At 45.7% G+C, this 71,897-nt stretch overlaps 1 protein-coding gene across 2 annotated transcripts; it reads left to right on the forward strand.

Moving 5' to 3' along the window:
* Positions 1 to 19,882: 19,882 nt before the first annotated feature.
* Positions 19,883 to 46,494, forward strand: TRIM29 (tripartite motif containing 29). Of its 2 annotated transcripts, XM_023526247.1 has the most exons (10): positions 20,005 to 20,808; positions 29,172 to 29,267; positions 30,032 to 30,265; positions 31,620 to 31,818; positions 34,361 to 34,462; positions 36,927 to 37,019; positions 39,226 to 39,321; positions 40,767 to 40,868; positions 42,291 to 42,367; positions 45,225 to 46,494. In XM_023526247.1, exons 1-10 carry the CDS (start codon positions 20,005 to 20,007, stop codon positions 45,285 to 45,287), a joined length of 1,866 nt encoding a protein of 621 aa, XP_023382015.1. In that variant the 3' UTR covers positions 45,288 to 46,494. The 2 variants fall into 2 exon arrangements, with proteins under 2 accessions (XP_011384014.1, XP_023382015.1); XM_011385712.2 differs by lacking the exon at positions 40,767 to 40,868 and having other exon boundaries at positions 19,883 to 20,808.
* The last annotated feature ends 25,403 nt before the right edge of the window (positions 46,495 to 71,897 follow it).

Consider the following 71,897-nt stretch of genomic DNA (forward strand, 5'->3'; position numbering starts at 1 on the left):
TAAAGGCTTCTGCTTTCAACATGATGGAGTAAGAGGGACCATATCTTCCCTGTCACCTTAAACAATTAGAAAACTGGACTATATATACATATATATATATGTATATATATATATATGCATATATATGTATATATATAAATACTTTTCAAATATTAAACAGTCAGCACAGGGCTGTGATACTTGAGAAAAGGAAATCAATGAAGTGAGCCCTACAAATAATTCAGCTTATTGCCTAGAGGCAGTTTCCAGGTCACAGAACAGGTGGAAGAGGACCCAAATAGAGCCTGGTGATCTCACTGAATTGAGGAGAAAGTGACTGAAATTGGGGAAGCCAAGGTGCTGAACTCGTAGACAGGGTACCAAAGAGAAGAGAGCTACACAGAAAGAGAGAAAGAGCTCTGGAGATCTTCAGAGATGTCCCTTCTATCTTTATTTGGCTACTGTGAGAGGAAAAGTGAGAGAAAGGATCGTCAGAAAGGAATAGGCAGAACAATTTCTGGAGCCCACACAGAACTTGGAACTTGTGTTTCCACCAGCCAGAGTTGGAAGAACTTACAATACATGAGACATGAGTAGAATGCTCAGAAGGGTGTTACCTTAGGAGTGAAGCTAAATTAATTCTAGTCTAAAGGCTGCTGTGGGCCCGCTTTAAAGAAACTTAAACACGAGTTTTGAAAGGCTCCATCCAACTGCTTACAAGTCACTTAACTGTGCACCAGAATAAGGTCCAGTACTACTTGAAGGAATACGAGAAATGTAGCACCCAACATATAAAATTTACAATGTCCATTATTTAATAAAAATTTACAAACACAAAATGAATTAGAAAATTATGACCCAATGAGCCCAAGTAGAACGAAAATTTAAAAACTACATCAAGGTACATTATAATCAAATTTCTGAAAATCTGTGACAAAGAGAAAATCTCAAGAGTAGACAGAAGAAAAAGACATATTACATAAAAAGAACAAAGACAAGGGAGTGAGATATTTAAAGTACAAAAAACAAACAAAAAACCTTGCATCCTAGAATTCTATAACAAATGAAATATCTTTTAAAAATAAAGATGAAGTAAAGGCCTTTCAGACAAACAGAAGCTGAAATAATTCATTGTCAGGAGAACTGCAATAAAAATAAAAGGAAGCTCTCAGGAAGAAAGAAAATAATACCAGATAGAAATTCAAATCTACAAAAAGGAATGAAGGACACTGAAAATTATAGATATGTAGGTCAATACATTTTTCCTCATTTAAAAATCTCTTTAAAAGTTAATTGAATATTTGAAATAATAATAATATCAATGTATTCTGGGTTTATAGCATACGCAAAAGTAAAATATGTGACAAGAATATCACAGGATGAGAGATAGAAAATAAATGTATACAGCTGGTCCTCGAATAACATTGTTTTGTTCAACACAGTTTTATTATAATGTTGATGAGTTGCTGTAGTGATTTACCCTTATTTATATCAATTAGCCTAAGGTACAATTGGTTTTTATCATAAGTCTTTTCACTTAAAGTTGCAGAACCTATCAATGACACTAAGTGAGGACTTACTGTTTTGTTACAAAGTTTTTACATTTGGGGTTGACAAGCTATGGCCCTGAAGATAAATCCAGCCATTCGCCTCTTCTGTTATTCCATGGCCCATGAGTTAATAATGGTTTTTACATTTTTAAATGGTTAGAAAAACATCATAAGGTGAATAATATTTTGTGACATGTGAAAATTATATGAAATTCAAATTTCAGTGTCCATAAAGAAAGCGTTATTTGAACAGTCATGCTCATTCGTTTGCATTTAGGCTGTGGCAGCTTTTGCTATAACAGCAGAGTTGAGTAGTTGTGACAGAGACTGTATAGCTCACAAAGCTTAAAATATTTACTCTTTGGTTCTTTATATAAAAAAATGTTTACTGACTCCTGTTATAAACTATTCGTGGTAAAGATTATTTGAAGATGTATATTGTAAAGTCTAGAGCAACCACTAAAAATAAAGAGAAACAGCTAATGCGCAACTAATTTTTTTAAGAGGCATCATCAGAAATTCTCAATTAATCTCAAAGAAAGTACAAAAAGAGGACAAAAAGAATCTAGAACAAATAAGTAATAAAAAGCAAATAGCAAGATGGGAGGCTTATATCTAGTCATAGTAATAATTACATTAAATCTAAATGGTCTAAACATACCAATTAAGTAGCAGAGATTTTAAGATTGGATATAAAGCAAGACCTAACCATATGCTGTTTATAGGACATGTACTAAATGGAAATGCACAGATTAAAAGGATGGGAAAATATATGCCATGCAAACACCAATTAAAAGAAGTCTGGGAAGGCTATATTAGTATTGGTCAAAGTAGACTTTATAGCAAGGAATATTGCAAGGGATAAAAATACTATATTTCATAAGTAAATAAGGGTAAAATAATAAGACATAATAACAATTCTAACCATTTATGCAGTTAAAAACAGAACTTTAAATATATAAAAGAAAAACTGATAGACCTGAAGAGAGAAATAGACAAATTCACAATTACAGTTGGTTTCAACACTCGTCTCTCAATAACTGATAGAACAATTAGACAGAGTATCAGTGAACATGAGAAACGTCAATCAACAACCTAATTAACATTTATAGAGCACTCCACCCAACAGCAGAATACAAGGAAGATTAACCAAGATAGATCATATTCTGGGCCATAAAACAAATCTCAATATAGTTAAGAAGTATGAATCATACAAAGCATGTTCTCTGACCAAAATGAAATAAAAATAAAGATTAATAACCAAAATATTTCTAGAAAGTCCCCTCAATATTTGGAAATTAATCAACAGATTCCTACATAAATCAAATTGAAAGAATAATTAGCAAACGTCTTGAAATAAATTTAAAAACACATTTAAACAAATTTAACTGTGTGATGTGGCTAAAGCTGTATTTAGATATAAATGCATACCATTAAATCCTTATGCTAGAAAAAAATGTTCTCAGTAATCAGAACTAACACCAAAAAAAAAAAAAGCTAGAAAAAGAAGAGAAAATTAAATCCAATTAAACTTAATGGAGGAAATAGGAAAGATGAGAGCAGATATCAATTGAATTTTTAAAAAGAGAGAAAAATTAGAAGAACCCAAAACATATTTTTTTGGAAAGTATTTTGGTTGCTTCCTATTCACCCAATTGATGAAGGAGAGATTTTTCTCCCAAGTGTTAGGAGGCTGGTGGAACATGCAACACCTGACACCAGATAGATGCAATTGACAGGAATTTATTAATCACATATACTCACAGCCAGGGAGAGATGGACACTGTATGCCATGTAGCACCACATAGGGCATGCACTTGGGAACCGAGTGAACAACCAAGGGCAGTCAAGAGGTAGAATTTGTAATACCAAGTGGAAGAGATGCCCCATAGTTCCTGAGATGTGATTTGCATTTTTTGAATGATTCCACTAGTTATCAGGGAACTTGAAACCCGCTCTTCAGGAATTAGTAAGAACTGTACCTAGTCTTCCTGATAAGGTGAGTTGTCTATAGAAGCAGAGTGCGGATGAGAAATTGAGATAGGCCTGATGAAGCCCTCCTGATATCACTAGATGTCAAGGCAGCACATAATATTGGAACTTGATTTTATTAGGCCTTACACCACAGAATGATCAGTACAATTGATAAAACTCTAACCTGACTGATCAGGAAAAAAGAGAGAAGACACAAATGACCAAATTAGGAATGAAAGATGGAATGTCACTACAGATTCTACAGACATTAAAAAAAACCTTAAGGAATATTGTGAACTAACTATATGCCGCTAAACTCAGGAGCTTAGATAAAATGAACATATTTCTTGAAACACAAACTACAAAGCTCACATATAAGAAATAAATACTTTGAATATGCTTATATCTATTTAAAAATTAAATTCATAGTTACAAAAAAAAATTCTATAAAGAAATTTCCAGGACTAGATGGCTTCACTAGTGAATTCTATCCATTGATGTGCTGATAAATGTTTTACACTTGACTTTCTGGAAAGAAAAAAAAAATTGTCTGGTTTTAAGCATTTGCCAATTTCCATGATGTAAATATTCCCCTGGTATAACTAGTCCCACGATGGCCAATTTCAGGTTACCAAAGTGATTTCACTGATCATAGAGCTGGGAAGGAATGTGGAGTAGAATATCATATAGATAAAATCATCATAACTATCCTCAAGAGCATTGCTATTAATAAAATATAGCAAAAATATTTAAGAAGTGATGAGTAGTCATTCAGTATGTATTCCTTTTGCTTTTAATATAATTTATTTAATTTCAATAATGGTTATGTTTAAAAACTGGTTTACAAAGTCCTGAAAATTTAACAATAGGCTCTCATGAGACATTACAAACCAGTTCTGGTACACCAATGTTTCTACTAAACATTTAAGGAAAAAATACCAAATCTATAAAAACTGTTGCAAAAAATAGAAGAGGAGGGAACATTTACAAACTTCTTTTAGGAGGCCAGTGTTACCTGAATACCGAAATCAAAGTCATTATAAGGAAAAGAATTAAAAGCCAAAACTACAAACTACTATTCCTCAAGAATATAGATACAGAAATACTTAACAAAATTTTAGCAAATAAAATTCAACAATATGTAAAATCATGACGAAAAGACTTTTATCCCAGGAATTCAAGGTTGTTTAATATTCAGAAGTCAATGTATACTTTATCATACATGGTAGGCAGAATATTCATGTCTCAATTCCAGAACATGTGAATATACTACTTTACATAGCAAAAGAGAGTTTGCAGATGTGATTAAGTTAAGGATTTAGAGATGAGAAGATTATTCTGAATTATGTGGCTGTACTTAGTGTAATCACACAGATCCTTATACATGAAAAGGAAAAACAAGAGAGTTAGAGTCAGAGAAGGAGTTGTGATGATTGGAGCAGAGATCAGAGTGATGCACTTGCTAACTCTGAAGATGCAAAGAGGCCATGAACTAAGAAATGTGGGCAGCCTCTAGAAGCTAGAAAAAAGGAAATGGATTTCCTCCTAGAACCTCCAGAAGGAATGCAGACCTGCTGACATCTTGACTTTAGCCCAATGAGAACCATTTTGAACTTCAGACTTCCAGAACGGTAAGATAATAATTTCATGTTGTTTTCAAGCCACTAAGTTCATTATGGCAGCAATAGAAAGCTAAGTAGGAAACCAACACATCATTTAAACAGTCTTAAAAGACATATAATCACGTCAAATGATGCAGAGGAAGTTTTTGTCAAAATTTAACATAAATTCATGACAAAAACCTTAGAAAACTAAGAATAGATGGAAACTTACACAACCTAAAAAAAAAGTCTACAAAAAAACCCTACAACTAACAACACTTAGTGATGAAAGGCTGAATGTTTTCCATCTCAGATCAGGAACAAGGCAAGGAAGTCTGTTATAACTAATTTCCCCCAGTTATTGAGATGTAATTGACATATAACGTCGTATTAGTTTAAAGTGTACAACATAATGATTTGATAAATGTATATATTGTGAAATGATTACCATAATAAATTTAGTTAACACCCATCACCTCACATAGTTATATTTTTTCTCACGATGAGCACTTTTTAATATCTACTCTCTTAGCAACTTTCAAATATACAATACAATATTGTTAACTATAGTCACCATGCTGTACATTATATTCACAGTATATATTAATACTATAACTGGAAGTTTATACCATGTGACCACCTTCAACCATTTCCCTCACTCCTCACCCCCATGTTGTAAATATTGCTCTTCAACAGTGTACTGGAGGCCCTAGCCAATGCAATAATTCAAGAAAAAGAAATGTTGTTTCTAAGGGAAGATTCAAAATTATCTTTATTTACAGTCAACATAATTGTCTACCTGGAAAATCTTAAGCATCTGCAAAAAAAGCTAGGGTACTAGTTCTATTAAATTAGTTTAGCAAGGTTTTAAGATACAAGTTCAATACACAAAGTTAACTGGATTTCTATATACTAGAAACTAACAAATGGAAATTTAAATTAGAAGTAACATTTACAATAGCATAAAAACATGAACTACTTAGGGATAAATTAGCAAAATTTATACAATACACTGAAAACTACAAAATACCGCTGGGAGAAATTAAAGAAGATCTAAACAAATAAAGAGATATGCCATAGACCAGAAGTCTTGATATTGTTAAGATGTCAATTCTCCTCAACTTGATCTGTATATTTAGCATACTCCCAGTCAAAGTTACAGATTTTTTGAGAAATTGACAAGCTGATTCTACAATTCATATGGAAATGCAAGCGATTATAATAGCTGAAAAACAAAACAAAACAGAAAAACTATGAAAAACAAAGAACGAGTTTGGGGGAATTACTTACTGCCTGATTTCGAGAATTAAAAAAAAATACAGTAATTAAGAGTATATTATAGTATACAATAAGATTTAGATCAGTGGAACAGAAAAGAGAGCCTAGAAATAGACTTGCACATACATAATTAATTTTTCACAAAGGTGACAAGGTAATTCAATGGAAGATTTTCAATAAATAGTACTGAAAAAGTTAGATGCCTAAATTATTTTTTTAAATGACCCTTGTCTCATACCATAAGCAATAATTACCTTGAAATGGTGGTCAAAGACCTAAAATCTTTATAATATTGAGTTAGTCAAGATTTTTTAAATGGGACACAAAAAGCATAACCCCTATAGAAAAAAAATCAATATATTAGACTTTATTAAAATGAAAACCTTTGCTTTTTAAATGACATAATTAAAAAATGAAAAGGCAAGCCACAACAGGGTATAAAATATTTGCAAAATATATATTAGATAAAGGACTTGGATCCAGAATATTAAAAAAATAAAACGTTTCCCACTCAGTAAGAAGACAACCTGATTAAAAACTGGGCAAAAAATATGGAGAGACATTCGCCAATAAATGTAAACAAATGGAAACAAATGAAAACCAATGGAAAATAAACAAACGAAAAAAAGCTCAACGTCATTAGTTACTAGGTAAACAGAAATTAAAATCACACTGAGATACCATTATACAATCACTAGAATGTTTAAGATTTAAAAAGACTGATTATACCATGTGTTGGCAAGATGAGAAGCAACTGGAAGTGGTATGAGTTGGTGGGAATGCAAAATGGCAAAGCCATTTTGGAAAACAATTTGTAATTATTTATAAAGTTAAACATATTTTTATTACATAACCCAACAAACCCACTCCTAGGTGTTTGCCCAAGAGAAATAAAAATAAACACACGAAGACGTTTATGCAAATATTCACAGCAGCTTTATCTATATTAGCTGCAGAAATACTCAAAGGTCCATTGAGTGGTAAATGAATAAATAAATTGCAGAATAGTCATACAATGAAGTACTATTCATCATAAAAAGTAACTATTTATACAGGCAACTACATGGATGAATCTCAAAAACATTTTTGACCCCGAGAAAGAAAATATCTACCAACGAGAGCTCCTGGTGGCTAACTGGGCTCAAATTTAATAACAGAGCCTAGCAGCTATTTTTAAACAGGGGCCTCTCATGCAAACTGTGCTTTAGGGAGAAGCCTGCACTAAGTTTCCTGCCACCTGTACTGAACTGCCTCCTTGCGTTGTGTTCCTGCCATCTGAGCCAACCCTTATAAAGGAGTTCCTGGAATCCTATTTCAACCAATAGGACTGAGACTTTCCCCATCCAGTCAGAGCTGTGCAGCTATATCTCTATTAGCATATTCACTGACCAATCACAGCAGTTCCAATCAGAACAGCGGTTTTTGGATCGAACTGCTAGGATTTGGAGTTTCATTTGCATGAGAATAGACCAATCAGGGACCAGGAGTGGGGAACCGCTCTGTATAAGTCATCTCACCTCTGGCTCGGGTAGTGCACTTTCCCTTTCCACCTAAGACTGAGGACTGCATTTCCCTGGCAAGAGACACTGGAAACATCTTGCCAGCATAGAGCACTGCACGCTGAGTGGAGCAGGCCAGGGCAGAACAAAACAGCCAGACCAGACCAGAGCAGAACTGTCTAGTCCAAGAGGGGCCTCGCCTGAGGGCCGCCTCACGTCAGGGCCTCCTCACAGCTGTGCTGTATCACAATTCAGCTGTTTGCACTGAATAAAGCTTCTTTTTTTCACTGCACCCCAAATTAGGGATTCTTCTTGGCTGAATTGGTGCCAGTGACCATCGGTTGATATTTGCTAAGTGAAAGAAGCCAGACATAAGAGATTACATACTGCAAGATTCTATTTATATGAAATTCTAGAAAAGGCAAAATTATGGTGCTAGAAAGCAGATAAGTGATTTCCAAGGGATAGGAGTGTGGGATTCACTCAAAGGATTCCAAGGGATGGAAACATTCTATATCATGCTTCTCATGGAGGTTACATGACTGTATACATTTGTCAAAAACATCAAATCGTACACTTAAAATTGTTGATCTTATGTAAATTATGCCTTAATAAAACCATTAAGAAAATTAATAGACAGGTCACAGATTTGGAAAAAATATTCAGAAAACATGTATCTGACAAAGAACTTGTTACCAGATATACAAAGAACTCCTGTGACTCAATGATAAAAAGATAAGCAACTCCATTAAATATGGGCAAAAGACTTGAACAGATACTTCACGAAAGAAAATGTGTGAATGCCAATAAGCACAAGAAACACTGCTTATCATTAGTCATTAGAGTAATGCAAATTACAACTAATACACAACAATCGTTAATAGCTAAATTTTAAAAGCCTGACAACAACCAAATGTTCACATGACTTTAGAGTAACTGGAATGCACACACACTGCTGGTAGGAATGCTAAACACTGCAACACTCTGGAAAAAGGTTTGACAGTTTCTTCTAAAGTTAAACATATACTTAGTCTTTGACTTGGTAATTCTCTTAGGTATTTATCTGAGAGAAATGAAAACATAAGCCCACAAAAACAAATGTTCACAGAAGCTTTATTCACAATAGTCACATACGGGAAACAGCCCAAATACTCATCAATAGGAGACTTGCTAGATAGATTCTGATATATTCATACCCTGGAATACTAGTCAGCAATTTTAAAAGAAACTCCTGATATATGAATCAAGATACATAAATCTCCAAAACAATGTGCTGAGAGATAAAAGCAAGGCACTAAGAGTACATATTCTAAGATTCCATATATGTGAAGTTCTAGATTAGAAAAAACTAATCTATAGTTAGAAATTCAATTCGTTTGGGTGGGTGAGGAAGAAGAAAGGATTGACTGGGAAAGAACAAAAAAGAATTTTCTGGTGAGATAGTAATGTACCATGTTATGTTAAGGATGTGAATTTCTCGGATATGAACATTTACCAACATTATACAGCTAATATTTGTACATTTTAATGTATATAAATTTTCCTAAGAAATAGTAATGTCAAAAAATAATAAAAATTGAATGGGTGAAAATATAGTGAAATAAGAATGGCACAGTGTAAGAATTGCTGAAGTAGGGTGATGATACATAGGGATTTAAATTATACTATTTCATTTACTTAGTGTAATTTTTGAAGTTTTCCATAATAAAAAGTGAAATCAAATAAAAGGGAAAAAAAGAATAATTATACCTCATGGAGTTGTGCATTCATATGAGACAATGTTGTAGAAAGGGTTTTGTAGGTTGGGAGGTACAATTTGATGTGAGCGTTCTCCATCTTATTGGCTTTCCTTTCCCTCTCATTTACTCACTTGGGTTCTTATTCTCTGCTGCATTCTTGTCCTCCTTCATCCTTTCTGTAGCTCTCCTTTTGTTTCCCTTCCCTTCCCTGTCCCATTGCCTTTTGTCCACGAATGGATCTTGATTTGCCGCAGGAAGGTTCTGGTGGTAGCAGTCTGAGTGAGGGTGTTGTCTTGAAGCTGTGGCTACACAGCAAGCACCCTCTTTGGGGAGACTATGGAAAGCACTGCTTCTTGCTTTTCTCTTTCTCTCTTGCTCCCCCAGCTCTGCCACCTTCTGGTCCCCTCCTCCCGAAGGAAGGCTGCTCCTGCTGCATTGCTGTCTGCATGCCAGCACTCTAACAGGATAGACAGGCTGCTCTTGCTCTGACATGTCTCCTCACCTGGTTTCCCTGAAAACTATCAGATTGGAGGGAAATTTGAGCCAAGTTCCCAGCCCTACATCCTGACCCTCCTCCATTTTGGAGCCGCCCTGCCCCACCTACCTTCCTTCTGGGCCTCATGGTTACTGTCAACATCTCAGCCCTTGAACCCTGATCTGTTCTTTTCAAGAACCAGCTGAGCACCTGGCACTGCTCTGGAAACTTTGGGCTTCGGGGTAGGACCTACAAGATGCCTACAGTCTACTCTCTCTTTTGTTCTGTTTTAACCATCCATTAACTCAACAGATATTTATTAAGCACCCACTATGTAAGGGAACTACATGAGACTCTGTGACCATAGAGAGATGACCCAGACTTAAAGCCTAATGGTGGATGCAGAGTAATAGATGGTTATAATGCAGTGTGACCAGGGCAGCCACTGGGGAACTAGGAAGAACTGGGGGGCAGAGAAAGAAGCCACTAAGTCTGGATTGGGGTGCAGGGGTCAAGAAGCAATTATTGGCAGAAATGCCAACTAAGCTAAAACCCAAAGTGGGTAGGGTGGCAAAGTAAGAGCATGTATGACAGCTCCAGGATGAGCGCTCACTGGCAGGGCCTTCTGGGAACTGTAGAAATTTCAGTCTGGTTAGACACTGGGTGTGATGTGTGGGTCTGGCCGGGAGATGAGCCCTGCTCTTCTGTTAGGAGCTACCCATCCTCCCTGCCCAGCCTCCTTGTGTGCCCTTCCCCCAGGGCAGTGGTGCTTCTGCCTGGATCAGGAGGACTCCAAGGTGGGCGGAGCTGGCCTTTTCTGGAGCAGCACAGGGCTTGGGCAAGATGGTGCTGAACTGGTGCCTGAGTGCCCGCTTACTTTGTCCCCTTCCTGCCCTCACCATTCTTCCCTTCCTAGGGCCCTTAGGCTGGGCAATGACTCAGGCAGAGGTGGCCTCATCTTCCATGTGATTCATGTCTTCTGCCTCTGTGGAGTCAGGCAGGCTCCTCTGGCCCTTTTGCCTTTAGGGAGTTCTCTGGCTCTGAGTTTGAATTTGGTTCTGGGTCTAGTTCTGGATGTGGCCCTGCATCTGGCTCTGGTTCAAGTTCTAGGTTCACTTGTGCCCACAGGTAAGACCATACAACTGAGGAGCCAGGCTTTGAACACTCTGACCTCACAGCCTTCTCCATCTCTGAGCCTGGGTAGGGGCAGAGCGGTCATAGAGTCATGGGGTGGTGAGACAGGCTGTGGGTGAACTTCTCAGTAGAGACTGGAAAATCATGGTAGACATGGAAATAATTTTTAGAGGCATCACAAAAGTAGCTATTAGATTATAAAATCAGTTAGTATGCTTGGCTCAGAGGGAGAAAAACCTAACAGTATAGTTTAAGGAATTAGAAGGAGAGTTCTTGAGTCAGAGTATGTGGAGTTCAAAATGCAGTTCTACTTATTAATCTTGTGATATTGGGCAAATTATTTAACCTCTGTGTCTTGGGTTCCTCCTGTGTAACATGGGGAGAATAAAAGTATCTGTTTCATTAGAATATGAATGTGCCTGGTAAATACTTAATAGATAACAATGCTATTTGTTGATATAATTTTGTCTAATCCTTCGATGAGTTGGTGAGTGACCCTTGCCTGCCACCCACTGCGGGTTTCACAGGGATTAGCTTCCTCCCTCCATGGGAATGAGAGAGCTGCTGATGGGTGTATGTGCGTGGGGGGTACCATCTATCACTCTGATTTAGTAGGGGAAATGTTCAGGTTTGGGAATTGGGATATCTGGCTTCATTGATTAACAGTTAAACTGAGGGCAAATTGCTCAACTTCTCAGTCTTAATTTCTTTATCAGTAAGATGCAGATTATGCTATCTCACCTGTTAGTAGTGAGGTTCGGATGGCATGGATGGATGGCACAGGGCTGAGTCCCAGCTCTGCTGCTGTGTGACCGTAGGCACATTGCTTCACCTCTCTGGGTCTCCATTTCTTGTTTTCTCATCTGCACTATGTACAATGGAGAGTTGTGCAGTTATAGATAATCTATGTAATGTGCCTGACAGAGAGTATACCCTCAATTAAAAAAAAAAAGCTGCTATTGTTATTCTGATGCTGACAATGATGACAAAGATGGGTAAGAAGTTCAGGGGTCTGAAAGGGAATGGGTCAGTCTGCAGATTCCTTGGGAGAAAGTGCTACATACTGCAGCCTCAGGATAAGAAGTACATCTTATTTTCCTTAATGTCTTTCTGAGATGTTGACACTGCCTGAACCTGGGCAGGTTCATGTTCAATCTATGTGGAAGGGATAGGGAAGGAATGTGCTTTCTGAGGCCTTACGAGCAAGCCCAAAGCACAGCCTTCTCTTCATGACACATCCCACCCCATCTCACCTAATCTGTGGGGCTCGAGCTGATTGACCCTTCATGGCCTTGGCACTGCTGGGCTGACACTCCACCACAGCCCAGGGAAAAGTGGTGGAGTGCTGTGGACCAGCCCACCACATCTGTTCAGTCTGCCCTCAAGGTTTTTTTCCCCTTTCCTCCTATTTTTCACAATTCTAGGAAAATTGATTTCTGGAATTCAAATAAGCAGGGAGGAAATCAGAGGTTGTCTAATCTACTTCCTACTACAAGGCAGGTCTGCAATTCACACCCACCCTCAAGTCCTCTAAAGGGTAGGTGTTATCTCAGAGAAGGCAGACACCTGCTATCTAACTGCAATCCCTCTAGCTGTGCTATTAGCCTGTTCCCACTTGTTTTGCCTTCTAGAGAGGTGAGGAGAAGCTGGCCAGTGCCTGTAGCCAAATAACCCTCCCTAAATTAAGGATGTTATTAAGCCACCCCTTCTCTGGCCAAATAATCCTAGTGTCTTTAACTCTTTTCTCTCAGGTTCTGTTTCCCAAGTTTCTAATTATTTTTACTGCTTTCTATATTTTAGGGTGTAACTCTATTATCATAGAATTTCAAAGCTGGAAGGAATCTAGGAAATGCATGGAGAGCCTGGTGCAGAGAGTTAAAGGTCTGCCTCACCCAGCCACTGGAAGAAAAGGAGGCTCAGCCAGTTCCCCTTCACCATGCCCTTCCCCATTTCTCCTCCAGCAAAGGAAAGCCCTGCTCATTTTTCCTAAGTGATATGTTAAACAAAAACTTATTAAGCAGTTCTTGTGAGCCATGCACTGTCTAGAGATTTTCACCATCTTTACCTCCTTAATCCCTCAATAATCCTGCCAGGGAGCTATGATTTAGCCTCATTTTGTAGGCAAAGAAACTGGCTCTAAGAGATTAAGTAACTTGCCCAAATTCACACACCAAGAAAGTCCGAGGGTTCCTCCACCCAAACTCCCCTACCTGCTACTCTCACCCAATTGCACCCACAGAGAGCCAATCCCCATAGGCCCTTATGGAAACTCCTCTGTCACTGAGAAAGTCTGTCAGAGCTCCAGGGAGGCCAGAACTGGATTTTATAGGGAAACAGAGCCAACAGGATATCTATTTACATAAAAAAGATTTATTTCAAGGATTGGCTCATGCAGTTGTGGGGGCTGGTAAGTCTGAAATCCGGAGGGCAGGCTGACAGGTTGGGAACTTGGGCAGAAGTTAATGATACAGTTTTGAGGCAGAATTTCTTCTTCTGGAAACCTCTATTTTTACTCTTAAGGTCTTTCAACTGATTCGAAGAGGCTCAAGCACGTTATAGAGGGTAATCTCCTTTACTTAAAGTCAACTGACTGTATGTTAACCACATTCTACAGAAAACCTTCACAATACTACCTGGATTAGTGTTTCATTAAACAGCCGGGTATTGTAGCTAACCATCACAACTGGCTGACAACTCCACTATAGGTGTCGCTGGGAAGCCACGGGAGAAATCAGCCTGATCTAATGAGAATTTTCCCCAGAGTCCTAGGTAAGTGTCAGGAAAGTGCCAAGCCAGGGAAATAGGAATGGCAGTGTGCTCTGTGGACCTCCCCCTTATGAAGCTGTCCTGAGTCAGGTTTATCTCACCAGATCCAGATCTGACCACTTTCTCCTGGGGAAGCCCCACCTTGCTTCTGCTTACTTGAGAGCCACAATTAAAACTCAGTATCTTTTCAGGTGTCAGAAGGCTTGGAAGAATCAGTGGGAGGTCCTCTGAGTAAGAGAACTGTTGCTTAAATCTGGAAGAACCCAATAGGCCAAAACCCCTTGAATATGGGGATGGTGTCTTACCTTCTCTATGGCCCAAAGCTGCAATCGTGGTCCATTGGAGATGTGATACAAATGCTTGCTCCTCTCCCTTCCATTGCCCTTCCAGGTTATGCATGCCCTCCTGATACAGCTGATCTTTGATTGCTGTTGGCATATCAGTGTGTGGGATTGACTATCAAGCTGACTGGCTGTGAGGACTGGCCACGACTATAGTTGAGGAGTTGTTGTGTGGGATCTGACCCAACAGAGCAAGGTTTGCTTTAGTGGGACTCTGGTGCCTGCTGAGTCTATCCTTTGTGTGTGTCATTTGTGGAGCTAATCAGGTGGTGCTCTGTTGTGGTCTGAAGTTGGCCACCAAGTGTGTCACTTCTGGAGCCTCTTGGGAGGGGCTCTGGTGCAGGCCCACATCAGCTGCTGCCTGTGTTTAGTTTGAGGCCACCTGGTAGGAGCTACAAAGTGATATGTTGTTTGTAGCTGCCTGTGCTGAGCTTGGAGACACCTGGGAGGGGCTATGCTGTGAGCCAAGGCCAGTTGCCACTAGTGCTGGGTTTGGAGCTGCTTAGCATGAAGTACAGGGCACACCAAGGCCAGTCTCTGCTTGTCTGGGGTTTGTGGACCTTTGACATATTTTAGGAAAATCCACAGAGTGAGCAAAGACAGCTGCTTATGTAGAACAGCCACTGAAAGAGGTTTGGGCTGGAGGGTGAGTTGGTTGGGGCAGGGTCTCAAAAAATCACCAGGTTGAGGAGAATGATGTTTACCAGGTAAGTGGAGACTCAGATGTAGTGTCTGTCTGTGTCCTCCAGCTGTGTGTAGGGAGAGCTTGACAAAGGAACAATGGCGCCTGCCAGCACTTCAGTTTTGGAGAGAGCTGCCCCTCCAGTCCTCATCACAAAGCCAGATAATTCCGTCCCTCCCTATATGTTCCTGGTATTTTTTAAGCCATTGTCCTTTAGCCTGAGTGTTTGTGAGTGACTGAGTTTGTGCTTTAGCTTTTTCAGAGAATGCCTGGGTCTACAGCAGTCCTCTGTCTTAACCTGGACAGAATCCCCACTGATTTTCATAGCCAGATGTTGTAGGGGTTCTGGTGCTCTGGTCTGGGAAGACTGGTGTGGGGCTGGGACCCCATAGCTCCTCAGAGGGGACCCCTGCTGCTGAGATATCCCTCCTAATTCTTACCTGCCACACATGGATATGCGACCAGCCTGTTTCACATCTCCACCCCTCCTACTAGTCTCGAGGTGGCTTCCTTTTTATATCCTTAGTTATAGGACTTCTGTTCAGCTAGACTTAAGGTGGTTCTCAATGATGGCTGTTCTATAATTTAGTTGTAATTTTGATGTGGTCATGAGAGAAGACGAACACAGCATTTACCTACTCTGCCATCTTGACTCAAAGTCTAACTTTCTTGCAAGTCCTTTAGAAAACGTTTCTAGATATAGTCTTGCTCAGAGACACAGGATCAACCAGCTTGTTGCTCCCTCCCAACCCTGGATCCCAAAGAAGCTGAGGAGTTTTATCCTTTAAAGGGGTTTCCTCTTTCATCTGAAGGTTATTGGTGGGGAAATTAGGTATTACCATGCCATAGCAGAGGGTGGGTGAGGCTACTGCACCTGATGATTCAGGGGAGGCTTCCAGGATGGAACAGCTTTGAGATGCCTCATGAAAAAAGTCTGAGAGTAGGCTTGAGGATGGCTCATAGCTGGGAGGAAGGGACTTAGTGCAGGCTGGCTGGCAGGGCATGCCTAGCCTGAAAAGGCATAATTTGCCCCAGCTCCTTCTCTGTAAGGATTCTTCTCTGTAAGCCATACCTACCATCTCTTCTTACCTCTTAAACCTTGCAAGGGATGGAGTAGGGGCTGCAGTACATCAAACTCCACCATCATCTCAGACAGGGAGAATGTTGCAGCAGGAAGGCTTTAAGCTAGACTAGAGGGAGGATAGGATAAGATAGAAGATGAGTGTTTGAAGAAGTTCATGGGATTCCTTTCTTTCAAAGCCTTTAAAACAGAAGTTTCTTCTGCTTTCCAGCCCCGCTCAGCCACAGTGGTAGATAGATGGCCTTTGCTAGTTTGCTTGTGACGCATAGGCTCTGTAGGAAAGCCTTTTTGTGGAATGCGTGCAACTGGATTTGGGGTTGGAGAGGGGCAGGACCCAGGAAGATGGGATTGACTGTAGTTCCTTCGATGGGCACAAATGGCAGAGCCAGAGTGAGGGGCCTGGGGAAGCTCTGGGAGCAATCACTTTCCCATGGATGGTCCTCTTTGTCCATCCCAGACCTCAGTAATTAAGCAGGTAGAAATCTTAACTCTTTAGTTCAGCCCCAGGGCTGGTAGGCATGGTGTAGTCATCTGAGGGCTGCAGCCAGTCCTAGAAGAACAATTGTTTCTTTGGCTTCTTCCTCTTCGAAGGTCTTTTTAGGCCTTGGACTCTGGGGATCCCTAGGAGCCTCTCCCATCTACCAGACATTTGGAGGGAGCAGCCCCCACCAAGGAAGGAAGGAGTCTAGGGCCCCTGCCTAGGAGGATCAAAAGACCAGTCAACCAACATCAAGTAAGAATTCAACCAAGTAAATATCCCCTCTGTCTGGCTGGGGAGGATGCTTCTGTGCCTAGGAAGTGAACAATGCTCAGCCTGGTTGGAGGAACAAGCCTCTCTCAGAATGTCCTTGACTCTCTCTTTTCTACGCAGCCCAAGCCACTCACACAGAGTTCTCTCCTTCACTGTTCATGCCAAATTCAAATGATTGACTCACTGGTCTGTTTTCCCACTGGACTGTGAGCTCCCCAACTCATTCATGCCTGTGTAATCAGTCCCTTGTTTAGAGCCTGGCACATGGTAAGATGCTTAAGAAATCTGTGTGAATGAATGAATAATCAACAACATTGGGAGGTCTGAGCTAAATGCCTCTGAGTAGGACAGACAGGAAAATTAACAAGAGTTCAGAAGGAGCCATCACTGTGGGCCTGGGTCAGAGGAAAAGCCTTGTGTAAGAGATAAATTAGCCTTGATTTCCACCGCCTTGAAATTGATCGAACCTGTTTTCCTCCTCAGGACAACTGAGAATGGCTTTCTCCAGCATCTATCTTTCTATCCTCCCTCCTACAATTTATTCATCTACCTCAACCACCTACGCGTCATCTGTGATGTGCTGAAGCTGGCTCCCATTGGCTTGGGAGAGCCAATCATGTGCATCTCTTTGCTAGTAGCTTGAAATTGGTCATGGTGGGAGAAATTGACAAACACTACACACCAGTGCTTTTTCACCCTGGAAGAGTCAGTCACTAAACTTTTATGAGTACACCCATCTACCTACTACTTATTCATCTCCTTTCTTCCTTTCTCTTCCCCTCTCTTACCTCTCCTCATCCTGCCTATCTTCCTTGCTCTCTCCCTTCCTGCTTTTATCTCTTCTTTTTTTTCATTATTTTATCCAATTCACCAACTACCTACTCATCCATCCATCCATCCATCCATCCATCCATCCATCCATCCATCCATCCATCCTTCTTTTCCCACTCATCCATCATCCACACATCTATTATCCATTCATTTCCCCACTCAGATTTATCTAATTTTTATTTCTTCAATCCATCCACCCATCCCTCCATCCACCCATCCCTCCAGCCACAAATGTTTTCTGAGCATCTACTTTGTGTCAGCCTATTCCTAAGGTTCAGAACCATTCCTCCAGACTTCTAGGACATAGATGTATGAACTCTAAGGACTAGCAGAGGCCTTCCAGTGCAGCAACTCAGGCTCATCCAGCATTGATGTTGGAGCCCTTTGGTTTTACTCTTCTGTTGCTTCTTGCTCTCCCTGCTCTTTTCTCCTCATAGCCTATTCTCACAGGGTTGGGGAAACACTATCAGAAGAGGGGGAGCATATCCCCATCCAGTACACCAGGATAGCACTGCTCTTTCTCTACCTCTCCCTTCACACTTCTGGCAAAAGCCCAGTGGAATTGAGCCTGACTTTGAGAAAGGGTTCCCCATGAGCTCTTAGCCAACCTAGCAGTCAGTTCAAACAAGAGAGGGCTCCCGCTGGGAATGAGAACAAAGACATTAGGTAAGAAGGAATCCTCATTATGAAGCCAGCACTCTCCACCCTCTACACTATCCTATACCTCTTAAAACTCTGGCTGCTTTATGAACAAAGCTTGTCTCTGCTTTTGTCCTCAGCGGTGTTATTGAAAAGGATTAGCTGTTTAGCCTGGTGAGCCAACGGGCGGGCGGGGGCTCCAGAGCTTGACCTGGATTCTAGGGAAACCCACTCCCCTACACACCACCCAAAACCTGCCACTCCAGCCGCACCCATGTTCTATTTTGCCCCATCCAGCCCAACCTGGGAGAGGCACAGCTCTTTACTAGATGGGGAGTGTTGGCTTCCTAGGATCATAGCAGAGGGTCACGGCCTAGAAGTGACCAGTTGGCATGTCCTGACAAGCGTTCCTGCAGGTAGGCAGAGAAGATTTAGCTGGAGTGTTTTTCACTTTTCTTTCTGAGCTGTGTATTTATATGAAAGTCATACTCTAACAGCTCACTCCTGAGATTATCTGAGTTCCACACTTCACTAGCCTCTTTTTGGAAGGTATTGCCTAGCTTAGAGAAGGTGGACAGATTTTTTTCTGAGTCACACAGTAAACCTACTGTGGAGACAGATGAAAATGAAAAGTTTGGGCCCTGAGGACCCAGCCACCTGGCCTGACATTACTTGCATTCCCTTCATTACTGTTTCTCTGTCCTTTGGATCCAAGCAGGTTCTGACCTGCTCTGATAGAAACAACATAAGGTCTGTATGTATCTTGTTAGGGCTGCTGAAACAGGCATGATTTTCAGAAGCCACCTTCCATTGATATATTCAACTGGCTCCACGATACCCTAGTTGAAGAAGGAACTTTAGTATCTAAAAGGACTTGGGTTCAAATCTCAGTTCTGCCAGTTGACTTAGGCCAGTGAGCTATCTTCTTAGAGCTTCAGTTTTCTCATCTATTAAATAGGGATCACTAAACAGGTTGTCATGAAGATTAAATGAGCCCATATAGATCATGTGCCTAAGACAGTGGCTGGAAGTTGGCAAGTTGGGTTCAATAATTAGTAGCCACCTCATTACAAATCCTAAAATCCAAATCAAACTGAACCCATTATTCTCCTTAAGGTGAGAAGCAACTCCATTGTCCTAGGACAGGGAATCTCTCCTCTGAAATCCAGGCCCACAAATTACAAGGCTATTTGGCTTGTATGATCCAATTAATAGCCCTCTTCCCCGTGGGCCTCTGTAGACATTTCGGCTTTTGCCTCAGGGGCCCCTTGACTCAGTAAAGCCTGCCCACCTACGAAGACAAAGGCTCCCCACTTCCCCGATGAGAAGAAAGTATGTCAAAAGGAAGCAGCCCAACTGGTTACTGAGCTGTGGAAAATAATTAAACTGGGGGAGAAAAAAACTACTTCTCTTAAAAAATCAGGTTAGGTATGAATGTGCAGGGCGTGGCCCCTGTATAATTAGCTGCTCTGCTGGCTCTCTTCTGCTTCTCTCTGGCCGTTGTGTCAGGCTTTCTCCAGCTGTCCCTCCTCTCTGCTCCTCCTACTTCTCTACCTCCCTGTTCCCTACAGGTGTGTCTCTGGGCTCTGTGGCTGTCTGTCCCATTTCCTGTTGAGACCTCCACCAAAGAGGTCACCACCCTGCAGCCTCAGTGAGCCTGAAACAGACCAGCCAAGTACCTGCAATGGAAGCCACAGATGCCTCCCAGAGTAACGGGGCCAGCCCAGAAGCCAGAGAAGCCCGGAGCCCACAGGGCCCCACTGGCAGCCTGGAGAATGGGGCCAAGGCTGACGGCAAAGATGCCAAGACCACCAATGGGCATGGTGGGGAGGCAGTTGAGAGCAAGAGCCTGGGCAGTGCCCTGAAGCCAGGTGAGGGAAAGAGCTCCCTGTTCTCAGGGAATGAGTGGCGGCGGCCCATCATCCAGTTTGTGGAGTCCGTAGATGACAAGGGCTCCAACTACTTCAGCATGGACTCTGGGGAAGGCAAGCGGTCTCTCTATGCTGGGATCCAGCTGGGGGCTGCTAAGAAGCCACCCGTCACCTTTGCTGAGAAGGGGGAGCTGCGCAAGTCCATATTTTCAGAGCCCCGGAAGCCCACCACATCCACTGTGGAGCCTGGAGATGTCCGGAGAAACAGCTACCCTCGGACCGACCCGGGCATCACATTGCGCTCCAAGCCAGGCTCTGAGGAGGTCCTTTGTGACTCCTGCATCGGCAACAAACAGAAGGCCATCAAGTCCTGCCTAGTGTGCCAGGCCTCCTTCTGTGAGCTGCACCTCAAGCCCCACCTGGAGGGTGCTGCTTTCCGTGACCACCAGCTACTTGAGCCCATCCGGGACTTCGAGGCCCGCAAGTGCCCCCTGCATGGCAAGACCATGGAGCTCTTCTGCCAGACAGACCAGACCTGCATCTGCTACCTCTGCATGTTTCAGGAGCACAAGAATCACAGCACCGTGACGGTGGAAGAGGCCAAGGCCGAGAAGGAGGTAATTTGCTGGGCCCCTCACTGCCCCTCCAGGCCTCTCCTCCCTCACCATGCATGTCTCTCCACATGATTTCCTCCACTGGAGGTTCCTAAGGTTTGGGGCTTAAGTCTCCACTGTTCCTGGCTCTTTTTAGCCCCTGCACACCCCTGGTCTGGGGGACAAAGGCAGTTCCCCAATCCTCTAAGTCCTCAGGAGATGGGGCATTTCCTCAGAAAGATTGGGGACTTGGACACAGTCATTGGATAAATTTAAGTCAGGTCAGATAATCAGCACTCAATCCTGGGCTCTGCGCCTGGCTGTGGTGTTTCTTCTTTTTTGACTTAAGAAAGAGAGAATTCTTAAATTCTCTCTGAGCAGGACTGGCCCTTTGAGAATGGGTTATGGGTGAGGAGGAGGGAATTTTGATCTTTAAGTGTCCTTTTTTTCTAGCTTCAGGATTTGCATTTGCAGGGCAATGGCTTCTTGGGTTTCTATCTGATTCCTCCAGCCAGTCTCTTGATTCCCCCAATGGCCTCTTTTACTTTCTCTCAGCTGCGCCCTGTGTGCTTTGTGTGTATAGTTGCATGCAGATCTGCCTGTGCTTGTAGGTGAACACTACTGGTGAGTGTTGGCATTTGTGTGTGGGTGAGGTGTATACAGATATGTTTGTATGTGTTTTAAGTGCATGTGGGTGTTTGTGTGCGTATGCGTGTTTGCATGAGTTTCATATGTGCTTATGCCTGTACTTCTATGGGGAGGAGCAGAGGCGTGTGAAGGCTTGTGAATGTAATACACCTGGTTAAGGTGTTCTGCGCTAGAAGGCCCAGCTGTGGCTGCTGCCCCTTGTCCCACAGATGCTGGGCCCATTCTCTTCAGCAGCAACACAATTTCCTGCCATGGGCAATCTCCCACTGGGGTGAAACTCCTGATGGTCAACTCAGGGAAATAAACTTTTCTCAAGAGCTTCTGCATTCCTCAGAATGGAGTAGTACAGGCAGGACACCCTCACTGCCCAGCATTCCTGACCAGACACTTGTTGATTACTCTCTCCCTGCACCTCTTGCCCATACCCTTGGGGAGGGAGGGATGGTTAGAGATGGGAAAAGACTTAAAGATCCTTTTCAGAAGCTTCATTTGCCCCACCACAGCTTGGCACTGAGCTTCTTACTGAGAGATTGAGATGGGGCTGGTCCATGGAACCTATTCTTCAGAAGCTTGCTTGGGAAATCAGAACAGAACAAGGAGCAATCATCTTCATCCACCACAACCAAGAAATGGCAGAGCCTCAGATGAGGTTTTAGGAGACCCGACTGAGTTCCAGTTCTGTTTTTTGTCTCTAATTAGCTGTAAGATGGTGGAGAAGTCCCTTCCATTCTCACAGTCTTGGTTTCCCTATATATGAACCCAAGGGGTTGGACTAGATTGTTGGTTTTCAGATTACCTCATGGAGTTCTAGGAGTCTTATAAAAGTCTTTGAGGCTTCGGCGATGAGGAGGGGGGCAAATTGGTGCCAAGAAGCCAGGGCCTCCAGGTCCCCACCTCTACTGCAAGCAACTCATACTCTTATTTACTTGTTTTATATATAATTTGTCCCAAATTTCATTTGAAACAAGGGTATCACCACTTAAGAAAAGTTCAAGTGTCCCTGAAGGACAAGAGGATCACAGGCAGCCCTCCCTGGAGGCACCAGGCACTGAGTTCATGTTCTGGCACTGGGCCTGCTGTAACACTCAAAGACACTGACCTTGCCCTTGAGGGCTCATGATGTAGGTCAGGAGGCAGAGCTCAGACACACAAACAAGCCCAGGAAACACCTGCCCAGTTACACAGTAGCAGCTATAGGTAAACATCAAATCATAGAGGACAGAAATGCCAGGCTGAAGAGTGTTAGCAATTTCATCCATCTCCTCTTCACCTTACAGATGGAGACACAGGCCAGAGAAAAGAAGAGACCTGTTCAAGCTTGTAAAATTTGAGTAACAATCTCCCCCAAGTTCTCTTCCAGTGTTTGAGAGCAGTTTAGGAGAAGGGTACTGAGAGGATAGGATTCAGGATATGTGTGTTTCACAGGAACTTTCAGGGAGAAAATGTCTGATCCATTGGAATGACTTTATTGGTGAGAGCTTCATGGAGCGTGTGTGTATGCACTTATGTGTGCATGTGTGTGTGCACCAGCAGCAGAGGACTAGGCAAGAAAGAGTGGTGCCAAGCAGCCAGGAGACCAAGATGGAGCAGAGAAGTTTGTCTAGGTCTGGCTCTGCAGAAACTTCAGATGTGGGGGACACTGACACATAGTGGAGTTAGTGGTTTGATGGATCAAAATGAATGGTCAGGTCGATCCTGGCATCCATTGGAGGCATCCCCTTCAGATCCAAACATCAGCCCACACACAGTTTTTTGCAAGGACCTCTGTCCAGAACCTCCTTTACAGACTGGTTGGTAAAAATTCAGGTGAGGTCATCTCAGACTTATCTTGGTTAGCTGCACGAGGCTGTAGATGGCATTGAGGCTATGGGTGTTCATCTCATGAGCCTCAACTCTACCTAAAGACTCTGAGCAGAGGCAGTATTAGGGCAAGGTCACTTGGTGTGGCCACATGACAATCCTTCTGGTGGGCCTAAGGTCAGAATGTTTTCAATTCCACGCTAAATGTTGCAAGGGGTGCCACAGATGTTCTCTGGCCCACCACCTCTGTCTCTGGACATTTTCCAGACTGGATTAGGCTGATGAGATTACAGTGTATGTATCCATCCTTTCCTGTCTCTCATGGCCCTTCCCCTGTCTATCCCAAGTCCCTTCTGTTGCATTGGGTTAGGATGGAATCCCCCTACAGGCCTGCCTGACCTCTGCACTCACCAATGGTACTTTCCTGGTGAGGGTCCTGGCTGGGCTCTGGGTTGGCAGCATGACAAGGCATGTATGGAGGAACCCAGCCTGGGCATCACTCTGGAGGTACAAGCTCCTGGCTTGTCAAGGCAGGGTAGGTTCAGTACCTTGGCCACTCTCCCATTTCCAACCTTTGACTCGGTCATTTCTCTCACCATACCCCATGGCTTTGCTTCTTGCTTTATTGCCCAATTCTTCCATGAAGGCTGAGTTGCCAGGCTTCTGGGCCTGGGCAGTCACTGGTCTTTCAACATTGGGAGCTGAGCTGATGTGGGCAGAAAAACTCTTTGGGCAGACAACAGCGATGGGTTCAGGAAAAGAAGCAAGGCTTAAAGGCCTGGGGTGTGATGGCAGGAGGGAAGAATCACTCTCCCAGAAGATCTTATGGAAAAACTTATGCTCTGGGACAAGGGTAGGTAAGAAAAGGAGATGGAATGACCTCTGTGAGTGCTGAGAATAAAACAACAAAATCGAAGAGGGTTAGAGACAAGAGACAGAAAAGGAAAATGACAGGCAAATGGGCAGGAGACACAACAGTCTTTACGGAGCACATGTATGTGCCAGGAACTGAACTTGGTGTTTACGTGGTTACTCCTGACACAGTCCCACAGGGCGGGGGTTACAGTACCTAATTTTTAGATGAAGAAACAGGCTCAAAGATGCCAAGAGACTTACCCAAAGTTATAGTGCTGGGGAATGTCAGAGCTGGGTTCAAACTATTAGTGTGGCTGCAATCCAGGCTATTTCCTCTCTACTATTTTAAACTTTGTTTTAATAGGACTGACAGGCTCTCCTTGGGGTCACTGAGTCCAGGGCTTCTAAAAATAACCTCTACCTGAATTACTTGATGAATTTCTAAGACACAGATTTCTGGGCCTTACCCTGAGAGGTTCTGATTCGGGGATTCAGGGCCTAGAATCTATATTTTAAGTCTCCCTTGGGGATCTAATGTGTCACCAGGTTGAGAATCAGAGATCTAGTCCAATTTTACCAGGGGTAACCAAGACCCAGGAAGATGGGGTGACTTCCTCAAGGGCCCATCGCTGATCTAGAGATGGACTGGGTGATGCTTTTCTCACCCTATCTTGCTCTTTCCCTGTCCTAACACTTAAAGAAGCAGGAAGAACAGTAAGCCCCAAATCAAGTAGACTAATAATGGGCTATTTGCCATCTGCGTGGAAATAGAAAAATCTATCCAGCATTTCTGAGTCTTATCCAGATAATTACCATTTATCTGAGCATACAAATTTGGCAATTAACTGGCTCATTTGGCAAATGTCACAGCTGATGGCCCATTTGGTTAATTTAGGCCAGGGGAAGATCACGGCCCAATCTTCCATCTCCCCTTCCCTGGGGGCAGTGAAAGTACATGGATCCAGGTAAGTGTTCAGGTGCGTCTGTACTGAAGGCCCCATCCAGGCTGAGGCACCACAGCTGCTGTGCTACTTTCTGCTCTCAGGGAAACCTCTGTTCCCCCAAGGCTGGAAGGATTTCAAGGGTGAGTGGCCTACGCAAGAACCATCTCAGGCAGCAGAGCAAGAGGCAACCAGACAAGTGGGAGTGGGAACAAAGGAGGCATTTAGGGACAGGTCTGGGCAGGATAAAGGGATTGAATTAGAGAATAGGAGGAAGTCAAGAGAGAGGGGGTAGACAGGCTGCTGTGAGGAGCTGAGGCCCTATCAGAAAGCGGGGGCTTTAATCACCTTCCAAGGGAGGAGGGAGAGAGAGAGAGAGAGAAAGCTGGGGTCTCAGGGGGCAATGAGAAAGTTATGGGAAGGAAAGGGGTAGAATCACCAAATCGCACCACCTGTGAGGTGGAGGAGCCTGAGTGGGCTGAAGTAGTAGGAATAAAGGGGAAGGACAATGTCCTGGAAGATACAGAGAATAGCTTAGAGGTTAAGAAGCCACATAACAGAATCTGAGTGCTGTTGCATCTTGGCCTTATCATTTTCTGGAAATGAGAACTCAGGCAAGCTATATCATCTTTCTAGGCCTTGGTTTCTGTATTTTAAATGGGGATGACACTACTTATCTCCACAGAGGATTTTGCAGATTAAAGAAGAAATGCCAGACACATAGTAGATGCTTAGTAATACTATTAGTGTCTTTTCTTCCCTAGTTTTGCAGGAGAACCCAATATCTTTGGAGCCTTCCTATGCTATATTATTTTCTATATCCTTCCTTTTCCAGCAGAGGTATTGGCAAGAGGTAAACAAATGCTGGATACCTCTCCAGAGGTTTCATCCCCAAATCTCCTCATCCCAGAGGTGAGAAAGAATAGTTCTACAAGCCCTGAGTTTTTAGTCAAAGGTCCCTTCCAAGATCCCGCTGTGTCCTGCAAGTCTAGTCTTGCAAGGGGTGCTATAGGAGGAAAAGCCCCTCCCAGCCTGTGTCCGACTTCTCTAGTGTCCCAAAGAAATAAGACTATTCTCTCCTCCACACTGATTGATTCTTCTGCCCACTGCTGCAGACAGGGAGTCCACTTTGGACCCTGCCCTCACATGGTTCCAGTCTAGCCACCTCTTCCTCCTCCCCTCAGGTCACTGGCGGACACCTCTAACTCTCCTTTTTTTTTACCTCAGGTAATCTCGCGATCCTCCTCCCTCCCCCTCACACAGATGGGCTCCCAGAGACTAACTCCTTCTGCCCTTGGTCTAGGCTCTTTATTGTTTTAAACCTCTTTGGATTCTTCTTCCTCTAACTCCTTCTTGGCCAATGAATCCATGCTTGTCTAGGTATGACCTTTCCTCACCTGCAGGCCTTGATAGCCTCATCCCCCCACATAGCTCCTAGTAGGTCCCCCTTAGCACCTCTGCTCACTCTAGACACACGACTCCTCTAGGCTTCACTTTTTCTGGTCAAACCTCCTCCTGCTTAGAGGTGTTTAGTTCACACTTACCTCCTTTTTCCAACCTCCATTCTGGTTTCCCCAGTATCCTCCGATCTTCAATTAATCCACCATCAAAGCCTCTATTTTGCATCTTTGATCTAAAGTCTTGACCTTCTCAGCCTCTCTATGCACATTTCACTCTATATCCTGACAGTGTACACACTACACCCGGACCCCAATACTAAGCACATGCTCTGCTCACCAATGAGCACCAAGACCTCACCCAATCATACATGTCCGCTCCCCTTGCTTACCTGTGCCCTGCTGGCCAGCCTGTCACACTGCACTCACCCCTCTGATCCTGGTCCATGGAATGTGCTCCAACCAACAGTGACACTGGGACCACTAGTCAGTGCTTTATTTGTGCCAGGCACCTTGTGAGAGCTTCACTTCCCTGATCACAGTTCATTGAACAATTTCCCTGAGAGATGGTCCTCTTACTACCTCCACGAAAGACAAAGTGATTGAGGCACAGAGAAGTTAGGTTTCTTGGAAAGGCCAACTGCCTGGAGGTGATGGTAACTGGATTTAAGCTTTGGACTCCCAGTCCTATGCTCTGTATGATCTTCCTCCTGGATTCTCCAAGCTCACTTCATGAAAGGGCTGCCCTTCCTCCCTCCCCAACCAGGTCTGGAGTGGGAGTGTATGCATTTATATTATCTGCTTTCCTGTCCATCAGACATTGTTTGGGAGATGGTAAGGTTGGGAGTGAGAAACTCAAGTGCCAATTCCTCCATCACTGAGCTGGGTTAGGAGGCCTCCAGCTAGCTATCCCATCAACCATAGGCCAGTGCAGTTTCCTGGGGCAGACACATTGCCAGCCTCTTGGTCTCTTTCTCAGGGCTCAGATCTGCCTACCAGACCTAGACTTCTTGGGACCTTCCAGGCCACTGGATCTGTCAAATTCTGTGTTCTGGGCTTTCAAGCTCTATGTCCTCAGAGAGTGTGAGGGTTGAGTCTCCACTGTCCACAATGCAGTCTTACTGTTTTTACTCTTCATCCTCCCACCACTGTGTCTATTGGCAGCTGGCTTTTCCTTAGCCTTTTTCCAGAGACCAAGCCAAATCCCCATCCTCATCTCCTTTTATTCTGTTCCTCTTGACAATCATTTTCCATCTCTGGTGATGGCATTTTTGATGTGGGATTTCTAACCTATTGCTGGCAGGGCAGATACCTACTGAGAAGAATCTAGAGTCTCCTAGTTGGAGAGCCCAGGAGTAGGTGGGGCTAAGCAGTGGAATCAGGGGCTTTCTGTTGAGGAGCTCTGCAGTGCTTGCCTTAGGTATTTTCCACCAGCTCCCCAGCTATCTGGGCACCTTTTCCAAACAACCCAGGGAAGCTTTCTCCATGATCAATCCACTTCCCTGGGTGTCTGCACAGGTTCCCCATCAGTACCCACCTTGGCTGAGTGAAGCATTCAGGAGATATGGTGTGTGGTAAAGTCTGTGCCCAGCTGCTCAGGTCTCCTTGCTGACAGAGCTCACATTCCTTATTGTTTGTGGCTCCCTAATCTTGACTATTCCTATGGGTTCCTCAAAGAGACAGTTGTAGAAAGGGGTGTGATTCTACATTCAAAACCCTGCGTAGTGTGGAGACCTGGAGCACTCAATGCCTTCTTGAATACCTTGATCTTTCTGCCTGTCAGGTGGAGATTGCCCACTTGTCTTCTAAGCTGGAAGGAGCTTTGAGAGCACTAGTGGGAAGCACAGCAGAGCAAAAGCGATGCCTCTTGGCCTGCCTAAAGTGGATTGGTCTTAGCTTTATACCTCCCCTTTTGTCTCTGTTGTAGCTGCTTTTCAGAGAAGAGCATTTTTCCAAATGGAAGGAAAGTATGGACATGAGAGCTCATATCCCAGCACACTCCTGATAAATCCTCTTCCTAACCCACCCCAGACTCTAACAGCTGATGTCCTCTCCCTGAATAGGGATCCCTAGAACCCCTCTTGCTCTTTTCTCATACACACATCCTTGCCTCACTCATTAGCCTCTCTCCTGAATAAAAGCTCCTATCTTGCCTAAACTGCAAAATGCATTCCCTTTTCCATAAACAGGTTTATAGCTGTGCCTGCCCAGACAGAGTCCCCATCAGCAACAATGCTAGCTCTGGCTTGCAACACAGACTCCAAGTCATGCCATAAAAATGTTGCACACTGTTTCTGCCATGGTACACTCCCTGGGCTGGGCTGGGTTGGGCTGAGTTGGGCTGAGTCCCCTTCCTCCCCTTAGCTTGAAAGAGGCAGGAGGTTTCCTTCTTCTTCCCATTGGCTCCAGGTCCATTGAAAAGAGTTGGAACCCCATAAATGGGCCTCCCTCCTGCTCACATTGAGTAGAGGGGACTTGCAGAAGTTTATCCCTTCTAAAGACATAGCTGGGGTGTTCAACCTTAGAAGTCTGAGTTTATAGTAAGACAGTGTTTTTGAATCCTTGACAACTGGCATGGTGCCTGGCATATCTGAGATCTTGATGAGTGTTTAATGAATGAAGGGCTGAATGGATGAGGAATGAGCCCTGTCCAAGTTTGCTCCCTAGGTGGACCCATTCCCTGATTCTCTGGTTCTCTTCTACCTCCTTCCCTGACTTCTCCTCCAACCCTGCCCCTTCACTGCAGACAGAGCTGTCACTGCAAAAAGAGCAATTGCAGCTCAAGATCATTGAGATTGAGGATGAAGCTGAGAAGTGGCAGAAAGAGAAGGACCGCATCAAGGTAAGCAGGCCCTAGGCTTCTCTCTTGCTGTACTCTTATCCCATCATCCTGCCTGAAGGGAGGCAGAACTCCAGTTTAAGGTCTCAGGCCCACATTTATATCTTACACTTATTTCTTCTGGATTCTCCCTCCAGCTTTAGCATTTCTACCAATTCCCCTCTACGTCTGGGCTAGGCATCCAGGTGGGCTCTTGTCCATTACCTAACACTCATTTTACCTCATTCCAGCAAAAAAGATGCTAAACCAACTTGCCTTCCAATGTTCCCATTGTCTGCTATGCCCATTAGACTACCCAGCCACCAAATGCATGCCATTTCCTTTTTACTTGTGCCAGTGTGGCTAGATGTATGTCTTCCATGGTTTGAGTAATTGCAACCATGAACTGAAATCATTGACTCTTGACCCTGGCCACATAAACACCCATCAGATCACTTTCTGGGTGATGTTTGATGCTGGTGGAGGTTTCAATGAGCACATCCTGACTCATGGGGCACTTCTGGGCCCATGAAGTTGCTCAGGTGTAGAATGGCTGTTGGGGAGAAGCCATGGAGAGATAAGAAAAGGTGGGCTGTGAAAAAAAACTGACCATTTCTACCAATAGATGGCATCCCTCAATGATGCCTTTGAATGAGATTCTCAGCCAAACAGGCTTGCTGGGTTAAGACAGTAGAAATTCCTTGAATCTGTGTTGGTAACCTAAAGGTGCACCCTAGGGCTTTAAAATTACTAAACTCTCCTCCCTCACTTCCCTACTCTGGACCCAGAGTTTCACCACCAATGAGAAGGCCATCTTGGAACAGAACTTCCGGGACCTGGTGCGAGACCTAGAGAAGCAAAAAGAGGAAGTAAGGACTGCACTGGAGCAGCGGGAGCGGGATGCTGTAGACCAGGTGAAGGTGATTGTGGATGCTCTGGATGAAAGGGCCAAGGTGCTGCATGAGGACAAGCAAACCAGGGAGCAGCTGCACAGCATCAGTGACTCAGTGCTGTTTCTGCAGGTGACAAGCAACTCTTCCACCATTCAATCCCTCAGTCTTCCCATCCACTTTCTCAGACCCTTTGTTCATTATCCATCCATCCACCCATCTATCCAGCAATTCATTTATTCATCTATCAATCTAACCACCCATTCATCAATCCATCTAACTACCCATTCATCTACCATCTACCATCCATTCATTACTCACTCATTCATCTAGCCAAACTTTTGTTTTTTAATTTTTATTTTTCAAGTAGAGTTGATGTTCAATATTATTTTATATTAGTTCCAGATGTATAGCATAGTGGTTAGACATTTATTCAGGTTTCATTCCATCTATCCACTTAATTTTTCCATCCAAGCCATTTCTCTACCTAATCCAAAAATGGCATGCAAATGTCACTTTGTACCAACTTTGATTGATACATACTAACAGTGCTCCATGTACAGAAGAGGAAAGTTCTGTGATTAATTAGTGATACTTGTTTCAGGTATAGGAGAGTGGCAGATGAGTGTTGCATATTTGTTATCCATTATCTTGTCTGTCTGTCTGTCTGTCTGTCTGTCGCCTGTCCCTTCCTCTGTCTGTTAGTGTTTGGGGTACTACTGCATGCATGCCCAGTACTCTATTAAGTGTTAAGAAGAATAGAGAAGTATAAGACATAGATTTTGCCCCCAAGGAGCTGCAATCTAGCTGGAAAGATAAGGCATATATAATTAGAGAACAATATAGAAGAGTGTATAATTAAATGATAAAACATATGATTCATGAGATAAGTGCCCAAGGAAGCTCTGAGGAAAGCAAGCAGGCTGGAGTAATATAAGACAGCTTTGCAGAGGAGGTGGAATTCGAATTGGATCCTGAAGGCCAGTTAGGATTTGAGAAGAAGGAAGGTTTCTCCAGTGAGGGAGAAGGAAAGGAAAAGTGCAAAAGTGTAGGGTCAGTGTTGAGTGAGACATGTAAGGGTGGAGATACCACCATGACTAACATGCAACACTCTAGTAATTCCTTGTGTTTCTTTAGTGTTTTTACTCCTAAAGTCTTCACAGCTTGTGTTACCTCAAACTCCTTGAGACAGGCATGATGTGCCCAGCTTTGGAGGTGAGAACCATGTAGTCCTATATCTGACTGCTAGTGCTATCAGGAATGTTAGCATGTAGTGAATTTTGGTCAAACCTTTCATTTTACAGAAGAATCTCGTGCTCAATGAGGAGAAATGGAGCTAATTAATAGCAGAGCTGGATCTAGAACCCAGCTCCTCTCCCTCTCAGTGCTGAGTCTTCCAGCTGGACTGTGAGAGCCTCTTGCAGAGTAGGGTCCCAAAAGCTTCTAAAGACTCTAGAGATTAATAGTTTCTTTCCTTTCTTGGTAGGAATTTGGTGCACTGATGAGCAGTTACTCCCTCCCCCCACCCCTTCCCACTTATCATGTTCTGCTGGAAGGAGAGGGCCTGGGGCAGTCACTTGGCAACTTCAAGGATGACCTGCTCAACGTATGCATGCGTCATGTTGAGAAGATGTGCAAGGCAGACCTGAGCCGTAATTTCATTGAAAGGAATCACATGGAGAATGGTAGGTTCCCTCTTGTGGGTAGGCTCCAAGGCCATGGTCATTTTTCTCCCAGGTCAATTCCTGCGCCTGGTGCAGGCTTGCATCCAGCCAGCTGGCCCTTTGTTGTTTCCAGCCACCCATTGTATCAAAGATGTTGGGACTAGGATTCAGGGATTGCAGTCTCTCATTGAAATTGCTACCAAGGTTAGGCAGCCATTACAAGGGGCCTCCAGGGAAGGGAGCATCTGGGCACCAGCTGCCCAAAGGTCTCTTCTCTGTGGCTATTCATCAGAATCAGGGATTGGTTTCATTCAGATCTGCCTCTGATTGTCAGGCCCATTCTAGCTATTGTGTGGATGTTGCCACTCGTAGGGCCAGACTCCAAACTGGTGACTTTGCAGACTCTAGTAAATGTGACCTATAATTGAATTTGTGCTTGGACTGAAAACTTTCCTGTCACTGTGACTGTGCTGAGTGGTGCTGAGACCAGAGCCTGGACTTGTCTGGTAAGCTGGGCTGGGGACTGTAGGATACAGCGTGTCTTGGTGACTCAATAGCTCCCCTGAAGTCAGCTTCTCTTCTGAGTCATGCTGTACTCTGCAGAGGGGAACTGAATCATCTCTCAGAAAGCCTCTGAACCTGAGAAACTACTCTGTTAAGTCTTTTTCCACCAGTACCAGCCCAATTCCTTTAGGGTCTGAAGCCTGGACACTTTCCCCAAGGCCCTGCCCTAGGTCCAACATAGGCCTTGAGGATGCAACCTGATTAATGACTTCCAACCCCAAACACATCAAAGTTAATGATCCCTGTCTTTGGTATTTAGATGGAGCATGTGAGTCTTTGGGAATGAGAAGGAGGTAATAGTGTGCAGAAGTGCCAGAGTTCAGGCAACACCTGTATATCTTGGTGATGGTGACATTGTACAGTGTCCTGTGAAACTGGGGGTCACTCAGTCACACCTGAGGACCAATAAGTCATTGCAGCAAGACAATCATTTTGCTTTAAGTGGCACTTGGGTCTTGAAATTCTCCTTTAATGACAATGGCAACAATACTAATGTGATGGCTGACAGAAATTGAGTGTTCCTTGTATGCTGGCTTTGTTTGAGCTCTTCACTTACAGTATCTTATTTTCTCCATAGGATATTTTGCATTTCACAAACCAGAAGGCTGAGGATTAGAGAAGTTGCTTTTCAAAGGGCACACAGTTAAGCAAGATCAACAGTTGGGGTTTACACTTTGCTACTCAGCCTCTAATGTTTTCTCATCCGAGAAGCTGCTGTTGCTGGTGGCCATGCATAAGGGTTGGAGAGTGTGATGATCCCAGTCCATGGGGTAAAATCCTGGTGGGGGAGCCCCACAGCTGAGGTCTTGCCAGACATAGGAGGGTGGCCCTGACTGGGTCAGGGTGGCCTGTGAGTCTCACAAGGAATCCCCACCTCTATCCACTCATTTCTAGGTCAAGATTGTCTTGGCCATGGCCTCTGTGCAGGTATGGCTCTGTGCCCTGTGCAAGGTGTGTAGGGAGGTGGCCACCTGGAGCTGGGATGAATGCTGCTGATGTCAGCTGCCCTGCACCTGGGACTCCATGTTGGTTTTTGTTGCTACTACATCTCTGTTGGGAATATGTTTGGCTGTAGGAGGCTGATGATGGCTGATTTGTGAATCAGACCTTGGAATGACCATCCTCTTCTCCCTGAAGCAGGCCTGCCCACAAGACCATTCTATTGTCAAAGGCCTGGGGGCCGAGAAATACCAGGCCATCTGGTATTGGGTTTGGGGAAGATGGAAAGGGAGCTGGGCCAACACCTAGGAGGACATTTGTTTATCATGGAGTGCCTACTCTGTGCCAGGGCCTGCTAAGCATAGGTGATGGAGATGAAAAATGAGAGTCTGAGCCACTCATTCCTCCTCTTGCCCAGGAGAGAGGAAAGGGCAGATGGAAATTAGGAGATGAAGAAGTTACCAGAGAAAAGAATAGAGCAGAAGGCAGCTGGGGAAGGCAAGCACTAAGTCATAAATTTGTTTGGGTTTGGGTGTCTGCTAGTGGGTATAGAGATGGGGAAAGGAGTCAGTGCCTATTCTGAGCAGCTCACTCCCCCTGCACACCCCTGGCCATGGAGGCCAATGCTGGGATGTCATTCCACCCCCTTGGGCTGCCCACAGTGGCTGAGACAGAGATAGGAAGTAGGGCAGGGCTCTACTTATTGGCCCTTACTGGCCATGTGACATTGGGCAAGTGATTTCACTCACCTCTTGAGCCTCCAATTCCTTATCTGTTACATGGGGATGGATCTTCATAGCAGTCCAAGAGTTGATGTACACATCAAATAAGAAATGGATATCAGTAGCACCTTGTAAACTGCAAAGTGCTGTGCACATGATCTTACTCACTGCAGATCCTCTAGTCCCCTAGGAGTTCAAAAGCAGAGGGGATGCTGGGCATGACACTACCTTCTCTAAGGTTAGGGAGCTTTACTTCTCCCTGAGACAGAGGGAGCTTTGGTCTGACTCAGCTACTTCTCCCATGGTCCCTCTGCTGACCTTACCTCTCTCCTTCCCAGGGGGTGACCATCGCTACATGAACAACTATACTAATAGCTACACAAGTGAGTGGAGTGCACCAGATACCATGAAGAGATACTCCATGTACCTCACACCCAAGGGTAAGGGAGAGTATCCTGCCGTTCTGTGGAGAAACTCAGCCAGGATCTCCCTGGGTGGAGTGGCTGTTCTCAGTTTGCCTGGGATGGTCCTGGCATGTACCTGCTGTCCCAGTGTAATCATTAACAGGGCCTCCTCTCACTCTCATAAGCATCCTGGTTTAAACAACAAATTATCTGGCTTCTTTCCCCTGTGACACAGATAGTCCCCATCTGCCTGTCACCTCTAGCCCACATCCTTCCCTCTCTTTCCTTATAGAGGGTCTCCTGGCTGCTGGTCTCACCTGCTCCTATCTGCTAGGCCGAGCTGTATTTTGCTTCTCCTGCTTAGGTTTTTGTTGTCCTATGTGAGGGTTGGCTCCTCCAGAATCATTCTGCTCTTCAAGGGCAGGGAGGCTGGTCTTCTGAATTTCCTCACCACTCCCTCCTTATGCAGTGTGGGCGTAGGGGTGCTGTGCAATGCAGCCTGACCCCCTCAGCCCTCCTCCAGGCCCTGCAGAGTCCTGCCCTGCAGGGATGACAACCTAGGTGGGGATATAGACCAGTGGCTGCCTGTCCTTGTCCTGTGATAGCCAGTCACATTCTTTGCACCAACAACAAACCACAACAATGCCTGTTACATAAGGTGGGTATGTCAGGCCCACCGGCTTCAGACAAAGGGTTTGTGCAGGTGTGTGTAGCGGAGCGGGGTCCAGAGAAAAGTGGGGTGCGAGGAAAGGAAAGAAAGGATTCATGAGGAAGGCACAAGGGACTGGGAGGGGGGAACTGAGAGTCTTCACGGATTCACACACCTCAGACACACATTCAATGGGAGGGGCTCAGGTAATTGGGAGAGATGAGCTCAGTAGACAGGAACCTCTGCTGCCCCACCCAATTTGAAAACAACACCTGAACATCTTTGGAAGGCCTGGCTAGGCAGCTGGTGCCTGAGTTCCACCCCCTCCCCACTCAATCCCCGCCCCTGCTCCACATTCCTGGTGTAGGAGGGCAGTCCTACCCCCTGCTCTCCCCAGGGTGCTACCCTTTGGAACTAGTTCTGCAAGAGGGTGAACTGCATTAACCAACTACCCTAGTATCCCTTGCCTAGGTCTTCTCCCTTCTAGCTCTCTCTGTCCTCTGAGGACCAGACCCTGATGTGGTATTGAGCTCCCAAACTGATTTCTGCTTGACTCCTCTGCTGTATAGAAGACTGAGGGGCATTCAGGCTCTACTGCAGGCTGTGATGAGGGGAACAGAGCAGTAATGAAGGATGGAGGAAGGAGCACAGACCGGCCAAGATGTCACCCTGAGAGCCTTGGGCTGTTCACTGCCTCCTCAGTACTCCTCTCTGAGAAGAAAAGAGTATGGACTCAAATGCTAGGAGAGCTTCCAGTTCTGTCACTAAGGCAGGCTGTAACATTTGTAAGTGGAAGAAACAGGTTCATCCAGTGTCCCTGCCCCTCTACTGGAGACAGAAAGGAGGAGGAAATTTGCCCTCTGGGAGCTCCCAGGCTCTGGGTAGAGGCAAGGAAAGGGCCAAGGAGAGTCAGCAACAAGTCAGGAATCAACAGCACCAGCTTGAGTCTGGGAGCTTTGTGGCTGTGAGAATGGGCAATAAGACTTCTCAGAAGAGTTTAGTCTCCCAGATCCTTGAAAGAGGGCAGTGTGTTCAGCAAAGGGGTGTGGCTGTGATGGGCAGCAGGCACTGTGGGGAGAGAGGAATGAGGAACCACAGGTGCAAAGGTTTAGAGAAAAGCCCAGCAGGTGCTGGGCCAGATGGGATGGAACTTGGAGCTTTGGGGGTGGGGGGAACGTCTAGTTAGGCAGGAGGGAAGGAGCTCATAAAAGGATGCTGACATAAGTGGGGAGGATGTTTTCTTCATCTGCAAAGTGCGGGTATGGCTCCTATTCTGCCATCTTCTCAAGATATATGTGAGAGCCTGAATTTGGGGTGGTGATGGTGATAGCATCTGTACAGTGTCAGGCTCCCATCCCTGGAGAGAAGCATCTGGGTCATATTCGTGGGCACCGGCTCATCAAGTCCCTCACTTGGCCAAGGGTCTAATGCCTCTGCCCTCCTCATTGTTACCATTTCCCTTCTCCCATTTCCTAGCCTATGGGGTCTTGGTCACATAGGAACTGGCTCAGGAAGGGAGTGTTGGCTTTTCAAGCCTTTGGTGATCCTCAGAGCTCCCAAGTAGGGTTACCATATATCAGTCTGTCCAGGATTGTCCAAATTTATACCTGGTACTCCTGGCATAATTATCAGTGGCCCCCCTTTCACCCTTTAAAGTGTCCCAATTTAGATAGTAAATTGAGCAGTCACCTTATTCTAGACCCAAAAGAGCTGTCATAGTAGTGGAACCCAGGTCCAGGGACAGGCAGTAGACAAAAAGTCCTGCCTAGCACCCTTTGGGTCAGAAGTCATAGGTCCCTAATTGAGCCAGAACTACCTTCCTTTGGTGACAGCTACTCCTTTGTTTCACAGGTGGGGCCAGGACATCATACCAGCCTGTGTCCCCTAGCCGCCTCTCCAAGGAGGTCAATCAGAAGAACTTCAACAATCTCTATGGTACCAAAGGTAGGAGGTGGCTCAGCATGAGGGTGAGCAGGGCCTATGTGTGGGCAGGAGGTGGGAGTTGGGGAGGGGAGTAGGACTCCCCAATTTAAGGTGAATATGGATATCTGGGTTGGGATTGCAGACTCAAAGATGAGTGGGAAGGGGTCCTACTGAGCCTGGTGGGGGGAGGGGGAGTGTAGTGTGTGTGTGTACATGTGTGATGTTGTTAGTTAGGCTGGAAGAAAGGCAGATGTGCACCTCAGCATCACTGAAAACCCCTGAGTCCATGTGATCTTCTCCCTGAAGAATAGGTCAAGGAAAATGGAACCTGGGGTTAGATATGGAGACTTTCCTTAATGATTGTCAGGGCACAAGGAACCACAAAAGAACCTTTAACTGATCTGTGTACCTCTGCGTTGAAAAGTTGTCCAGTGGTTAAGACCAATTAGTGTGGCTGTAAATGGAAAAGATAGCATGATATGAGATGGGTCCATCCCTGGAAGGCCATGTGAGGTGAGTGAGTGACACGACCTGAAGACTCAGAAGTGGTTAAATGGGAGTGGAGATGTGGCTTCTCCAGGGAGAGCTGGAGGGGCCCATGAGCAGGGTTCCTCGACCCAGTGCACTGAGGGCACCACTGTCCGAGGGCAGGGCGTGCACTCAACGGGCCCAGGTTCTGGGAGACCTTGGTTCCATCCTAGGGTGCTGGGAACATGGCAGCTATGTGCAGAAAAAGAGGGGACTAGGCCAATGCCACCAGAGCCCCTGCCTCAGACACAGCACCAGAAGATCTGAAGAGGCAAAAAAGGGTGTGCAGGGGATATTCTTCAGAGAGGACAAGGCCCCAGAGATCTGGAGGGTCAGGGTCACCTAGGGACAGGGCAATGCCTACACCTCTATTGCCAGGATTGGATTCACATCGTACCGTCACATTCAGGGAAGACTGTGAGCTCTGTGAGGGCAGAAGCTAGGTCTGTCCTATTTGCTGCCATAATCCCAGAGCCAAAAGAAGGGGCTTAGAAAACATTTGTTGAAAGAAAGATTGCCTAATGAATGAGTGAATGAAAGGGCAAGTCATATGGCCCCCTATAGCCTTGGGGGATATGCTCACTGAGTGCCATGCTATAGAGGCTTCCTGAGGTCCATGTGGGAAGGGTTTCATCCTGGGACAGGTGAGCAGCCCAGCCATCTCTGATAGCTGAGCCCAAAGTTCATCCCTAGCCCTCCTGTGAGCAGCTGTGGGAGAAACTCTCCAAGACTGGGGACGTTGCATGGAGTGAGCTTGATAGAAAGAGCTCCCACATGCTTCCCTGGGCCTCTGGGAGGGCCCAACATCTATGGGGGCCCCAAAACCTCCCACTTGAATACCCTAATGGTGTCCCTACTGTCCTGTACACCCTCTCCACTGCCTCCTTTCCTCTACACGACATGGGGACATGCTAGCAAATGGATATTGTCAGCCCATTTCCCTTGGTGAGCAGAATTCCAAGAGTTATATCAGCTGCTTCTGTTCCCAAACTTTTGCATGTGTTTGTTTTTAGTTGTTCTTTTGCTCATTCATTCATCTACCGTACAACGTACAATGTACAATGAGCACCTTCTGGGAACTAGGCTCTGTGCCAGGCATAAGTGTGATGCTGGCCAGATGGGTATATACCCTGCCCCATGGGGCCCAGTGGGAAAGTGCAACCACAACCCAGGGGGCAAGGGGTGTGAGGTGAAGTGGGGCAGGGGCTGAGGAACACACAGACTTGGGGACATGACATGGAAGCTGACACCCGAAGACCCAACACATAAATTTGCTAAGGGTGGGGGAGCAAGTCTGTGCAAAAAGCCTGGGCAAGAGAGAGCCTTGTGTGTATAAGGAACTCAGAGCACAGCCTGAGTGGAACATTGTGTGATGGAGAAGAGTGAAGAGAAGTGAAGCAGGAAGTGGAGACTGCCGTGAGGGATGGGGATACCATCTCATGAAAGAACTGTGAACTGCGTAGTACAAACTTTGTACCTCCATCTGAGGACAGTAGACCTTTAGATTGGGCAGGGACACAACAACACTTTATAGTTTAGGGCAACTTTGATGTCAGGAAGGATTGTCAGAAGACATAACTGGAGCCCAACAGCACCCTGGCTTGAGACGTGGTGAGGGCTGGAGAGACAGAAGCCTCATTCTGCCTCTGGCCCCCATGTGGGGCTGCCTCTGTCTGACACCCTTCCCTTGCCCCGCCAGGTAACTACACATCCCGGGTATGGGAGTACTCTTCCACCATGCAGAGCTCCGATGACCTGCCCACTGTCCAAGGCAGCTCCTCCTTCTCCCTGAAAGGTGAGCCTTCCCTGCTTTGCCCTCTGCCTTTCCCACCACCTGCCAAGCTCTGCTTTGGTTTCTGCTCCCTCACTCACCATTTCCTCACCTTGAAGAGGGCAGAACCTTGAAGAGGACGGAAAGCTGGAGAGCTGTCTCTATCCATGTCTTTGCCATCAAGGAGGGCTGAGCCACAAGAGCATTTCTCAGAATTTGTTTTGTCACATACTAGTTCCTAAGGATGCACCATGACAACAAGCCTCAGTATTAGGGAGTTCAAGACAAGCCACATGCTCCGTAACTCTCACCCCAGACATCCCCAGGGTGCTTCCATCAGGCTGAATTCTGGAGTCTTTCTACTGCAGAAAGTTTATTTAACTTTATTCATGCAGTGACTCCCAGCCTTGGTTGACTCTAGAACCCTGTGGCTATATGGCACATGTCAACATCTCAAAGAGACAGAGCTACTTTGGGAAAGGTGGGACTAAATGATCTCTAAGGACTTCAAGTCTGATTCTGCTCCCCAGAATTTTGACAAGGCTGAGTAGTCAATGCCTACTGTCCCCTGGTTTTGGGTGATTTTGAGAGGACAGGCTTTGAGCTGAGCCAAATCCCAGCTCACAGTGGAGCCCAGAGCCCTCATGTCTCTTTTGAAATGTTCAAGTGACAACTCTGGTGTGCTATGCTGGGAGTAACCAAGTCTGTCTTCTGGCACCCAAGATGTTTGGCCTGGAAGAAAGGATAAGCAGGTTGAGTTGGGTCAGAGAGAGGGCAGGTGGCTGTACAGGGCAGGTAGACCCCCAAGCAGTGGCCTCTGAAGGTGGCTTTATCACCCAGTTGTCTCTTCCTGCCTGGGATACCAGCCTATGCCTCGGGCAGAGATTCTTGAAATGACCAGTAAAATGAAGGAAAAAGGAATATGACTAGAGGGTCTCAGCCTGCAGGAACCCCTGGGAAACTGGGACTTCCCTTGGCCTGTCTGGCTTCCAACAGATCCCTCCCTGCTTTCTGGTTAAGCCCAAGTCAAAGGCCACCCAGCGAGGAAGACAACCACCTTCAGGTGTGATTTAGAGCTTTCATGTTCCTCAGAATCTCCCCATCATCCTGCAGAGCATCCTCTATAGAAGGCCTTGCCTAGAAGAGCCATTTCTCAAATACACCAGGTCCTGCTGGAATAGCCCAGGAACATCCGCTGTTACATTCACACAGATCAGTTCACCAAATCTGCTAGGAATGGCCTTGATTGAGAGTTCTGAGCAAGGCTGCATGTGTGCTAGGAGAACTCCTGCCTGTGGGGGTCGACCCGGCCCTGCACCTGCTCCAGCAGTTCTTGGGGAGGGAGAAGACATGCCCTGAGTGCAGGCAGCATTGAGCAAGGGCTATGGAATGGAAGTGCTCCAGAGGTGTGACTCCTCTGGCCCCTCCTGAGACTAGCATCGTGCTGCTAATGCCTCTCTCTCTCCCAGCAGGCACAGGGAAAGTCCCCTATCAATTCACCAGCTTGGGACAGGCCACCACAGAGTTTTCCAAACCATTGGACACCAGTGGGCTGTTTAAAAATCATCCCGGTATCTGTTTCCAATCCCATCCCTTTCTCTTCTATAGTGGGGCAAGTGGGACAGCCTGTGGGAGTCTGCCACTTCTAGGGTATCTTGGTTCCTACTCCCCGGAGCCCCCGGAAGAGGAATGAATGTCCCCCTCCCCTCATCTCTATCCTCACCTCTCTCATGGCTGGCTGGCAGGCATGGGATTTTCTTTCTGGGAACGGAGGAGTGAGACCTGAATTCTCCCTCTCTCAATCTCCTACTAAGGACCAGCGGAACCCTCTCTTTCTAAGGCTGCCCTATCCCCAGATGCAGGGAGAGACCTGGGTTCTCTGCTCTGCCTCTGCCCCCTTGCTAAGTGCCAACCCAGAAAAGAACCAGCTAGCTGGGATCCTGGCAGTGCTGCAGGTGATTTCTGGGTCTGACCAGCTTATTGGCCCTAAGAGCAGGCCAGGATAGGGCCCTGGGTTGTCCCAACCAAAGACAAATCCTGTTTGTTCCTTGAGCTCTGTGCCCAGGTCACAGCCTATTCTTTCCCAGGCACCACTGGCTGTCCTTACAGGGGGACAGCTGACACTGAGAGTGCTTTTTATAATTTTGTGGACAAGAGCTCCTTAAAGATCCCACTGGGGAGGTGTGGGCAGGTAAGCCCAGGGAGCCCCGCCCTGTACCAGCACCTTCAGGACCAGGCCTAGACAGTGCCCACATGCACTGGACACCTTGGGTTTGATGTCTTACCCCTGGACCACAGACACATGGCAGATTACTGCCTCTCTCTGGGTCTCGGCCTCTTGCTTCTGAAGCAGGGGAGAGGTAACAGAACAGTGTAGGAGAAACATGAGGGTGGGTTTTGGAGTCTAAAGAAACCTGTGTTCAAGTCCTGACTGCTGCTTATTATCTGTGCAATTCGAGGTAAACTGCTGAGCTCACAGAAATGGAGTGGAGACTCAGCGAGACATATACAAAGTCCCAGCATGTTGCTTGGCATGATTGGGGCCAATAAATGGGAAGTCTTGTCCATGTAGCACAGGAGAGTTGGAAGGAACACCTCCTGGTGGAAATCCTGGCAGGCTGTGCTCATGAAGGCTTTCCTGGCCTTAGAGGAGGGGAGGGTTCAGGGCTGTGAGTCTTCAGGCTAGGTAGAGAAATCCCTATAGAATGGTGTGATCCTGACCTCAATTTGGGGACAATACTTCCCTGCTTCCTGGCCCAGCTCAGCTGGCCTGCTCTATCTCGTCTTCTGCCTTGGGGCCTCTGCCCTTTGGCCAGCCTCCCCAGGATTTCCCATCGTGGAGGGTCCCTGATTGCTGGACACCTCTTCAGGGGTGGCTATAATTGGTAATGGGCTGGATGGAGCTTGGTGATGACTTTGGAGATGGCATCTGTGTCCTGGGACCCCGACTGCCTGGCCATGCTCCATCTGACTGGAGCCTCCTATCTCCCCAGGTTATCCCTCCCTCATGAGGAGCCAGAGCCCCAAGGCCCAGCCCCAGACTTGGAAATCCGGAAAGCAGACTTTGCTGGTGAGTAAGGGGCCACAAGGAGTGCCCACCTGGGCACAGGCATGTCTAGATTAGGCATGGAATTGGGCTTCCCAGGGGCAACTGGTCATCACCTGCCCAGGGCCTGTGGGAGGATGTTGACCTCTCTGGGTCATGGGGTGGAAGAAGGAGGTAGCAGTGGCCTGAATATCTCCATTGCAACAAAAGGTAGTAGAAATCCAGGGCTAATAGGCAGGGGGCCTGGATAAACACGTACTTTGGGGGCCTCAGTTTACTAATCTGTAAAATGGACGCCCTGGTTTTTAAAAATGTTACAAATGGTTGTTGGGAACCTATGTTTGTTGAATGATGGCTTGGTCCTGCCAGTTCTGAGAATGTAAAATTCTCAGTCCAGGGCCCAGGCATCCTAGAGATGAGTCCTACCTCTTTGGGGCCTATTCTCCAGCTCTGACAGCATAGGGGCAATTGGGGTGATAGTATGGTGAGGCAGAGGCTGTAAAGTTAGGAACAGATATATTTAGGTTTCAATAGCTAATGACTTTGAGCTGCACAAGCAAAAAGCATGGCCTTGAAGTCTAGCCACCTGCTGGCTGTGGAATCCTGGGCAAGTCAGAGTCCTCTTTGGGACTCTTGTTTCTTCATGCTTATAATGTGGTGCTGAGATGAGGTAACCTGTAATACCCTGTAGTTCTGACATGCCTGACTCTTGCCCAAGACCTCAGCAATCAGGGATTGTTCTTCACATGCTGTGCCTCTGCCTCCACAGATACTTCTATCCTGAAGGCCCATGCCAGGCCTTGCTGAAGGAGTCAGCCAGCTGGCCTGAGATGTGGATGGCATCTGATTAGGACAGGGGCTAGAATCCACAGTTCCCTGCTAGCTTTGCATTTGGAGGTCAGAGCATGGGGAAGTGATTTGCTCTGGGCTGCAAAGAGTGACTGGAGCTTGTTTAATTGGAAAGAATCTTTAATTTGCTGGTGATAGGAGCTAAGTGATCATGTATATAATTTAGAGCTGAGCCCAGGGGCATTGCAGGAGCAGGACTGTGAAATGCAGATACAAGGAGAAAATAGAAGCTTTCTGTTCCTAGACTTGGTCCTCCCCTCCCTACTGCATACTCTCTCATCTCCCAGACTGTGTCTCAGCAGAGAAGGCTCATCACCACCTTGAGATGCCTGGCAGGGCAGGATTCTGCTAGGAGAATAGAAGCAGATGATAATGTGTGAAGAGGGCTGGCTGGGAGTCACTCTGCTGAGGTCTGGTCCCAGCCTTTTCACCAACTTGCTCTGTGACCTCCTGTGAACCATTCTTCCTCTGTACCTCAGTTTCCCAATCTGTAACATGAGTCACATGGCTGGATGATTTCATAGCTCTTCCAAATTTTATGTGCTGTAACCATGAACCAGAGAGGGAACAGGTAGGCGGGGTAAAGGGAGAGCACCCTGCCCAGATGCCATGAGGCTCTCTGTTCCTGCCCACCCATCACTCTGGGCTCCTAACAAGACAGTTCACTGACTTCTGACCCATTTTACTGACCCAGCCTTCCTGAAAGAAAGGCTACAGCCATTGTCAGGTCTATTCACTTTGCCTTATTGAATTCTTTGGGATCCAGGCAGGCACCTGGGGGTCAGAAGACCTGGTCCAGACTCTGTTCTGCCACTAGCTGTGTGACTTTGCCTGTGTTATTGCCCTCCCTGGGTCTCTATCTCTTCCTTTGTTTAAAAGGTGGTTTCGTAAAAGACTGGCTAAAGACTCAACCCCACATTCCACAGGCCACCTAGTCATGCTGTGAACCAAACATAGACAAGGAAGTACAAGCAGATACAAGTTTGCAGGCTAGCAAGGCCAAGGGAACACCCTTGGTGCCTCTGTACTGAGATCAGTTAGGTGTTTGCTGGGCCCAGACACTGGCCCAGCTCAGGAATAAAACCACTTCTTGAGACCTTCTAGGGGTCTACGGTGCTTGGAGGGACAAGCAGTAGCTAAAATGTGCTCTTTCATTTCAGCCTGGAGGGTGGTTTTTCAGGCCTCTGATGAAGTGATTGGGAAGAGAGGAGGAGCACTGATTTCATGAAATTGCTGCAGGATATAATACATAGAGCTGGGGGGAAAGTTGTCACTGGCTCTGTCCTGAGAGACACTCTCTGAATCCTGATAAGGAGGCAGGATGAGAGAGGTGGTGGGTCTGGGGTGGACGCCCATGATCTGTGTTGGGCTGGTGCAGTTGTTTGTCCTCTCTGTACTCCCTCTGTCGGAGAGAATTATGAAGAGAGCAGAAGCAAAGATTTGAAGCCCTTGACACTCAAGAAATGGTAGGGAGACATGGGCAGGGGTAAGAGGTAGACTCTGGAACCAGACTGCTGGGGCTCAAATCCTGGCTCCTCTACTTATCAGCTGGATGACTTTGTGCAAATTGCTTAGCCTCTCTGTGCCTTGTTTTTTTATCATCTATAAAATGGGTATGATAATGTTAACCCACTTAATTGGGTAGTTGCAGAAATTCCGTGAGTCCATCTATATAAACAGTTCTGTGCAGTTTTGTCGAGTAGAAAGCTCTGTATAAATGGGAGCTATGGTGGTGCTGCGAGGGCCTTCCTGGGCCATGTAGAGAAAGTTTGACAAGGGGCTGAGGTTCAAGCTTACCGACCTACTGATGGGAACCAGCTCTAATTAGGGTTTGAACCTGGAGACTCTGATAACATTGGAGACCAATCCTGTGACCACACAGGGTAGATAATGCTTGCAGGTTAGGCCACAGGCCCCTAGAATTGTTGGGGTTCAGACCACTGCTGCTTCCTGGGGGATGTTAGGGTAAGATGGGTCTAGCTAGTATGCTCCACTGTCATTTGCCTTCCCTAACTACTCTTGTTCTCTACAGTCTCACTACCGGCCATTCTACGTCAACAAAGGCAATGGAATTGGGTCCAACGAGGCCCCATGAGTTCCAGACAGGCAGGAATGATGCACCACCACCCTTGCCCTCCTCGGCTGACCCTGCTGCTTTTGCTACTGTTCTTATTTGGGTGGGACGGAGCCCAGTCCTGTGCCTGCCCTCCCCCAGCACTCTAATGGCCATCCTGGTCTCCCCTCTCCTTCCCTATTAGCCACACTCCATCCAGGACCCTCTCCTGTTTTGAGGCTTCATTGGTCACCATCTTTCTTGTGCTCAAAGACTAAGCATCATAGGGGTGGGAAATAGGTAGACTTTTCTCCCCTAAGCCACCACCTTCTTCCTCTTGGGCAGGATCCCTGGGGTTAGCAGTAGATGCCCACATAGTACCAGTCTGCCTCTTCTGCCCATGCCCCTGCTGTCTTCAGGCTTTCTGGGCATTTCTCTCTAAAATCTCTTGCCCCATGATGCAATCAGTAGGTACCTGGCCAAAACAACTGCCCATCTCTCATCTACACAGGCCTCCCTTTTTCTTCCCAGCAGCATGGCTCCATCAGGAGACTGGCCCTATGTGCCCTGCTCTGGCTCTACCTATTAATGCCAAACCTGGCAGAACCTGAAGCCCTTGGCCACCAGAGAGGGAAACTTCTCAGTGTCTTGGAATTATCTTGCCTGGCCTTGGGTCTCACATCCACTTTGAGAGGTGTGGTCCCTGAGGATAGGCTCTCCTGGCTGGCGGGATGATCTTAGCCAAGATTTTCCCCTCTTCTACCTGCTGAGATGAGCAATTCCCTTGGCATGATATAATCTACTCATGAAAATAGCTGCTGGTTGGGGCAGGGGGAAGAGCAGAGAAAATAGCTACTGGCCCAGCTGCCTTGAGAGAAATATCATTTATCTATAGAATTTCATCAGTTTTATAATTTTGTGTTCTCCTGGCAATGGGAAGTGAGCATGCTGGTGAAAGTGGCTGTGCTGGCAACTGCCAGTACTATTTACAAGAGTGCCTTACTCACTGTCCCCACCCTCATCCAGGGCCCCTGTCACAGAATCTTCCTTTTTTCCTCTCACTGCCCTCCATGTTGCATGTTGTCAAGAGACCCAGGGCCTCGAGAGGAGACCAAACCAGGAGCAGCAAGGCGGGGTCACCCTTCCTCTCACAGCCCCGTTCAGGTCCATGAGGGCTATGGGGAGGTGGACCAGCTCTCAGGGGTAGGGGAGGGAGGCAGGGTGGGAGACACTCAGCTTGGGCATTCTCCTCAATAAAGCACTAATCACCTACTTCTTTTGTATTGAATGCATGTTTCCCTCAGAGTCACCAGAGATATTGGCTATAATTCTTCTAAATATACTTTTCCACCTCTGATGGGTATGTGGTCATCTTCCCTCTTTCTTCTAGAAGATGTGACTCCTTTGGGTCTCCCTTCCACCCCTCCCACCTTCATCTGAGTCCCTGGGGTATAGTGCAGGAGACTGGACCTTTCTGAGGCTAACAATGAGCAGAAGGGAGGACATGGAATGGGGTCTTGGAATATGTCTACTACCCAGAGAGCTGTGAGTGCTCAGACCCCTTGGCCAGCCTACCCTAAAGTCTCTAGAAGGTAGAAGGGCCCAGGAGTGGCTACACACAGGCTGGAGTACAGGCTCACCAGAGGCTTCAGTCCTGAGGGCCTTCTCAGTAGTGGGGATGACTCCCCGGGCCAAAGGCTGTCAGGATTGCTGGGCTCCTGAGGGGCATGGAGAAAGGAAATGAGGCCTTCCAGTCCCTGGAAGCCCAGAGAGGCCTGGAGGGACAGTCAGGGAAGGCTTCCTGGAAGAGGAAATCAAGATAGAAAATATGACTGATAAAGAGGAAAAGAACTCGCAAGAAAGCCACACCTTTTCCTTTTGTGTGGCCAGGCCCCTCTAGGCCCCTCCACTTTCATATCCTTCCTTTCTCTGCTCCCCATCAGGGGCCAAATGACATCAGGGGAGCAGGCCCCCCACTTAGTGAAAGTTCCTAAGGAGCTCACTGTTGGTCCATAGTAGAAGGGCAACACCTTTCCCTCCTCCCTCTCTGTACCCTGCTGGGCCAGCAGCCAGGCTTCCCAGATCTGGGATTCTTGGAATCAGAAAAAGGACGGGAGACTGGATAGAAGAGGAAGACAGAGAGGAAAGGAGGGGAAGAAAGAAGAGAAAAGTGAAAGGATCCTTGCATCTGTGGAAGACCTTCCTGAATGCTCACTTGGAGCTGTATGATCTGGGCAAGCTGCTTGCCCTCTCTGGACCTTACCTTACCCATCTACAAAATGAAGTGTTTTCACTGGATCTTTCCTGAGGCCCTTTCCCAGATCTAATAGTCTGTGTGGTAAAGACTACAGTGAAGGGTGGTTGGAAGGGACTAGAAAATTGAACTTGGTCCCAGACGGGGGCTCTGTGAGCAGGACTGTTGAGAGCAGGGCGAATTGGACTTCTAAAACCCAAGGCTCTGCTTACCCAGCCCAACTGTTCACCTCTCCTTTAGACCCTGTCAGTGGCATGAGCCCTTCCCTGGGGCTCTGCTCTGGGCCTGGGTCTTCAGGACCCACCAGAAGATGGATTCTGATATCAGGGGTTATTCCACTTTGTTGTCTTAGAATAGTGAGGGCACATGGACAGGGCTTGGAGGCTAGAAGCAGTCAACTTGAGTAGAGGTGATTGGAATGGAGGGTGAAAGAAATAAAAGCGGAATTGGGGATATGCCCATTGAGGTGGGTATCTGAAACATTTCATCGTGTGGGCTTCTGAGATGGAGAACAGAGCTTGGAGCCACAGTGCCTGAGTTAGAATCCTGACTGTACCACTCACCAGCAATGTGACTTTGGGCAAGCCACCCAGCCTGTAAGAGAGAAACAGCATTTTAAAGGATTTTTGGGAACAAAACTGCAAAGCACCTGGCATAGAAAATGCTCAATAATTGAGACATGATGATATTATTACTGTTGTTGAATTATTGACAACAACAATGAAAATATCTAAATATGGGGCCAAGCTTGATTTTTTTCACCTTTTTTAACCTTCTGCACTTGGACAGGAAGGATCCAGTTGGGGCAGCTCTGTAGTTTGCCATCTCATTTGCAGCCTGGGAACCCCTGCAGGGCTCTCTACAGTTCTGAGATATGGACAGCAGGTGGCAGCATTTCACTGTGGTTAATGGGAACTAAATCTCTCCCAGACCAATGGTCAGGCTGGCCCCACCCCCTTCTACAAGGGATGCCCCTTTCTCTCCACTTTCTGTGTGAGCTAAATAGACTTTGTTGTCCTAGACTGTGAAGTATGTGACTATGGGACAACAGTCCTCCAGCTGAGCAGGAACATGGGGCTTGCTGCTCACTCCAAGCCCTGCCCAACCAGTCACAGAGTCTGCTCTGTGCATGGAGGTTGCAGGCTGAGGTATGGAGAGTGTCCTCCGTGTGGGCGCTGCTGCCTTGGGCTCTCTCTGAGGGTGAGAGTGGGCCTAAGCGGGGAGGCTAGGTGGGCATGTCAGCTTCAGTTCTGCAGCCTTTGAAGTTTGGGAGGCAGGGGGGAGGGTGCTCTGTATAAGGCAGACCACCAAGTGAAGTGTGAGATGGAAAGGCAGAGTTCTCGAAATCCAAGGTAAGTGAAGGGCTTGATTTCTATCATCCTCAGGTCTACCTATGGAATGGAGAAATTTGTACCTTCTTTCTGACCGACTACGTAGAGCAGGAGTCCACAAACCCTGGGGCCATGGACCAGTACCAGTCTGTGGCCTATTAGTAACCGGGAGGTGAGCGGTGGGCTAGTGAGTGAAGCTTCATCTGTATTTGCAGCCTCTCCCCAGTGCTACTATCACAGTCTGAGTTCTACCTCAGATGATCAGGCATTAGATTCTCATCGGAGCTTCGGTCCCTGGTGCCAAAAAGGTTGTTGACTGTTTATGTAGAGATGTCAGAAGGGTAAAAATCAGGACCCTAAACTTTTTAACTGTCCAGAGGAGGTGGGTGCTTGGAGGAAGAAATGTGGGCCCAGATCCTGTCCTAGCCTCGTTTTCCCACCAAACCCTCAAACCACCTTCCAAGAGTGACCCAGGCAGTTTTATCTTTCTGAGTATTATCTATTCTGTTTGAAAGTAAACTGTTGTTCAGCCACAGAAACAAGGGAGATAAATGCTAATTGCTAGGTAATGTGCCAACTCTTGGTTCCTAATTCATCAGCTTGCCAAAGCTGAGGCTAGTAAGAGGCAAAGGGAAAGAGGAGGGAGTGGGGGCCAGGACCCTGGAAACAACTATACCCTCTTGCAGGAGGATATGGCAGTAGAGGTTAGGCAGGAACCTCTCCCCAGAAGCTGAGAATGATGCCCTGGATCCCTGAAGCTCTCTAGGGAGGACAGAAGCCAGAGGAGGGAGGAGAGGGAAGTCTTTGGCTGCTCATGGTTATTAAGAAATTAATCTCAAGTGGGCTGATAATTTGTTTCTCCCTGGTCTTGTGGCTGGCTCATTTCTCTGAGGTTGGTTCCATTCTCATCTTAAGACTCTCTATGGGGCTGAATTGATAGGCTACAAACTCTGTGACTGATTGGCAATTTGCAGAAGGTGGATCTGGAAGTAGAAGGCATTGCCTTTGAGAGACCATCACTGAAAAATCTCCCGATTATTCCTTGAGATGCAAGGTTATGAGTCTTTGATGGCCCAGGTGGGACTGGACTAGATGACCTGAAGCCCAAGATTGGATCCATCTTGCAGGCCTAGGTGAGAGAGAAGCACACATGTCCTGCAGTAGGGCAAGGATGTGAGGGCAGGACTGGAGGGAGCTTTTCATTAATTCCTAAATACTCATGGCATGCCAAGGTCCAGGCATGGGAGATAAAGGAGGCACAAGTTGCTGCTCTTCATGGAACTGACAGCTAGTCAGGAAGCAGAGAATAAAATCATGGGTGAACCTGTAGGCTGCTTTAGATGGTGAGAATTGCCATGATGCAGGGAGGCTGAGGAGGTTGTCACAGCTGTGTTGAGTCTGGTGAAGAGACCTGCCCTGGTGAGTGAGTTCAGTGTCTGTGAGGAGGACAGAAGCCAGCATAGCTGGAGGATATTAAGGAGGGGATGACAGACAGCAGCAAGGTGGGCAGGGTCTGATCATACAGTGCCTCATAAGGAGTTGGGGTTTACTGTAAGTGCAGTGGCCACTTCCATAGGAGGGAGAATGATCAAATTAGCGCTTTAAGAAGAGGGCTCTGCAGTGAATTGTGGTGAAGCAGAGTGGAGGTCCAGGTGAACAATGCCAGAAACATAGATAATGGGGCTGATTGTGGCAAGTGGAGATGCTGGCGGCATTCCAGGTGGAGGAACAAGCAAAGAGCTGGAGGCGAGAAGTGCTGGAGAATGGTGGCAGTTTGAGAAATGGCTAAGAGCAGATCCTTGGGCAGGGGAGATGGTGAGAGAGCAGGTCCAAGCTGAAGGGAGAGCTAACCAGGGAGGGAAGAAGAAACTCAGCTAGATAGGCTATGGAAGAGGGACTTCTGTCATGGGGTATGGAAGCAAGGAAGGCTCATTTGGGTGATACAATCCCAGAGATTGCTACTTGCTGTCTGCCCTCGTTGGAGGCAGCACGCTGTCCTGGACCTGAATCCTGACTCTGCCAGGATCAGTGGAAGTTAGCAGCTGGGTCAACAGAAGTTACTTATTCTTCCTGGTTGTCAGTTTTCTCATCTGTGAAATGGAGCTAATAATAGAGACCATTTAGATTAAATGAAAGGAAGCAAATTAAGGGTCACCACAGTGCCTGGCATGTTGTATCACTGGATAAACAGGTGCTCAGTGAATGGTGTGGAGACCAGAACAGAGGGTGGGTCCCTTATCTCCTTTTGTTCATTCTCTTCTAACCCCTGCTTTTGCTGCTGATGGTGGCAGAATCCAATCTCACCATTCGGGGAAGGGGCCCTCAAGACCACCCAGCTGTGGTTCCTAGTGGCCAGCTATCTGAGCTTGGGCCCCTCTTTCCCCTTGTAGGTATGCAGCCATGATCCTCTAAGAGGCAAGGGAGCCAAATGCAAGAAGGATGGAGGCTCGTGCTTCTCCAAGTGCTCAGGGCCGACCGCTACGTACATGGGTGGTCAGGGTAAATTTACATGCTTCATCCTGCTTAAACAAATAAGCTTCTGTATTCTCTTTCTCCACTGAACCTGAGCCTTTTGCTTTGGCCCTGCCAGAGATGTCATTCTGGCCTCAGGGAAGGTGGTAATGGTCCTCACTGCTGTCCTGGTGTGTTGGCCCAAAGCTTTGAGATCTTGTGTTCACATCACTGAGCCTACTGTTCCAGGTCAGCCACAGAGTCTGTCTCAAAGTGCCCAGTCAATCTCATACCCCTTCATGGGTAAAGAGAGTCCATCCTCACAGCCCCTAGCCCCAAAGTCTCCTCGTTCTGAGGATGCAGGGTTTGGTTTAAAGATGACTGGGAACACGAAGATATCCAAGAAAGTTTATGAAATGAAGACAGGAAAGAACGAATTGTGAGTACTGTATTCTGCTGTTTTGTTAAGAAAGAGAGAAACAGAACAAATTTGCTTGGAGGATAATGCACAGGAGACTGGCTGGCCCCAGGGAGGAGCTGGGGCTGCAGGCAGGACAGAGGGAGACTTTTGCTCTAGATCCTTTTATATCTCTTGTGTCTGGAATGCTGTGACTGCATCACATACACAAGATGGATCAGCTGTTCCAAAATCAATATAAATGTAATGTGAAAACCTTATTTGTGCAGCACACATTTGTTGGTGGGGGGTAGGTATGAGGGTGCAGGAAAGTAAGCCCTTCAAAGAGTTGGGGGTGGGAGCAAGGTAAGTCCTGATGATAATGACGGATGGTGAATGTAACACCCAAAGCCCAGGGTCTTTGGGCCCAGGGAGGAGAAATCCAAGTGGGTGGTTAGGGAACGTCCTGGAGGAGGGGTACTCGAGCCACTTTGCATGAAGCATAGGAGTTGACCAGATGGAAAGGAGAAGGAGGGCTGGATGAGGTTGAAGTATGAATTTCTACTCTGACTGCCAGGGCCTGGGGTGCATTTGGGCCCTAGCATTTCCATCTGTAACATGGGAAGAATTTGCTCAGGAAGCCAGTAAGGAAAGCAGTTCCAGCTCCTAGAGTTTCAGTGATCACCAACCCCTCTGGCCTTCCTGGAGCCATAGATGGTAGCTTTAGGATTCAGGTCTGTGATGGCTACTGCTTCACAGAGAGGCTCTCTGCTAGCTGAGGACAGCAGGCCAACTCCTTCCAGCAGTTTCCCTTTACTTATGGATTCCACTTGTAGGCGCCGAGTCCAAATCCTTCAGGATTTAATATCCACTCTGTAATCTACTGGCACCAATAGGCATTATCTAACTAAACCTTAAATTGAAAATGCTAGGCTTCCATTTTCCCCATGCCATTGGGAAAAGTTGGGGCTCTCTACGTCCCATGTAATTTACTCTTGCACTAATTAAAGTGTGTCACACTGCTGTCCTCAAAGGCATACAGCCTGCCCCCAACACACCTCACAATGCAGCCTGAAGTGGATGAGGCAAGGGAGGGACACGAGTTGGCCAATTTAAGGCTATAAGATCGGTCCTGTGTCTATCCCAAGTATCTCTTCCTTTAAGCCCATTTCATTTCCTGAGAGGTCAAATAGTTCACTTGCTATAATGGTCATTCAGCCATTCAATCACTCAAGTGCATATTTATTAAGCGCTCATGGTAGGCACAGAAGTAAAAGATGCTAAACACATAGTCAGGCTCTTCTAACTCCCTCATCCCCCATTTGCCTTGACAGCTTTATATGATACTGCTTTCCAGACCACATTGGCTCATAGAGGAACTTGGGGATGGGGAGCAAAAATGGCTTATGTTATAGATGCTTACTTTTCATCAGACATAAAATAACTTTTTAAATTAAGCTTTTTATTTTGAGATAACATGTGGATCAAAGAAATAATACAGAGAGTCCTGTGTACCCTTTATCCAGTTTCCCCCAATGGTAACATCTTGCAAAACCTTCGTACAATATCACACCTGGGATACTAACATTGGTAATCAAGATGAAGAGCATTTTCATCACCACAAGGATCCTTACTGTTGCCCTTTCACATGTACCCTCACTTCCCCCTTTCTCCTTCTTCACTGACCCCTAGCAACCACCAATCTGTCCTCCATTTCTATCATTTTGTTATTTTAAGAATGTCAACTAAATGAATCATAGCATATGTAACTTTTGGGGACTGGCTTAAGTGAGTCACTTAATTCTCATAATAATTCTACAAGGTAAGCATCACTATCCTCATTTTACAGAAATGTAAGTTGAGGTCAGGGCAGCAAAGTAACCTACAGAGGCAGGATTCAAGCTCGGCTCATCCCAACTCCAAACCAGGCTCTCAACTGTTAACACCGACTTGCAGGTATTGTTGGGGCTGATGGCCCTTGATTCTTCCCATGTCAGGAGCTCCTCCAACACAGCTGGAGGTCTTGTCCCTGGACTATTGAGGGTCTCAGTCCCAAGCTGTCCTCCCCAAACCTGGATTCTTAAGGGCAGGCATAAAGGGCCTCCCACCCTGAGACCCCTACTATGGTGAAGGGAAACAGGGATGATGCTTACTGAAGACAGAGATGGAGCTTCCCACTTGCCTAGAGGGGCTGGCAGCAGGGCTCAGGTGTGCCCTTCTGCCTGACTGCATAACAGGTTGATTGTACTCCTCAGGTAGAGGTGGGGCAGGCTCATGCCCCGAACTCTTTCTCCCATCCCCCATCACTGTCTAAGCCTCACAGCCTGAGATTGGGTTTCATGGCCCTCTGGTTGGGTCAGCCTTGGGGCCACGATAGGTCAATTCCAAAGCAATGTCACTTGCAGAGCTAACCAAGTGTGGGATTGCTTGGATTGCTAGAATGAGCATCTCTCATGTGCACGCCCTCCCATCAGCCAGCCACAGGCCCCTCCAGCTCTCACCTGTGTCCTGCTCCTGTGTTAAATTGACCTGGTGACTGCCAGGGGTCATAAAGCCAGTACCCATGGCTCCTACATCACTGTTGACAAGGCCCTCATCTCCCTGTGGAGGCCTCAGCTCCTGATCCCTGGGGAGGTGGGTTTCACTTTCTCTGCATCCAGTGGAAGGGCTGGATAGTCAAGGGCTGGATGAGGTTGAAGCATGAATTTCTACTCTGACTGCCAGGACCTGGGGTACATTTGGGCCCTAGCATTTCCATCTGTAACATGGGAAGAATTTGCTCGGGAAGCCAGTAAGGAAAGCAGTTCCAGCCCCTAGAATTTCAGTGATCACCATTCCCTCTGGCCTTCCTGGAACCTGGAGGTGGTCGCTCCCCAGACTCAGCCTTGGTGTGTGGGAGTTAGGCTGGGGTTAGTGCATGAGTATATGAGTGGGAAAGAGAGGGGGCCTGCTGTTTACCAGGATTGGAGTCAGCAGTGGTACCCAACCCCCTGGACATCAGGAGTCTGCTAGAGGGCAGAACAAGGGTCAAAAGGAGGAAGTTATGATGAGGGGTGGGCAATTTTCACTCAATGAAAGAAAGAACTTTACAGTTACTAGAAGTATCCAATAGTAGCACCAACTGTTTTGTGAGATAGTGAGGTTCCTGTCAGCAAAGACTTTCATTCATTTGTTTAACACACATGAATAGTCTTCCTTGGGAAAGCGTTACATCATTGCAGTGCTCAGCTCTGGAGTCCTGCAGATGTGGAGTCACTCTCAGCTATGCCACATACTACTCCATTGTCTTTAGCAAGTTCTTCATCCCTTCACCATCAAAACAGGAATACTAACAGTTCCTTACATACCTTGGTAAGAAAATCATAAAGACTCTCAGTTCCATGCCTAGTACCAGCTAAACACAGGGAATGTGCATGCGTTATTTCACAGGTACTATTATCTCTATTCTATAGGTGAGTTAAATAAATTCTTCACTACTCAGTGTCTGAGTGGGGATGTGAACCCAAGTTGGTCTCATTTCAGAGCCCGTCCATGGTCATAAGTGTAGGCCCAGTTAGGTGTTCAAATCTGAAGCTGAGGGACTTGTATCTAGAATATAGAAAGAATACTTACAACTCAATAATAATAAGACAATCAAATTTTAAAATGGACAAAGAATTTGAATATATATTTCTCTAAGGAAGATATACACATGGCCAATAAGCAAATGAAAAGATGCTCAACATTGTTAGTCATCAGGGAAAGGCAAATCAAAACCACAATGAAATACTACTTCACATGCAGTAGAATGATGATCATCAAAAAGATAGACAATAACAAGTGTTGTCAAGGATATGGAGAAATTGGAATGCTCATACATTGCTGGTGGGAATGTAAAATGATGCAGCTACTTTGCAAAACAGTCTGGCCATTTCTCAAATGGTTAAACATGGAATTACCATATGACCCAGAAATTCTACTCATAGGCATATACCCAAGAGAAATGAAAACATATGCTCACACAGAAACTTGCACACTAATGTTTATAGCAGCATAATTCATAATAGCCAAAAGGCAGAAACAACCCAACTGTTTATCAACTGATGAATGGGTAAACAAAATGTGGTCTATCAATACAGTATTTTTCAGGCATAGAAAGGAATGAAATCCTGACATGCTACAACATGGATGAACCTTGAAAACATTAGGCTCAGCGAAGGAAGCCAGACACATATTAAATAATTCTGTTTCTACAAAATTCCAGAATAAGCAAATGTGTGGAGACAGATAGTATGTTGGTGGCTGCTTAGGAACTTGGTTGGGGCTGGAGGGTTAGAGATAGTGGCTAAAAGGGGTTTCTTTTGGAGCTGGTGAAAATATTCTAAAATAAACTGTGGTGATGCTTGCACATTTGTGAATATACTAAAAACCATTAAATTGTCCACTTTAAATAGGTGAATTATATGATCCATGAGTTGTTATCTCAATAAAGCTATTTTTAAAAAGAGAAATAAACCAATAGAAAAAAGCTGAGGCTGAGAGGCGAGGTATGGACAGAGACTAGGGAGTCAATAGTGGAGACCTTGAGAAGGGTGACCTTGCTCAGGAAGAATTTCCCAAGGGATGGATGGATGGAAACTGGAGGAATGCCTTCAAAGGGAAAGAGGTGCTGCTCGGGCATACACCTGGGATGTGTTGAGGCAGTGGGGAAGCTGAGCCAGTGACCTCTGGCAACCCTCAAATCTTCTAGCAAGAGAAGCCTGGTCAATTTCGGGGGAGTCAGGGTTCTGATAACTCATTTGCAGCTTTGAGGAGCAGTGGCCCTGACCACCTATCTACCTTCAGGTAGAGGCTATCACACCACCAATGTGACCTTGCACAGAGAGACAGGACTTGGCCTGGTCAGTGTCACCATGGATGGAGCACAGATGATGGGAGCACGTGTTTGGAGACAGCAGACCTCTCTGACTTCAGGATCCTATCAGTAGTCTGGGATGGTAATTTCTTTCTCATTGGGTTGCCCAAGGTGAAATTAGACGCTGTGTTGAAAGCACCTGGTAAGAGTTTAAATGTTGGGTGAAAATTGATCTCAGTTGGTCTTTGCATCAATCCCGCGAATAGATTGGTCAGGTGTTACTGTGCCCATTTTACAAATAAAGAAATGGAGAGGCCACATGTTTTGGCTACTTTCCAAAGGACACATTGTGAGGGGGAGGGCAGAACCAGACCCTGCCTCCAATGATGTCCACCACTCCGCCCTCTTGCCTTGCACCTGACAACACAGCCAGCTGAGATCTTGCGCAGCGCCATCAACAATACTCTGATTTCACCTTCAGGACAAGCTTCTGCTTAAGAAGGATGGATATCATGCACCCTATCTTATAGGTGAGAAAAATTGAGACTCGGGGACAGGTCATTGAACATTATTCAGAGGACCTGACCTCCTGTTGGTTTTATAGCAGCTACACCATGATCCTGGAGCCTTCTAGACTCCAAGATGTGTCAGGTCAAAGGCCTTGCGATAAAAGTGAAACCTGGGTAGGTGCTGAGGACAGAAGAGGCAGTGCAGACTGGCGGGTGGGTCTGAGCAAGGCCATATGTGAGTGGCTCTGGCAACCCCTTCAGTGGACCCCGCCACCTCTCCCTGCTCCTGTGGGAGGAAGGAGACGGAAGACTTCTCCACCCAGGCTGCATATCAAATAGGAATTACCCAAGCACTCTTGATAAACAGCAAGTAGCTAGCTAACAGGATTAATCTAACTACACACAGACACAGTTGAGCAAAATCAAATCACAGACCTCAGGCTAAATGACACCACTTCCTGGTGGAACCTCAGAACACTTCACCCAACTTGCTCACCTGTTGCAGGGGTGAGGAGAACAGGAAGAAGCTGTGCGTGATGCCCACGTGGGGTAAGAGGAGATCCAGGGAACCCTAGAGGAGGGGTGGGGGCCAGGGCACTCAGGCAGCCATCAAGGGAGATAGCACAATCTTTGAGGGTCCATACCAGCAGGTGAGTGGGTACCCCATGAAAGGCTGAGGCAGCTACCATCTGTAAAGAAGTGGGAGAGGCTCCAAGTGCTCCTGTGACCAACACACCCACCTTCAGTCCTGCCTGATGAGAAGGTCTTATCCCAGGAAACCCGAGCCTAGGACATTCACACAAAGAAGAGAAGCCAGGTCTTCGGGTTGGTCTGCATATGGTCTGGCATCTGGGCCTTATTCTGGCCTCCACATTGAAGGAAGGGAGTGGAACATGTCACCAAATAACCACATTAAATCCCCACTATAATGACTATTATAATCCCAGTTGAAGAAACTGAGGCAGAGTTAGTTTTCAGATCAGGTGGAATCCAGAGCCCATACTTCTGACACCGCCCCGAGCTTCCTCTTAAATCATGGCTTTGGTAAGAAGTAAATATTCTGTCCTGGGCCTGCTTTGGGTTAGTGGTCAGCTCCAAGCCCAAGGTCAGAGTAAACCCTCAGGGTCTAGATTCCCGCTTCTCTCCACCTCAGCTAAGGACACCCATCACTTTGGGGATATCCTCTCTCTGGTGAGGCCAGCCAATGTGAGCTTGGAAGCCCACAGAAGGGGATTCCGGGGGAAAGTAAGAAAGGTTGTGGAAATGACTTCCTTTGCCTCTCGAAATGGGAGAGAAATGGGAGTCACCATGTCCATCTCTTGGCCTCTAGCAAAGCAAACCAGGGGCAAATCCCTCTTTCCTCAAATCTCGGGAATGATAAATCCAATTGCTAACGTTAATTGAGCACTTTATACTAAGAGCTTCCCTTCCCAAGCAATCCTATGTGGTGTGAACTATGTATTACCTCCAGTATGGCAAGTAGCTGGGGCCCCTCAACTGTAAGTGGCACATTTGGGAGCCAAACCTAGATCCCAAAGTCCTGTAATATCCTGCCTTCCCGGGATTCTCCCGTTGCCAGGTTCTTCAGTGTGAGTCAGTGGAAAGGGAAAGGGTGGGATTTAGAATATAGACTTGGATTCTGGTTCCCACTTCCCCCACTGCCTGGCTCTATGGCCTGGGCCAGCCCCTTGGCCTCTTTGAAACAGAAATCTCTGGTTTGTAAAACTGGGGGAAAGATCTTGCCTTACTTGCATTACTGCCTTGTGGGAATCAAACAAGGAAAATATCTGATTGGTTTTCACGCTGTGAGGTACTACATAAACATTAGTTATTATTCCACACCCCAGAGTAGGCACATTCCTGAGCTCCCTGCAATTAAAAAAAAAAAATAAGTGTTAAGAATAATTAATTATCCCATTGTTTATCTAGGCACATCTGCCTTGGGACCTCGATGCCCCTGGGGACAAAATCAGTCTGTGCAGTGGGCAGGACCTAAGAGAAGGGGACAGTGCTGCCTGTTTAGCATTGGAGTAAACTGATCTACCCCACTCCCACCCAAGCAAGAACAAAGAGCTGCCCAGGGTCCCCCAGCACTTCATAGGAAGGTTAGGGCTTAAAATCTGGGATTTCAGAGCCTTCTCCCTTCCCTTGTGAGGGCTCCCAGGCTGCTCATGAGAGTGATTTATGGCAGAAATTTGCCGAGTGAGTGCTGTGTCAGCACTCTCCTCCCGCTTCTGCCTTCCCAATCTAGTCTCAGCCTCCCTAGAGAAACCCCTGTTTCTCTCAAGGCTGCCACTTATCTCCAACTTGTTCTCCCTTCCCTAGCTGCCCAAGGCCAAGCTGGGCCTAATTTCAGTGCCTTTCTGGAGATGAGGAGCTGAGGCTGAGCTGTCACTGTTGGCTGGGCAATTTGAAGGTGGGATGGGCAGGTGGGAGAAAGCACAGAAGGAGCTCTCCCAAGGCTGGGCAGGCCATGCTCTCCACTGTCCCAGGTGATCTCTCTGAGGCCCTGTATGGAAAAGGCAGAAAGGCCAAGTCATATGCTTGTATTTAGCAACTTGCTCAGTGGCAGAATGAGCTCTGAGCCTCAGTCTGTGGGACTCCGAAGCCCATGTGTGTCCCCATCCCCTGGGTGGTTAAAGTCTAGACACCAGTACAGTAAGCAGAGCTGCCTCATTCAGAGCCATGCAGATCCCTGTGCAGGAGTCCTGGTGCTTTTCCACCAATCACAAGGTGTGAGCTGCAGCAATCCAGATTCTAAGTCTTACTGGAAAGAAAAATTCAGGAGGAGTGAGCTTTGGGATTGAGAAGTCTGGGGACAGGAGGCTGGAAGCAGATATTGGATCCTTCTTTCCAAGCTTTCCTCAGGGCTGACGACCAGGGGCTAATAGAAAGGCAAATGACCCGTGAGTGGGTGTTGCCCAGCCAAACAGCCAGATCATGTCAACACGAGTCAACAACAAACAGCCAAATATTAAATTTATGAAAGCCAAGTTATCTATTGTATTATTAACTCATTTTTCACATGAAGAAAATGGAAATGCAGAGAGGTTCTTTAACTTGCCCAAGGTCACACAGTTAATGGATTCAGAAAAGACCGACCTGGGCTGGGTGGGCTGTCTCTCTTATACATAGAAGGTAGGGTGTAGGCCATTCTCTAACCAGTCCTTGCTGCCCTTGCCCCTTATAGCACCCAGAATTTTAGGAGGCTTACTCCGCCCTCAGCTTCTGAGGTGAGCCAAATTCAGAGTGAGTACACTCAAGGCCACTGCTCAGCCTCCCTTGGTGTTCAGGACTATACACTGCTCCATCCTCCCTGCTAGGACATGGGTGGGCTTGGGGAGGCTGGGGAGGGCCTGGCATTGCTACCATAATTCACTTCTGGGACCCAGAGGGCCAACTGGGCATTCTGAATGTACTGGTGGGTAGAGAAGGAACTTGGGGAACTGAAACAGGATGCTGAGGTCTGAAGGGGGACAGGGAGCTACCCCAGGAGAGAGCAGGTACTAAATGGCAGGCATAGCTGTGATCTTTAGGATACCAGCTCTTGCCTCGCAAACCCTGCCTTGGCCCTTTCTAAGTTCTGGGAAAATGAAACACTAGTGCATTGGGCCAACAGGGACAGACACTACACCAGACGCCCTGTGGCCCGACCCCATATGCTAGCTCTGTGACAAGCCTAGGTGAAGAGGCTCGCACTGGCAGTTCTTCTAGCCTGTGGACAAATTTGTTATTTACATTGGTTCGCATGTGACTTGCAACCATAGCCCACGCAACTTGGTGTGGCTGCCTCTCCATAAAGACCCACCAAGATTCCTTTCTGAGAGGCTGGCCCAGACAGGTTGGAGGGAGCAGGTGGTGATGATGTGGGCCTGGGTTTGAATATCCCTCACACCACAACCTCTGTCCATCCTCACTGCTCATGTATGAAACTTCCTCTGGCTTTCTTAGACTTCTACAACCCTCTCTTTACTCCATACCAGACATTTTCCTGAAGTCACCCTCACTCTAGGACATCAGCTGCCTGAGCCTCAGTTCCCCTGATTTTTGGGTGACAGTATCTACCAGATATCTCAGTTGGGAAAATGGATGATTTCTGTGCAAGTGCCGTACAGTTAATGGGGTGCTAGAGCTGGCTTGTATTGGCTTATGAGAGTCAATTGTTAAATTTCAGAGATTCTGCAAGTTTGTTGATAAACACAGCCATTATTAAAAATTAAATTACATAAAGTTACAATTAAATAAGTTATATTAAACACAAAGATAATAAATACTCAAAACTCATTACTTCCTAATTATTTTACATTTTACTATTATCCAGGCTCTTGAGGTAATTTACACCAATTGTATCTGTGTGTATAGTATTTCCAAACGCTATACAATGTCTCACTGCTAAGCATCTCTTCCCAAATCCACCTTCAATGATGTGACTCTAAAATCATCTAGGGTGGGAGTATTCACAACATGGAAATTGGCAAGCGCTGTAAGTCAGGACTTCATTTATTGTTTTATTATTTGTTTAGACTTAAAACGGTATTGGAGAAAATCTTTATAATGCAGATTAAATATAAAGTGTATTGTATGTGTAGTTATTACATTATAAATACCACAAAAAATTGAAGAAATACTCTTGAAGTAATTGAAAACTATTATCTGATGCAGCAAAAAAGTCATTCACATCATTGATAAATAAAAGAAATTTCAACATAGGTTTTTGTTTCTTGTTCCTTTTACCCATCAATGTAAAAGTAAATATCAATCAACATTTATGTGGGAACCACACTTATTTGTCAGTTGCAACCATAGGTTGGCAACAGATGTAAGAGTTCTACAAAAATCAACAGAAGACTTCGGTGAGAACCAATTAGCTACATTGAATTTATAATAAAAGGTATTGTATATTTTATTATTATTGGTAAAATATGTGCAACATTTCCTTTATGTCAGTAAATTACACACATACACATACACTTTTTTTCCCCCCTGGGGAGCCAGTTGTTGAACATTTACCAGCACATCACTGATTGTACTTATGTACTTTTTATCCCCCACTCCTACTCTAGGATTTGTATGGCATCATCAGCCTTTAATGGCAGCTCCAAATGGTTGGGAAGAGGACAAAACTCGACCTTCTCAACCTCCTCTTCAGCCCCCTCCATAGAAAGACTATTTCTAGCTGTGACTAGGCATTACCTCATGGGGTCCCAGGAGAGTAGGTGTCCTTAGGGCATATACGTGTGCAGGGAGCAGAAGGACCCAAGACCTGAAATTTGCCTGCTCGTCTCTGGGAGGCATTTCCATCCATTGCCTGACTCTATCTGGAATCTGACTGATGCAGGACAGAATAAATTTCCCTGAGTAGGGAGAAACCAAGCCCTGCACCAAGAGAAGAGGATCCTTAGGCAGAAAGTGTAGAAAGAATTCAATACACATGCCAAAGTGAGAGTCAAAAAAAAAGTTTATTAGAAAAGGAGTAACACTCCACAGACAGAATATGGTCTCGTCTCAGAGGCAAAGAGTGAGAGAGACAGTGCCAGAGACAAAGAAAAGGCACTGAAAGGGACATTGAGAGAGACAGAGTAAAGGTACTGAGAGGGACCCTGAGTGTTCAAGGAATTCAGTTTATGTCATTAGTTCCCATTTCCTTTGATATGGACAGACAGTGAGGAAGGGGATGAATATATAGCGTGAAAGGCCTGCTGACAGTTCCCAGCCTTTAATTTATAGGTTCCCCATGGTTTTAGCCATAGGGAATGACACTTGATTCCTGTTTCCCCTTTACAGGTGTGGGGAATGGGCTGTTAGCAATCCCAGTAGAAATCTTCCTTTGTTCTGAAGGTGTCCTCCAGGCCTGGCTGCAGGGCTGATCAGCACATAGCAGTCTCTGAATGTGGCTTGATTAACATTTTAATTCTCTTGCCTCCTCCCTACATTATGACCACTGACGTCACCTTGGGTGGGGCTGCCATTATCTCTAGCCTGGATTTTGAAGAGAGCCTCTTATCTGGTCTGCAGGCTTCTATCCTTGCCCTCTCCACAGTCTCTTCATAATAGATAGCCAGAGAGAGATACTTTTTAAACCTAAATCAAATCATGTCTTCCTCTGCTGGAAGCCCTGCCATGGCTCTCCTTTCAAGTCTTTACAATGGCCCTATGTGATCCAGCCTCTTACTACCTCATTCCTATCTCCTGCTGCTCTGCCTGTCTTCACTCTAGCTGTGCCAGCCACACTAACCTCTTCGCAATTCCTTGTGCTCACTAGGGCATCTCTCCTCTTAGGGCCTTTGCATTGGCTGTTTCCTATCTGAAATGCTCTTCCTCCAAATATTTAATTGGCTCACTCCTTCACCTCCTTCAAGAGCACTCAAATCTCACTTCCCCACTGAGGCATTCCTAGTTTGCCCGTTCAACCCTATCATTTGCCTCCCTCCCTGATACACCTGATCTCCCTCACCCCGATTCCTTTCTAATTTTTCTCATAGCATTTGTCACATTATAATATCTAATTTCCTTATTAAGTTTACAATAGAAATTGAGTGTCACGAGGGCAGGGATCTTTGTTTCATTCACGGCTATATCCATATTCTGGAAGTAGTGCCTCCACGAGGTAAATATCAATAAATTTGTTGAAGAAATGCTTTGTGAGAGAAACGGCAACTGCTGTAAAGGAGTCTGGGCAAGAGAGCAGAAAACATGTTTTTTCTCAACTGATGCCAGGACAGGAGGCCTGCCTGCCTCAGCTCAGCCCAGCTTTCTCACTCATCTCCTCAGCCAGAGCCTATAGAGGGCCCTGGATTAGGATTCTCCAGAGAAACAGAACCAATAGGTATATAGATAAATAGATATAGAGAGTTATCATAAAGAATAGGCTCATGTGATTCTGGAGGCTGACAAACCCCAAGATCTGCAGTTGGCAAGCTGGAGACCCAGGATAGCCAGTGGTATAGCGCCAACCTGAATACTGGTAGACTGAAGACCCAGGAAAAGCTGATGTTTCAGTTTGAGTCCAGAGGCAGGAAAAAATTGCCGCCCACTCAAACAGTCAGGAAGCTGGAGTTCCTTCTTACTCAGCCTTTTTATTCTATTCAGGTCTTCACTGGATGTGACCCACCCACACTGCAGAGGGCACTCTGCTTCACTCAGTACAGTGATTCAAATGCTAATCTCATCCTGAAACACCCTCCCTGACACACCCAGAACAACATTCAACCAAATGTCTGGGCTACTTGTGGCCCCAGTTAAGTTGATACATAAAATTAACCACTTTACTCCCTTTACCTGTCCCAGCCCTTGCAGAGCAGAGAGAGACTGGGACACTGCAGCCTGAGTAACACACAACCTTCCACTAAGTATGCAAAGCTGCTATCGATATGGCATATTAGTACTACTATTTCTCTCTTTTTATCAAGGGACCTAGAAGCCAGGTAATGAGGAAAGGGAAGGTAGCTTAGAATAAACTTTGTGACCAGACATCTGAATACATGAGAGCAAGTGTAAAAAGGAGAATCAGATAGAACTGAGCCTTGGATATGTCATCTATTAGCTGTGTGATCTAGGACAAGTGACTTAACTGCTCTAAATCTGTTTCTCATCTTTAAAGTCAGGATGATAATAAGTAGTAATTTCATAGGTTATAAGGATTACTTGAAAAAAGTACATGAAGTATACAATAGAGTATTTGGTTCATAGTATATGTACCCATGTACACAGGTATGCATTGTTATTGCTATTGTTATTATTAATATTGCATATCCAGAAATGAAAGCAGGAGAGACCTTTTTTCAGTAAAGTGACACCCTGGAAGAAGTATCTATACAGCATCACAGCCTTTATATGGTAAAACACCAATTCAGCTAACTCCTTGAGTGTTTGGTCAACAAAGGCTGTAACAACTGACATTTTTTTTCCATTGGTGGCATCAGGTGGTTATTCGAATTAGATGAACCAGTTGGTTTTTCTGACATCATGGTGACCTAATCTAAGATTACTCATGATTTTATCCAAGGTCCTGCTGCTTTCTCCCTCACAATGAACCTTTTGGCCTGGTTCCATCTTAATTTTATAACTGTTAAAACTATGTGACTGAGTGGGAAGGCACACACATGTGCACACACACGGAAGCCAAGCCAACTTATGATTATCTTTGCTGAGTTGGGACTAAGAGAACCCAAACTTTATATTTTGCCAACATCTCTTACTTCTTCTCAGCCAGTTTTTTTTCCACAGTAGAAGCTAAAGAGTCAAATTGCATAGTCTGAGTTTGGTCACTTTCCTGCCAGCCACTGGGCAAGGCTCTGGCTATTGGCACACTGCTCTGTTGCCCATTGTAAGATAGCATCAGCTCTGCCTGGCATGGAAAAGGGAGAGCTGGCATTGCCCAGGCTGTAGGTGCTTGCAGGAAGAGGCAGAGGATGCTGATTACTGTCAGACAAACCTGTTGCCACCAAAACTTGGAACGTCTGAGCAGCTTTAGCAGTCCAGATATAGAATTAGTACAGAGGAAGAGCCTGCACAGCAACACCAGTCTGGCTCCTTGGAGCTGCTCATGGAAAAATATTTCTTCCTTGGCAGAGAGATTGGTACATCTCAGAGGCAAATTTATATAAAGTGGGGTAAAGAGAATCCCAACACACCAATGACCCCATCTGGGGAATTTTTTACACTTTTTTTTGCCCGACAATTGGGAAACCTACGTTTTCTAAATTTTTCTGCAGGTCTAATAAATGCCACTTCTGAGATCTTGGAAATTGATAATCTGGTGAAGTCTTGAGGATTTCTCTTCTTGCTCTGGGAGTCATGTGTCCCACTGTCACCCCAAGCCCTTGATAAAGTCCATAATGACTCTGCTTTCCTTGGCCAAGAGACAGACTGCCGAGCCAGGCACCTTTTTTCTCACGGGCAGACAGATGGAGAGCACTGCATATAGAGCCAGGAGACCAGGATTCCAGGGTTAGCACTGCCTTTTACAAGCTGTGGGATGCAGACAAGTTGCCTAAATTCCCTGGGCCTCATTTTCTATCCATCCTATCTATTAGTGTGAGGATTGCATGCAATCTAACCTAAAGAACCTCGAACACATGCAAGGCACATAGCCCTTTTACCAGACTAGATCTCTGATAATTTTCCACATTCTATCTTATTAGAAAGTTGCTTACTTAGATAAAACCCTCAGGAAAAGCAAGAAGTCCATCCTGGGGAAACCCCACTCCCTTTCTGTCTGTCTGTCTTTATTCATAGATCTTTCTGTACACTGACACTCAGGCTGCTCCAAAGCCAGTCCCCAGGCAGGCACAGACTTGAGAAGCGAGAGTGAGAAGTGAGACCAACTACAGAAACAAAAGATTAGAGATTCTCTTTCTATTTCTTTCTTAGTTTCCTCTTCTGAGATGGGCAAAGCAGACTGATTTATTTTTGACAAATGTATCTGCATCATGAATTATATTGGGAATGGAATTGTTACATTAAATCAAAGTTAATTTTCGACTTCTGTTCAGGGCGCCATAAATAATCAACTCCAGGGTGAGGTTATGGACTGAAGTCGCCCAAATTATGCTAATGAGGATGATTAAACTTTTGAATTCTAAGTTTCTGGAAGAATAACAATCAGTTAGCATTTACATTTCTGCCATGCCATAAGATTTGTAGCTTTTTCTGAAGCTGCTATTAAATATAAATAACAATACCAGTTTTTAAAGCCAAGGTGAGCTGTTTGGAGCATATTCTATTCTCTTTCCTGGTTTTCAGCTCCTGCAGATGTGATTGGGAGCTCAGGCTCCGCCTTGTCCGAGGCAAACATAGATAGAAGGAAGGGTGGGACCACCACCATGAGAGCTATGCATTTGAATTTTCCCTGAAACTCCAAAGAGATTTTCAAATTCTGACAGAGTCCATCGATTTTGTGTTGGTCCATTTGGTGAGGAATGCCGGAAGCCCTCCTAAGCTTTAGAAGTGTGTCCTTCATCTTCCCGAGAGCAATGATTTCTGAGGATTTGAATTTAGGATTGGTACCAGTTCTTACCTTTTTTGTTGGTGTGCTTTGGGTCTTTAAGTGCTTTGTTGTCCTTTCACGGGCTCTGGGGACCTTTCATAGGATATTACTCAATTCCCTAGTTTAGCTCAAGAGGAGTCAAAAACACCCAGTTGGTTTCCAGCCCCAGGTTTAGCCACCTGTTATCAAAGCATACCCGAAAGATACTCATCTACTGATGTCTGAGCAAGTCCCAGTAGGCTGTGATTGCAATGATAGGTCAGCTAAGAAGTTATACTGCTGACTGGGTAGCTATCGTTTATCCCAGTTTGAATTTCCTTGTCTTAACGACCCACATGAGTTATTGTCTGAGCCAATGCCATTTTGCCAAGGTGTGTGAGGAACAAGTCTTGTCCTGGTTCACCCTGCCTGATAGATGAGGGTGCATTTCTGCACTCGAGGGGCTACTCCTTTCTCTCCTCCATGTTTCAGGGTGATCTTATTTCTCTACCACTTACCCAGATATTGTTTTTGAAAGTGTCTCATTTCAACCGAATTTGGCCCAGAGTGATTGGGAACATTGTGTGACCGGGATTTGTCCTCTTTTGTTAGCATTCTTGCAGACCTCCTCACTCCTGTGGATTTCTAGAACCGCCATGACCACTGGTGGTCTATGGGGACAGGTGGTAAGGTGGGTGGGAAATCTGCTCGCTTCATACTCATGGCATCTGAGGGAAGGCCTCTAGAAAGTTCTGCTCCCACAATTTGGTGTGGTGTATCTTAGATGCAGAACATACCTCACTGTGTCTCCCCAGCTAAGGGGTGTCACCTTCTTGACAATTTCAAGACAGATTGCTGGTGTTTGCGTTTTGTTCTATTGCTCTGAAAAATCCTTATGTCTGTGTGGGGCTGTTTGGACACCAGCTCTGGATGTTAACATCAGTAAGCCTTGAAAGAATTGCCTTGGCAGAGTGAGATCTGTGTCTATTGAATTTCTATTTTGGGTCTTCATATACTTTATAATTCTGAAAGTATACATTCCTTTGACTTAGAAAGCAAGCTCAGAAAGGAGTTCTTTGTGCTGGCTTGGTGATGAGTCTGTGGGGAGGAGGCCAGGTTTGCCCATTGCTGAGGGTTCTGAGGCCTGCTGACCCCAACAAGCCTTCTGTTATGGGTGGCTTCCCTTATGACTACAAGATCACTTGTTTTGGTCAAACTGATGGCTTATTTGTCTGAATATAATATTACAGGATATTTTCCCCTAAGATATTGTGATATCTTTGCCTGAAAGAGAGGCTATGGGGAGCTAACTAAGAGGCTCCAAATCAAGGATGGTTTTTCTGAAGTAGACCCATCGTTGTGGAAAATGCTGTGTCTTAGCCCCTTTGTCATCATGAGTGTGTGACAAAGTTGAGCTGGCTGATGGGAGAGGGCAGAAGTGAGATAGGGAAGTCAGGAGCCAGGAGCTAAGCCAAGCAAACCTGGTGGGAGGAACCCTCTTAGAAAGTAGTTGGATTTGAGACCCATGCTGACAGTTGGTCAAGCTAGGACCTGGTAATCTTGACCTTTATCACCTTTATTCATTTCTTTTTCTTATTCAAATCTTTTTTGGAGTATTTACTATATATTAGGCACTATTCTAGGTCCTTACAAGTGAGTGGTGAGTAGAACAGACAAAAATCCCCATCCTAATAGAGTTTTACTTTCTACTGTTGAGCTGAGGGGAGCCAAATAATTAACAGTTCATTTAAACACTTATGTGTCAGATGATAACAAAGTCTGCATTAGGGGAGGGGCATAGGAGTGTGTGTGTGTGTGTGGCGAGGGGGTTGCAATTTAAAATTGGGTGGTCAGAGCAAGCTTTTCTTAGATAATGCTTCAAGGAAGAACTAAAAGAGTGTGGGCTATAGCCATAGAGATAGGTAGAAGAAGACAGGCTCAAGGAACAGGGAAGAGACCTGTGTGGCTGGAATTGAGTGACTGCAGGGGACAAGATCCAAGAACCAACAGGGAGCCAAATCACACTGGGCTTTGCAGTCACTGTAAAAGTTTTCTTGGCATGATGAGAGAGATTTGACAGTGGAGAGATATGTTCTATAGGCTCTTATAGGCTCCTTCTGGCTGCTGTGTTGAGACATAATGAATTTTAGATGTTGTCTGCTTAGATTAGGTCCACACTCTGTCCTCATCACTGGACTGGAAAAGGTGTACATGACTACCAGATTTTCTATACTCTACTAAGATTGAAATGTTTCTAGAGACCATTTAGTTGAATATGCCACAAATTTGTATTGATGAATGAAGTTACAGAGTGTCCAACTTGGACCAATCTAGGTGTGACCATGCTGGAGTTAGGGTCATCAATTACAACCAGCTCTGACCCCAGACTTCCACCCTGATCACATCTCCAGAGCCCCTATGACTAATCTTTATGCTCTGGTGACTAACAGCCATCTTCTGTCACTGGCAAAGTGTCTCCACTCCACCACATGGGATATCATTCAGGGCTGCTGCTCACCAGAAGCTCAAATCATTGGATTGAAACCACCCTATGTTAACTCAGATCTGGTCAAAGCCTAAGCACTCCAGCTCTCCGACCTTAAACTGACTTCCATGCCTACTTGGAGGATCCAAACCCCAGCGGTTAACAGCACCTATTTTCTGTTTTCCCTGGTAGTTTTAACCTAAGAGTCCTGGGACTGGCCCATCAGTGCAATGCAGGTTACTCATTGCTTCTTCACTGATTCATAAAACCAGGAATCCAGCTCCCTGCCTTCTAAGAAGAAGGAGAGGTCAGCCACATGAGGCAAGACATTTCAGTCTCTGTGGATGGTCCAGCACCTTGGCCATGTGGGTGCTATGAGAGGGGCTAGGCCCACATGAAAATATGACCTCTAACATTTAATGCGTCTGTGTGATGTCACTTATTGGTGTCTGATTAATGGGAACTTTCTTTCCAGACTTATCCTAGACATGGGTCTGAAGATGTATTTAGGAATGCTCCTAACTGAATTTCTTCCACAGCACTCAAAACAAGGCCTTATGAGTTACTGACTGAAGAGAGATCTGAGCTGGCAGAATCAAAGTAAGTAGGTTTAAGAAAGGATCCAAATTATGTCAAGGAAGATCCCATTGCTGTTCTAAGCAGTCAAATATCCTCTTTTGAGTGAATGAGCTTGTTATTAAAAACATGTTTTAAAAAATGAAATTGAAAGCAAATCCCTTCAAATAAGATTTCAGCCTTGTCTTAAATCCAGGGGTTTGTTTGGAAGTTCCATCTTCTCACCCTGTACAGAGCTGTGCTGGAAAGATAATACCATAGCCCCCAGCATGGTGAATCAGGAAAGTAGATATTAATCAAGTTTCCTGAATGGGTATACAATGCCTCTTCTTCAGTTATTTTCTCGGCTACTTGCATGAGTCATCTAAATTGTGTTAAAATGATACTCCACCAAAATTCTCATTTCCCTAAGGGCTGAACCTTGAATCAATATGGAACCCATGACGCTTCAGACTTTTATTCCTCGGTCCACTCCATCCCCTAGACTTGGGCCATATTTTTGCTTCCCATGCATTGGCAGATTGCCACCCTCCCCTCTAGACCATTATCAATAGGAAGCTATTTCTTACTGTATTAGGAAAACACAGCACACTGCTTCCCTATGACCTGTGCTCTCCTTTATCTACTACCCCTTAGAATAAGGAGAGGTAGCTGGCTAGGACAGTGTTAACTGTAATCCACACAATGAAAGCCTGCTTTGGAGATTTGATTGAGTTGAATTTAGGTCAAAGAGAATAAGAGCCCCACAGTCATTCATTCATCCAACATTCAGAGACAGGCGTAGAGCTTGGGGCTGGGGGTCAGAGGAGCGGTACTTGATCACTACCCTTTAGGAAGACAAACGAAAACAAATAGGAAATAACAGCAATATGTGTAATCAATTCTGAAGCAAATGTATGTACCAATGGTGGAACAAATGAAGGACCACTGGAGAGATGGGGCAGGACACAGAGGGCAGAGAATCAGGGAAGAAACTGATTTTTGAGCTAAATTTTAAAGGCTGAGTAATACACCCATGATAATGAAATCATGGAACTCATTTTCTCCTAAAAAGATTAATAGCAAGAATTGCAAATAAATTTAGATAGGAGCTGAAGAATGTATGGGAATACAGGAAGAAGCCTAGACTTGACATCTGATGGTGAGGACTCAAGCTCTGTTTGCCACAATGAGATACTTGGCAAGTTATTCAAAGTCTTTGTGCCTCAACTTTCTCATCTGTATAATGGAAAAATATAATAACAATGCCTATCCTGCTGACCTCATGGAGTTGCTGGAAGGATCAAAAGTGTCACTGTGTATGAACATGCCAGGAAATGGTCACATGCAAGGCAAGTATAAAGGCATTTTTAAAGCATTTTATTTGGAAATAATTTCAAGCTCACAAAAAGTTGCAAAATTAAAAATAGTACAAAGAATATTCATAAATGCTTTACCCAGATTTATCTATTATTTAAGTTTACCCCATCTACCTTATTTTCTGTCTCTCTCTACACACACACACATACACACACACACATCTAAACTATATGCACACATAGTTACATGTGTATATGTTTACACATAATTTTTTTCTGAACCATTCATAGGAAGTTACATGCATCATGGTTCTTTACTCCTAAACACTTCAGTGTGTATTTGCTAGCAGGAATAGTCTTACATACTGCAGTACAGTTATCAACTTTGTGGATTTACATTATGTAATCTATCACCCATATTACAATTTTTTCACTTGATCTAATAATAGCATCTTGCCCCCCAGTACAGGATCCAGTCTGACAGGTATTGCATTTGGTTTTCATGTCTCTTTAGCCTCCTTTAATCTGAAACATTCCCACCATCTTTCTT

Source organism: Pteropus vampyrus, unplaced genomic scaffold, assembly GCF_000151845.1.
Source record: "Pteropus vampyrus isolate Shadow unplaced genomic scaffold, Pvam_2.0 Scaffold755, whole genome shotgun sequence".
Classification (NCBI taxonomy): Eukaryota; Metazoa; Chordata; class Mammalia; order Chiroptera; family Pteropodidae; genus Pteropus; species Pteropus vampyrus.

Coding starts and splice junctions, on each gene's coding strand:
- TRIM29 (XM_023526247.1), top strand. CDS start 20,005: ATGGAAGCCACAGATGCCTCCCAGAGTAACGGGGCCAGCCCAGAAGCC. Junction 31,819..34,360: donor AAGGAATCACATGGAGAATG/GTAGGTTCCCTC, acceptor TCTCCTTCCCAG/GGGGTGACCATCGCTACATG. Junction 39,322..40,766: donor CTCCTCCTTCTCCCTGAAAG/GTGAGCCTTCCC, acceptor TCTCTCTCCCAG/CAGGCACAGGGAAAGTCCCC.